The following is a 72089-nucleotide window of genomic DNA, read 5'->3' as shown; positions in this document are numbered from 1 at the left end:
AACATTTTGTCCCATGTAAATAATATCACTCCCTCCCACAGCTGCCTTCAACATGCAGTCCCATATAAATAACATTACTCCTCAACATACAGTCCCATGTAAATAACATCACCCTACCCCAGCCACTTCCAAATTTCTGTCCTATGTAATTAACATCACTCCACCTCACTGTCCAATGTAAATAACTTCCCTCCCTTCAGCCCTAACATACAGTCCCAGTTAAATAACTACAACTCCCAACATTGCTCTGCCTCTCACACTGAGTAATCTACCCCTTCACTTACCTCTCCTCATGTAGCAGACCTCACCTTAGCCTCTCCCCAGGGCTTCTCTCCACTGCTGAGCCATCCTCTCTTGCACTGGTGACATCATCCCAGGTCCTTTTCAGCTACTGCATTTAGACCTGATCACATGACCTGTGAGGTCATCACAGGTCCTTCAGCTCTTGCAAGGCATTAGATTCAATTGTATTGCTGTCCTAAGGATGGCAATACAGTTATATCTAATAGGCAAAGAGTTCTTTGAGATAAATGACAATAATGAGGTGTCTCTGCAGACACTTTGGGAAGCTCATAAATCACATATAAGAGGTGAATTCATATCCCTCTCCGTTCATTCCAATAAAGGAAAGGCAAAAGAAATAACGGAACTACAACAAAAGATTTCAAAACTGGAGTGTTTGCACAAGAGATCCCTACTTAAGACACATTTAGCAGACTTAACAGCTCTGCGGGTAGAACTGAAAAACGCTCTTAATCTGTGTTCAGCTAAAGCCTATCTATATGCAAAATATAAGCACTACGCCCATGGAGACAATCCAACTAGATTTATGCTAGCCCAGATTAAAACCAGGAAAACCAAATCATACATCTCCAACCTTAAAGACTCCTCTGGCAATTCCCTATATAAAACAGAAGACATAGCACGAGAATTTAGCAATTTCTACACCCAACTATACAATTTACAATCCTCACAAGATGCAGATACACCACAACTTAAAAAAGAACTGATATCCCACTTCTTATCCTCCTTACCCCTATCACACATCGAGAAATCCAAGACACCATTGCGAATTCCCCAAAGAATAAATGCTCTGGCCCAGATGGCTTATCTTCCTTTTATTATAACACATTTCAAGACTGTTTAATCCCATACATGAGTAAACTGTTCAATGACGCGTTGAAGGGAGTCGTCTTTCATAAACAAACATTAGCAGCTCAAATATCTAATATACTTAAAGATGGGAAAGACCCAGACCTATGTAATAATTACAGACCGATCTCTCTTCTTAACACTGACTTGAAACTTTTTGCAGAAATTATAGCAAAAAGACAGCAGAGTATTCTTCCCTCTCTTATTGCCCCCGATCGAGTAGGATTCGTGCCCAATAGGGAAGGGAAAGATAACATTTACAGGGTTCTACAACTGAGTCAATATGCCAAGCTCTCAGCCACACCTTTAATACTGCTCAGTACTGATGCCGAAAAGGCATTCGACAGACGACTATTTACAATCCTCACTGTCTGCCTTCGGTATTCCGCCCATGTTTATTAGGCAATATTTTCTATGTATAAGGGTCCCACGGCTAGAGTTCTAGTAAATGATTTTCTGTCTCCTGTGTTCTGCATCTCCAACGGTACCCGACAGGGTTGTCCATTATCTCCCCTACTTTTTGTTCTGATGATGGAGACCTTGCTGCAAGAAAAATCAGACAAGACTCCCGATTTCGTGGGTTGCAGCATATGCAGATGAATTGTTATTGCTATTGTCTAACCTGTCAGACTCACTCCCCATCATAGAACAATTATTTCAAGATTTTGGCAAGATCTCCAATTTTAAAGTTAATATGAGTAAATCCCATGTATTAAATATTTCACTCCCTAGCCACCAATTTTCTTCACTCTCTGACACATCCCCCTTTGACTGGTGAAAACCCCATATAAAATTTTTAGGCATAAAGATCTCTTCGGACCCGTCACAATTATACAAAATCAACTTTCCTCCTTTACTGAGTGAAATCTCTAAAATATTAGCATCATGGCCAACCCCATATATGTTCTGGCTTGGTCTTAAAGACGTTGCTATAACTACTATAATACTGCCTCCTCTGTACAAGAATATAACTACTATAATACTGCTCCTATGTACGAGAATATAACTACTATAATACTGCCTCCTATGTACAAGAATATAACTGCTATAATACTGCTCCTATGTACAAGAATATAACTATAATACCGCCTCCTATGTACAAGAATATAACTACTATAATACTGCTCCTATGTATAAGAATATAACTACTATAATACTGCCCCTATGTATAAGAATATAACTACTATAATACTGCTCCTATGTACAGGAATATAACTACTAGAATACTGCCCCTATGTACAATAATATAACTAACATAACATAAACCCTCCACACTGTGCACTTTGGGACGGACATACAAACCATAAAGGTTGTCTCCAGGGCGGACATTCTGATGGGAAACCTGTGTTTGATCTGCGCGGTTTATCACTTGTCATTGTGGCGTCCATTGTGTCTGTATCTGCTGGTCAAACACTGAGAGGGGAGACGGGTTGTTTGCTGTGGCCTTGATGGTGAAGAGCGGACTGTGTACACACAGAATGTATGTGGGGTCCGCAGCCGAGGCAAGCTGTTCAAATGCTGCTAGAAATGAGTGGAATGCATCAGGGTGGGGAATCTGCAATTAAAGATGGCGGCGTAGACGACAGCAGCAGCCAGCATGGCCATGCAGAAGGTAGTCAGTCACAGGCCACTTCTACTGGATAGAAGGCGCAGCGTTTCAAAGAGGAAAAAAGGCGCAAAATGCAACAAAATTATGGAAGGGCGCACATGGACATGGATTGGTGAATGTGGTGCACATCATGCAGACAGTCAGTGGGTTGGTGGAGAGAGACTGTGTCCACCCCAGGACGGCAGCATCTTCCAGACTTGTACATAATAATGGGGTCATGTAATATTTAGCATTATCACTTAGTCATGCTGGGGGCAGCAACAGTAACAACCTCCGTTATTAGCCAGATAAGTGCTCTGTACTGTTGTCACCACTCTCCTGCACGTGGCCTTAAAGGGCCAGCGATGCATTATCTGCTTTCCCAGAAAATAACATCGGCTCGTTCTGTAGTTACATAATAAACTCTAACATTTCTTTACTAGCGGTCTATGGGAACAGAGTCCCTAATCATCACAATCAGCTAGTGACCTCTAGTGGTCAGGTTGCAGAACTGCACTCCAGGACAAGTTCACATTCTTATATACAGGTAGGTAATATAAAGCGCACTTACACTCTCATCTTCTATTTATCCCTGGAAGAAAAAAAATACACAAGGAACCGCTAGATATTTTATGCATCGCTGGTCCTTAAAGAACAACCATAGACAGAAATTAAAATTCTCAAATTAGTCATCTTGTACATAAAGGGTAATATTCTAGCAGTTAGTTTTTTTTCCAGAGGGGGGCAGTATTGTAGTAATTGTAGTATTGTCCATTTGAGGTTTAGGGTGCATTCACACGACCGTATTTTTGGCTCTGCATCCGTTCTGAAATTTTGCGGAACGGGTGCGGACCCATTTATTTCAATGGGGCCGCAAAAGATGCGGACAGCACACAGTGTCCTATTTTTATACGTAAAACAGACAAGAATAAGACATGTTCTATCTTTTTGGACGGGCAGCGGAACAGACAGGGATGCGGACAGCACGCGGTGTGCTCCGCATTTTTGTTGCGGCCTCGTTGAAATGAATGGGTCGGACGTGGACTGAAAATACGATTGTGTGCATGGGCCCCCGAAAACCCCTTTAATAGGTGATGAATATATGCAGTGTCCCCTTTCCATATGGCATCCTCCTGTCCCAGACTGTCAGTGGTATTAGGCAGCAGCACCACTAGGGGGCCCCCTCTACTCCATATACACCTCTATAACAAGGAATATCTTCGAGTTGGAGGCAGTGTACTAGGATGGATGGAGCAGCAGATCTGCTTGTAGATGGCGCCGCCTAGTGGTCACCCGTAGACTGGAGAACGCTCGCTCTAACATCAGGAAATAGATTGTCTCCCTGTAAAAGTATAACGATAACGAGTCAGGGTCACATCCAGGGTCTCTGCCAATTATTCCTCCTGACGGCCTAAAGGGGTTGTCTCATGAAAAATATTCCAGTTTTCAAACCAGCACCTGGATCTGAATACTTTTGTAATTGCATGTAATTAAAAATTTAGCATAGGCACTGAGTTATTCAATAAAATTTATCTGTATAGCGCCACCTGCTGTTTTTTTTTTTTTTTTAGTTGTGATAGGGTGAGCTGAGACACGCCCCCTGAGCTGCAGCAGAAAGGACACACCCCCTGAGCTGCAGCAGAAAGGACACACACCCTGAGCTGCAGCAGAAAGGACACTCCCCTTGAGATGGCGCCGGCTCCGGATAAATGAAATCGCGAATCTCGTGAGAACTGGAGCGTCTTCTCCCAGGCTAAATGACACGCCCGGGAGAACTCTGTGAGACCCTAGACCCACCCAGGAGTGCTGCCACTTGCCAAACCCGAAAAAGATGCAGAGTGTGTCACAAGAGGGGGATACGGAAGGACACCACCACTCAATGTGACACGTGCCCCGATCATCCGGGCCTCTGCGTTATCGATTGCTTCAGGGAGTATCACACTTCCATGGAGTACTACATTTTTATAATCCCCAACAGTCAACTAGAGAACATAAAAATCTATGGCTCTCAGACTTTGGAGACGCGGAAACAATTTTTTCCCCCAAAAAATATTAGTTTTAGTGCAGGCTTTCCTCAAACTGCGGCCCTCCAGATGTTGTAAAACTATAACTCCCAGCATGCCCAGACAACCTACAGCCATCAGCAGGGCATGGTGGGAATTGTAGTTTTACAACATCTGGAGGGCCGCAGTTTGAGGATGCCTGCTTAGTGTCCCCAAAGTCTGAGAGCCATACATATTGGGCATCGCCGCATCCGTAAAAATCTTCTCTATAAAAATACCCCATAAACTAGCCCCTCTATAAACGCCGTCAAAAAAATCTAATAAAAACTATGTAAAAAAAAGCAATTTTTATTGTCACCTTGGATCCCAAAAAGTGTAATAACAAGCCATTAAAAAGTCATATGCACCCCCAAATAGTGACAATCAAACCGCCATCTCATCCCGCAAAAAATGAGCCCCTACATTAGATAGTCGCCCAACAAAAACAAAAAAAAATGTAGCTCCCAGGCTATGGAGATACTAAAATAATTTTTTTTTGTTCCTCAAATGATAATATAGTGTAAAATCTAAATAAATTTTGAAATGTAGACATATTAAGTATCGCCGCATCCGTAAGAATGTGCTCTATAAAAATAACATTTGACCAAACCCCTCGGATGAACAGCGTTAAAAATATAAAATAAAAACGGTGCCAAAACACCCATTTTTTGGCAAAATTTCCATTTGAATCCTTTTTTTCCCGGTAATTAAGCAAGGGTTAACAGCCAAACAAAACTAAATATTTATTGCCCAGATTCTGTAGTTTGCAGAAACACCCCATATGTGGTCGTAAATGGCTATATAGCCACACGGCAGGGCATAGAACGAAGGGAACGCCATATGGTTTCTGGAAGGCAGATTTTGATGGACTGGTTTATTTTCACCATGTCCCATTAGAAGCCCCCCTGATGTAGCCTAGACTAGAAACTCCCAAAAAGTGAAACTAAACCCCTCAAGGTATTCAAAAGTTACTTTACAAACTTTGTTAACCCTTTAGGTGTTACACAAAACTAAATAGCGAATGTAGAAACAATTTTAGAATTTAAATTTTTTGTTACCTTGCCTCAAAAAAGTGTAATATAGAGCAACCAAAAATCATATTTACTCTAAAATAGTCCCAAAACAACAACCACCTTATCCCGTAGTTTCCTAGATGTCCTGCCGTTTAGCCAAATAGTAGTTTAGGACCACATATGGGGTGTTTTTGCAAACTACAGAATCAGGGCAACCCATATTGAGTTTTGTTTGGCAGTTAACCCTTGCTCTGTTCCTGGAAAAAATTGATTATATTGGAAAATTTTCCCAAAAATCAATTTTATGTCCATTTGCCATGAAGTCTTGTGGAAGACCTAAAGGGTTAACAAAGTTTGTAAAATCTGTTTTGAATACCTTGAGGGGTGTAGTTTCTAAAATGGGGTCATTTTTGGGTGGTTTCTATTACGTAAGTCTCACAAAGTGACTTCAGACCTGGACTGGTCCATAAAAAGTGGGATTTGGAAAATTTCAAAATTTGCTTCTAAACTTCTAAGGCTACTTTCACACTAGCGTTCGGGACTCCGCTTATGAGTTCCGTTTGAAGGCTCTCACAAGCGGCCCCGAACGGATCCGTCCAGCCCTAATGCATTCTGAGTGGATGCGGATCCGCTCAGAATGCATCAGTCTGGCACCGTCTGTCCTCCCCTCCGCTCAGCAGGCGGACACCCGAATGCTGGGTCCGCCTGGCCGTGCGGAGGCAAACGGATCCATCCAGAGTTCCAATGGAAGTCAATGGGGGCGGATCCGTTCGAAGGTGACACAATATAGTGCATTTTTCAAACGGATCCGCCCCCCCATTGACTTTCAATGTAAAGTCTGGACGGATCCGTCTGAATACAAATTGTACTTAGACTTTTTTAGTAAAAATATAATGCAGACGGTTCCGTCTGAACGGATCCCATCGTTTGCATTATAGGAGCGGATCTGTCTGTACAAATACCAGACGGATCCACTCCGAACGCAAGTGGGAAAGTAGCCTAAGCTATGTAACATCCCCAAAAAATAAAATGGCATTCCCAAAATGATACAAACATGAAGTAGACATATGGGGAATGTAAAGTCATCACAATTTTTGGGGGTATTACTATGTATTACAGAAGTAGAGAAACTGAAAGTTTGAAATTTGCTAATTTTTCTACAAACCGGATTCCAAAAAAGTTGGGACACTATACAAATCGTGAATAAATACTGAATGCAATGATGTGGAGGTGCCAACTTCTAATATTTTATTCAGAATAGAACATAAATCACGGAACAAAAGTTTAAACTGAGAAAATGCGCCATTTTAAGGGAAAAATATGTTGAATCAGAATTTCATGGTGTCAACAAATCCCCAAAAACTTGGGACAAGGCCATTTTCCCCGCTGTGTGGCATCTCCCCTTCTTCTTACAACACTCAGACGTCTGGGGACCGAGGAGACCAGTTTCTCAAGTTTAGAAATAGGAATGCTCTCCCATTCTTGTCTAATACAGGCCTCTAACTGTTCCATCGTCTTGGGCCTTCTTTGTTGCACCTTCCTCTTTATGTTGCGCCAAATGTTCTCTATAGGTGAAAGATCTGGACTGCAGACCGGCCATTTCAGTACCCGGATCCTTCTCCTACGCAGCCATGATGTTGTGATTGATGCAGAATGTGGTCTGGCATTATCTTGTTGAAAAATGCAGGGTCTTCCCTGAAAGAGATGACGTCTGGATGGGAGCAGATGTTGTTCTAGAACCTGAATATATTTTTCTGCATTGATGGTGCCTTTCCAGACATGCAAGCTGCCCATGCCACACGCACTCATGCCACCCCATACCATCAGAGATGCAGGCTTCTGAACTGAGCGTTGATAACAACTTGGGTTGTCCTTGTCCTCTTTGGTCCGGATGACATGGCGTCCCAGATTTCCAAAAAGAACTTCGAATCGTGACTCGTCTGACCACAGAACAGTCTTCCATTTTGCCACACTCCATTTTAAATGATCCCTGGCCCAGTGAAAACGCCTGAGCTTGTGGATCTTGCTTAGAAATGGCTTCTTCTTTGCACTGTAGAGTTTCAGCTGGCAGCGGCGGATGGCACGGTGGATTGTGGTCACTGACAATGGTTTCTGGAAGTATTCCTGAGCCCATTCTGTGATTTCCTTTACAGTAGCATTCCTGTTTGTGGTGCAGTGTCGTTTAAGGGCCCGGAGATCACGGGCATCCAGTATGGTTTTACGGCCTTGACCCTTACGCACAGAGATTGTTCCAGATTCTCTGAATCTTCGGATGATGTTATGCACAGTTGATGATGATAGATGCAAAGTCTTTGCAATTTTTCGCTGGGTAACACCTTTCTGATATTGCTCCACTATCTTTCTGCGCAACATTGTGGGAATTGGTGATCCTCTACCCATCTTGGCTTCTGAGAGACACTGCCGCTCTGAGAAGCTCTTTTTATACCCAATCATGTTGCCAATTGCACCTAATTAGTGTTAATTGGTCTTCCAGCTCTTCGTTATGCTCAAACTTACTTTTTCCAGACTCTTATTGCTACTTGTCCCAACTTTTTGGGGATTTGTTGACACCGTGAAAATTTGAATCAACGTATTTTTCCTTTAAAATGATACATTTACTCGGATTAAACGTTTGATCCGTCATCTACGTTCTATTACAAATAAAACATTGACATTTGCCGTCTCCACATCATTGCATTCAGTTTTTATTCACAATTTGTTTAGTGTCCCAACTTTTTGGGAATCCGGTTTGTATATTTTTGGTAAATTTGGTATTTTTTTATGCAAAAAAATTAACTTTTTTGACCCAATTTTACCAGTGTCATGAAGTACAATATGTGACGAAAAAACAATCTCAGAATGGCCTGGATAAGTCAAATCGTTTTAAAGTTATCAGCACTTAAAGTGACACTGGTCAGAGTTGTAAAAAATGTCCAAGTCCTTAAGGTGAAATAGGGCTGAGTCCTTAAGGACTGTTTTTCAGGGAAGGGAGATTTGTTTTAAAATAAAAGGCCGAAAGGGGTTAAAAATAAAGAGAAATACTACCCACCAGTGATTCGATTCAGCTGGCCATGTCCTGTGGCTTGAGCCCCTTTAACTCCTGGTACCCGAGTGAGCTGAAAGCCCCTGAGAGAAGCAGAACTATAAACATCATGTTCCTCTGGATCCGACTACACGGGGCAGATTGTCGTTTACCCATAAATAGATTTATAATCAAGATCTTTCGCAAAGTTAATTTTATGCATTGCAGAAAAAAAAAAACTCCCCTGGCTGCAAAAGTGTAAACACCCGAAACACAAACGTGTCCTAAATATACCCAGTGGGTTCCGTCTTGCATAGTATGTGCATATGTCTAAGCAGGGCAGGGGAAAATGCTGACCAGGACTCTCACATCAGTTTCACAAAAGCATCCCTGCTAGGAGGCTCAGTTGGTTTAATGCAACTCTACCATGCAGCTGCCACTAGAGGGAGCTCACTGTATACAGATTTATACAGCTCCAAATAGAGAGCAATACCAGCTGTAAACTCCTTGTGCTCCCTCTAGTGGTGGATGTGTGTAACTAGAATTCTATTATTTAAAGGGGTTGCCCAGGATTTTTACATTGATGGCCTATTCACAGGATAGGCTGTCAATATCAGATTAGTGGGGGTCTGACAGTTTTTGGGGAAGAATTATAGCCCCATTTATTGTATAGTGGACGGACTGGCTGAAGTGAATGGGAGCAGAACTGCCGTATCCAGCGCCGTCTGGTACACAGTGAATGGACCTGTGTAGTTCTGTCACCACAGATCCCCCGAAACAGCCGATTGGACCACAGACAACCTGATTTTCATGGCCTAGCCTAAGAAGACTAGATTTTTGTACTCACCGTAAAATCTGTTTCTCTTCAGTTCATTGGGGGACACAGGCCTTGACCATGGGTATAGCTGTTGGCGCTAGGAGGTGGACACCAAGCACCCAAAGTGTAAGCTCCTCCCTCTTCAGCTATATCCTGCAGGGACCAAGCTAATCAGTTTAGTGCAAAAGCAGTAGGAGAAGCCAGACACAAAGTCACCCGGAATGGATCAGATGGAATGTCGACACCACCTTCGGCAAGAAGGACTGCACAGGGCGAAAGACCACCTTATCCTGATGGAGGATCAGAAAAGGCGACCGATATGACAAAGCCGCGAGTTCCGACACTCTACAAATAGAAGTAATTGCAACCACAAAAGCCACCTTTTAAGACAGGAAGCGAAGCGACACCTGCTGCAAAGGCTCAAACGGAGAAGATTGGAGAGCGTTGAGCACTAGATTAAGATCCCAAGAATCCAATGGAGGACAGAAGGGGGCGCAGCATGCACCACCCCCTGCAGAAAAGTCAGAACCTCCGAAAGCGAAGCTAAATTTCACTGAAAAAGAATGGAGAGAGCCGACACTTGCCCTTTGAGAGAGCCAGTCCGAAGTCCATGCCCGACTGCAGGAAAGCCAAAAGTCGCGGCAAAGAAAAACGGATGGGAGAAAGCTGGGGTCCCTGGACCATGTGACGAAGTCTTCGACCTTGTTGTTGAACCGTGAGGCCATAAGATCCACATCCAGCTGACCCCATCTCTCGCAGATTTCCCGAAAGACCTGCGGGTGAAGAGCCCACCTGCCGGGATCGAGACTCTCCCAGCTGAGGAAGTCCGAAATCCAGTTGTCGACGCCAGGTATGTGAACTGCCGACAGTGCCGGAACATGTTTCTCCGCCCGTCTCCTTCATGACTGTCGAGCTCCGGGTGCCGCCCTGGTGATTGATGTACGCCACCGCCGTGGAGTTGTTGGACTGCACCCGCACAGGACAACCCCTTAAATGGTTGGCCCAATGTCACAGAGAGCCGAATTGCCCTTAACTCCAGAACATTGATTGGAATTTGGAAGGGAGCGCTCCTTGCGTGACCATACCCCTTGAACAGAGAGATTTTCCAACACTCCCCCCCCCCCATCCTTGAGGCTTGCGTCTGTTGTTAACACCTTCCAACGGAAATGGAGGAACGAGCGACCCGACGTCAATATCGGAGAGACCATCCACCATCTGAGGACCTGGCGCACTGGGGCAAGGAGACGCATTGGCCGATCCAAGGAGGCTGGGGAGCGATCCCAGCTGGACAGAATGGCTCGCTGAAGCGTTCTGGCATTGAATTGAGCATAGGGAACTGCTTCGAAGGCAGAAACCATGTGCCCCAGAGCCCACATGCTGCGACGAATGGGAACCAGAGCTGGCCGCAACAATGAGCGAATCTGAAGATGGAGTGGATAGTTTTTACGGAGGCAAGAAAACCTTGGCCTGACAAGTGTCCAGCACCACGCCCAGATAAGTCAATCGCTGCGATGGATAAAGACAAGACTTCTGTCTGTTCACAATCCATCCAAAGCGCTCCAGGGTGTCCAGGACTATGCTCAGGCTGTCTGCCGTCACCTGGAACAACGAATACTTCACCAGGATGTCATCTAAGTACGGGATCGCCACGATCCCCCTGGCATGGAGCAGGTCCATGACTACTGCTGGGAGCTGTGGCCAGGCCAAATGGGAGGGCTACAAATTGGTAGTGAAATGGACCCACTGCGAACTGGAGAAACCTCTAATGACTGACGCATATGGGCAAGTGAAGATAAGGGTCCTTGATGTCTATCGAGGACAGGTACTCCCCCGGTTCCATGGATGCAATCACCGACCTCAGTGACTTCATCCGGAATCTGCGGATGCAAAGGAAATGGTTGAGCGCCTTGAGATCTAGAACAGGACGGACCGTCCCCTCTTTTTTGGGAACCAGAAAAAAAGAATCTGTGGCTGCGGGAGAGGTTGGAGGAGACAACCGAAAGAAACGGGACGGAGGGGAGGATTTGAAATCCAGCCAAACATGGCGTTCGGGTGGGCGCCGGGAGCCACCCGTCATGCAGGGAGCTCTTAGGGTTAAAGGACTTGGAGCCCTGTTGATGGAAATGCCAGGAAGGCCGCGGTTTGAAGAAAGGCTTGAGCTTCTGGCCTACGGTTGACTTATCGGACGCTCCCTTGGGGTCAGAAAAGCTCCAAAAGGGATGAAAAAAAAGGCTTCAGCTTACCACCTCTAGCGTCCGAAATTATCTCATCCAGGCACTTACCAGAAAGTCTGCTGCTGATAAATGGGAGGTCCGTCAGGGTCCGCTTTGCCCAGCATGAAAGCCATAGGGTATGGCAAATAGCCACAAACAGGGCTGACGAGCGAGCCATAAACCTGGCCACGTCTAAAGATGCTTCACAAACATACGCACTGGCATGCGAGAGCTGTAGGGCCACATCGGCAAGTTCCTACACACAGCAGGAGCAACCCCCTGAGCCCTGCACCAGGTACCATTTTATTTTTTCATTACCGTCCATAGTACCTAGGGCGACCACATGGGGAAAATCACATGACGGGAGGAGGGGGCACTGTGGGCAGTCCCCAACTCACCTGTCCAAAGTCTTCTGGCTCCAACCGGATCACCACCTTCAGTGTGCGGCTCTTTGGTGAGGGACGCTACACCGAAAACAGAGGGAACTTTCGCTGGGGCGGCCGTGGTAATGCGATTGCTGGCGGGAGACAGAGGGTTTTTACGGGAACCTCTGGTCTCCTTTTCTTCTGGAGAGCGGGAACGAGCAGGGGGTTTGGTTGGGAGTTCCCGCTAGAAGGAAAGACAAAATTAGCAACTAGCAGACCTGCAATGCAGAAAGTTCTGCCTCCTACAGACACTAAGCTAAAACTGATTAGCTATATCTCTTCCTGCAGGGACCAAGCTAAAGTGGGAGGAGCTTACACAGTGTGTGCTTAGTGTCCGCCTCCTAGCGGCAACAGCTATACCCATGGTCAAGGCCTGTGTCCCCCAATGAGATGGATGAGAAAGCCCTTAAAATCCTGAAATACCCTTTTGACGGTTGTAACGGACCGTTTCAGCAGACAAGGGGTTAAGATCCGTTTAGGCGATATGCCCCTTTCTGAGAGACAGGCACAGCTACTGCAGAACACCAACCTCCCGAACTGGATACAAAATAGCACTCCAAACTGGAACCTCGCGAATAGCTGCCGGCAGACGAACAGGAAAAGCGTACAGTCGGCTTACACTCCTGGCAATCAGTCTCTAACAGCATATAGGGAATCCCCCCAATAACGAGACAACGCTCCGTCTTGAGGGTCAGCAGTGGTCTGACTGTACTTCAAGTACAGCCTCTTTTATTCATAAGAAACATACATAGTACTGCCCACAGGGTTTTGAAATCCAACCAATCAATACCTTACAACACACACAATGCAAGTACAGCAACCAATCGTTCCCGCCCCCTAGAGGACCAGAAGGGAGACTGCGACACAGAACAGATACAACACATCCCCACAATGCATCATGGTTTCCTCCTCTCTGTCCCAGAGACAACCGAAGGCAATCCAATTATCTCTCAGGACAAAGGGAGATCACCAATACACATGTGGAGACAACAGGACAGACATCACCATTTAAACACACAATGTCACACCCCCACAGCAAACACAGACATTTAACATGTCCCCAGATAGCTCAAGTCTGAGTGCATATCATTAGGTGAATGGCACTCAGAATACACGAATACAATTAAACTAGCCATCTGGGTGCCCTCACATAACATACAATTTAACCAAACGCATAATAACATAAAATACAATTCCACAGACAGATTTAAGCTGTGCGGCCGGTCTGTCTTCTCCTTTAAAGTTACTATGGGCCATAATCCTGAGGCAAGAGGCTTTTAAACAGCCCCCTCCAAAACACAGTGGCGAGGTTGGTTTCGCCACAACGGTCACTATGAAAAAAAATAATTCAAGATCGGGAGTAGAGATTAGCAAATTTCAAATTTTCACAGCAAGACCGCCACTGCGTTTTTACATTATAAATTTAGTGGGATTCATTTTTTGCAAGTAAAGAACAACTTTATTTTCTGGGACAGTAAGATTACAGCAACATTTTTGAAACATTATTACTTTTGGACAATACATTTTTTTTTTATAAAGAAAATGTTCTTGCATTGTCACAACCCCAAATCCATAACTTTTTAAATGTTTCGTTCCATAGAGATGTGTACTTTGTAATGGTATAAATTTGGGGTACATAACGCTTTTTGATCTCATCTCAATTCAGGATATTTTTATTTTTTTACAGCATTCACCATACGAGTTACGTAGTGCGGGTCATTACAGACGTGGCAATAACAAATATGTGGAGGGGATTTTATTTTTGCAATTTCTTTCATTGAAAGGCCTTTTATTCAATGGAAATAAGGTGTATTTTTTTTTACTTAATTAAACTTTTTAACTGTTTACTAGTCCCATAAAGCTCAATACTGCATTATACAGTCAGTGCTCTACCTTCAGGGTGCTCCAGAAAGGAGCAGCCTGATGAGAAACACTGGAGGCAGTCCCTGGGGGAGGGGGGTCTTCATTTGCTCCCAGGCTGCTGTGCCCAGACCTCTGCACCCCACAATCCCATTCATGGGATGCTGATGGCTAGACGTAGGGAGTCGCTCTCCCTCTGTAACCACTTAAATGCCACGGTCGCTATTGACAGCGGAATCTAAGGGGTTATATGGCTCCGATCCGTGCTTCTGTGGACTGGGTCCATTAGAGCAGGAGCCTGGCTCTGAGACCCATGCAGTGCTTAGTTTGGGCTGCTGTAAAAGGGCGGCAGTCCCTTAATGACAAAAAGTCATATTGATGGTCACTAAGGTGTTAATGATCAGAAAACGAGTTTACAGGGCAGAGGGGGAGGACGGTGATGCAGCTGCAGACTAAGGCTTCCTTCACACGGGCGTCATTTTTGGCCCGGATAAGAGGCGGGTGCGTTACGGTAACACCCGCGATTTTTCTGCGCGAGTGCAAAACATTGTCATGCGTTTTGCACTCGCGTGAGAAAAATCGCGCATGTTTGGTACCCAAACCTGAACTTCTTCACAGAAGTTCAGGCTTGGGATCGTTATTCTGTAGATTGTATTATTTTCCCTTATAATATGCTTATAAGGGAAAATAATAGCATTCTGAATACAGAATGCTTAGTAGGTGATCAATTGAGGGTTAAAAATATTAACTCACCTTGTCCTCTTGATCGCATAGTTCCCGGTCTCTTCTTTAATGATGAACTACCGGTTAGGACCTGTGGTGACGTCAGATCACATGCTCCAATCACATGGTCCATCACCGTGGTGATGGACCATGTGATCTGACATCACCACAGGTCCTTTAGCCCACAGCTCATTAAAGAAGAGACTGGCAACTACGCGATCAAGAGGAGAAGGTGAGTTAATTTTTTTTAACCCTCAATTGATCACCTACTAAGCATTCTGTATTCAGAATGCTATTATTTTCCCTTATAACATGGGAAAATACAGTGAATAGACTGTCACCTAGCAACCATGCGTGAAAATCGCACCGCATCCGCACGTGCTTGCGGATGCTTGCGATTTTCACGCAACCCCATTCATTTCTATGGGGCCTGCGTTACGTGAAAAACGCAGAATATAGAGCATGCTGCAATTTTCACGCAACGCATAAGTGATGCGTGAAAATCACCGCTCATGTGAACAGCCCCATAGAAATGAACGGGTCCGGATTCAGTGCGGGTGCAATGCGTTCACCTCACGCATCGCACCCACGCGGAATACTCGCCCGTGTGAAAGGGGCCTTAGGATTTTAATGAAACTGCTTACTGAATATATTAACCCTAGATGTTTTTCATGGAGAATTTCTCTTCTAACAGATGATAACTGGATACAAATGAAAACAAGCAGAACATTGAACCCAAGGCAGAACACAGAGGCCGCATACCCACAATCCCTTCTTTATTACCTTTTGGTCAAACAGAGAAACAAAACTTTACAGTTTTCCTCACAATCATTAACGTGTAAAAACTTGGCTGAGATTTTATATGAAAATGTGCCGCTCGCTCGGTCACTGCATGTAGAAAACACAGAAAACATAAAGGTCGCCGCTCTATTCTGTGCAGAGCTTTGCAGAAGATAATGGGGGTGAATTTTTTGGGGAAAAAATATTTTTACGAAATCAAAATGTTTTATGAACTAGAGGGCCAGTGTTTTTTTTTTTTTTTTTTTATTCCCCACATTATTAAACTTCGCAACCAAGAAAATTATTCTAAACCCCTGGGAGAATCTTAGGCGCAAACTGCTTGAGAACGGTATTTTAAAGCTGGTGCTCTCAGTTTTCACTTTCTATAGACCTGCCTGGGTCCACTGAAGGATTCAGCAGCCAATCTTACCCCACAGTAGGGCGCAAGGGGGGAGGGGATGGTACAAAGGCAGTGAATTGCCCGCAGTTTGGCAGTACAAGACTCTCGGGGGAAATGGAGATGGTACTATAAGTACTCGGTAGGATAAGAGCATGGCGTTGGCTCGTTGTGCCTTAATCTCACAAGCTTGACAATTCTTAAAGCAGGAGAGGACAAAGAAGGCAGGACTCAGGAGTTAGACCAGCGAGGCTGCAGGAAGGCGCGAGCACCGATGTCCTCCGGCACTGCTGCAGTCTGGCTCCTGAGGTTTGTCCACTCCTGATCTCAAAAGTATGAAGTTACAATGCATCAAGAATGTTGTCGATCTTGATGACCAGCTCCTGGCGTCTGCTGGCGTGCTGCTTTTCGCTTTCAATGTAGCTGTCCTTCTTCAGCTTCCCGGCAACCAGACGTTCAGCTTCAGAGGAAGATTTCACCACAATCTCCTTCACCTGACTGTCCAGCTTCTGGATCTCTCCGACCTGCGTAGAGTCAAAAATCCATAAGATAAAGGTGATCACTTATTACAGGGCCCACATATTCAACAGCGCTGGACACAGACTGTAGGGCGAGATGAACTCATAGCCTGAAATACTCTGCTGAGCGGCCTTCTCCTGTCACCTATACCTCAGTCTCTCCCTCATCTCACCGCCCCTAAAAATCGTATGAGTGAACAGGTCACCGCCACTGAAATACTCTGATGCTGTGGACACCTGATCCAGCTACATAAAAATTGAACAAGTTACCGCCAGAATTTGAAAAAAAATGGCTGCTATCTTTCAAAAAGAGCACCAAGTGTACAGGTTGTGTGTGTATTGTATTGCATCTAGGCCACTCTTAGGCCCCATGCACACGGCCGTGTTTCACAGCCGTGTGCGGGCCGTGGAACCGCGGCCTGGATCCCTCCTGAGAGCAGGAGCGCACGGCGTCACTGGTTGCTATGACGCCGTGCGCTCCCTGCTGCCGGCACAGTACAGTAATACACTGGTATAGATCATACCAGTGTATTCCTGTATTGCGGCGGCAGCAGGGAGCGCACGGCGTCATAGCAACCAGTGACGCCGTGCGCTCCTGCTCTCAGGAGGGATCCAGGCCGCGGTTCCACGGCCCGCACACAGCTGTGAAACACGGCCGTGTGCATGGGGCCTTACTCCAATGGAGCCCAGCTGCAAACCCAACGCCTGGACAGGTGTGGCGCTGATTTTAAAAGGAAACAGACATATTTCTAAACCTGTGTAAGCCATTAAAGGGGGTTTACAAAAGCATGACCACAAAAGTAGCATCACACCTACAGTGGATATAAAAGTCTACACACTCCTGTTAAAATCATTTCAGAATTTTTTCCACCTTTAATGTGACCTATAAACCATACAACTCAATTGAAAAAAAACAAACAAACTGAAATCTTTTAGGTAGAGGGAAGAAAAAATAAAAATAATGTGGTTGCATAAGTGTGCACGCCCTCTTATAACTGGGGATGTAGCTGTGTTCAGAATTAAGCAATCACATTCAGAATCCTGTTAGATAGCAGTCAGCATACACCGGCCATCATGTAAAGTGCCACTGATTAACCCCAGATAACGTGCAGCTGCTCTAGTTGGTCTTTCCTGAAATGTTCTTAGTCGCATCCCACAGCAGAAGCCACGGTCCACAGAGAGCTTCCAAAGCATCAGAGGGATCTCATTGTTAGAAGGTATCAGTCAGGAGACGGGTACAAAAGAATTTCCAAGGCATTAGATATACCATGGAACACAGTGAAGACCGTCATCATCAAGTGGAGACAATATGGCCCAATAGCGACATTACCAAGAACTGGACGTCCCTCCGAAATTGATGAAAAGATGAGAAGAAAACTGGTCTGGGAGGCGACCAAGAGGCCTACAGCAACATTAAAGGAGCTGCAGGAATATCTGGCAAGTCCTGGCTGTGTGGTCCATGTGACAACAATCCCCCGTATTCATATGTCTGGGCTATGGGGTAGAGTGGCAAGACGAAAGCCTTTTCTTAAGAAAAACATCCAAGCCAGGCTACATTCTGCAAAAACACATCTGAAGTCTCCCAAAAGCATGTGGGAAAAGGTGTTATGGTCTGATGAAAGCAAGGTAGAACTTTTTGGCCATAATTCTAAAAGATATGTTTGGCCCAAAAACAACCCTGCACATCACCAGAACAACCCCATCCCCACAGTGAAGCATGGTGGTGGCAGCATCATGCCAAGGGGCTGTTCTTCAGCTGGAACTGGGGCCTTAGTTTGGCTGGAGGGAATTATGAACAGTTCCAAATACCAGTCAATATTGGCCCAAAACCTTCAGGCTTCTGCTAGAAAGCTGGACATGAAGAGGAACTTCATCTTTCAGCATGACAACGACCCAAAGCATACATCCAAATCAACAAAGGAATGGCTTCACCAGAAGAAGAAGATTACAGTTTTGGAATGGCCCAGACCTGAATACGAGTGAAAATCTGTGGGGTGATCTGAAGAGGGCCGTGCCCAGGAGATGCCCTCGCAATCGGACAGATTTGCAGTGTTTTTGCAAAGAAGAGTCAAAATGTGCCATGCTGATAGACTCATACCCAAATAGACTGAGTGCTGGAATAACATCAAAAGGTGCGTTAACAAAGTATTAGTTTAAGGGTGTGCACACTTATGCAACCATATTTTATTTTATATTTTTTCTTCCCTCCACCTAAAAGATTTCAGTTTGTTTTTCAATTGAGTTGTACGGTTTAGAGGTCAAATTAAAAGGTGGAAAAAGTTCTGAAATGATTTATCTTTGTCTCATTTTCTTACATCACAGAAACCTGACATATTAACAGGGGTGTGTAGACTTTCTATATCCACTGCATCTACAGGTTGTCCGTGGTATCACATCTGAGCTTCATTCACCGAGCTTCAATGTCAGAAAACCATCAGACAAGTGTGGTGCTGTTTTGGGAAGAAATCAGCCATGGTTTGGTAATCCTGTAGAACCCCTTCAAATGAAATGTTTCCAGGGATCAGACCGTGGACTCACCTTATCACATAGGTCAGAGCCTTCAGCCTTTAGTTTGGCCTGCAGTGAAGTAATCTCATTCGTTAGGTTTTTGTGCTCAGTCTCCATGGCTTTTTTGCCACTATTTAGGGTGGAGATGTCCCGCGACTGCTTGTATTTGTTCACAGCTTCATCATAGTGACGGTAAAGTCCGAGCCTCTTGTTGACCAGGGTGAGGATCTGCTCTGTGATGCAGGCAACCTTCATCCTGGCTTCAGCCGCTGGGTCCTGTCATGAAAAGAAAAAGGGTGTAGAGAACATTCTTCAAAATCCACAGGGTGGCGCTACAGGTCTCAAATCATTACAATAACATGACTTAGGTCCGATTCTAGGAAGGCTGGCTGGCCTCCAGATTGGCCATAACTGCACCCCCCACAGGGGCCGCCATCCAGCTCTCCTAGACTTCTGAGGGGATTGATATAAAGAGAGGAGACACCAACCTTAGTGATGGAGAAGTCGAGCCTGACGTAGAGGATGACCGTGAAGAAGAGGATGTAGAAGGCTCCCACCACCAGCAGAGGCTCCTGCAGCATCAGGATCTTATTGAATGTGTAATGAACCACAACGTCCTGTATGTGCTGCTCCACCAGGTTGTTCTTATGAGCGACGATGACCGGCCGTCCGAAGGTGTCTAGGTACGTGTAGTGCAGCTCATCAGCTGCCCTGTTCAGGTTGTAGGGGTTTTCTACATGGATATTTCTGAAAATAACATGGACACAGAGAGAGATTGCTCAGCTAGAAGGTGAGAACACAACTTATATAACATGATACAATGCTGTAACAAGAAATATCCACGCCCTAGGAAAAAAGGGGCCCCACTGATCGCCGTAGAGCAGCCACTAACCTATCTGGCCGACCTGAACCACAGAAAACAGGACTCAGGACTATGGCAGCCAATGGACCTAGATATCTGCGCTTAAAGGGGTTGTCGGCTATTTACAATTGATGACCTGTCCTCGGGATCAGCTGTTGAGAAGGAAGCGCTCATATGAGTGCTGCCTTCTCTGCTCTGTTTACCTGCTTGCTGCAGCCATTGCAGTGTGATTACAAGTATGGCGTCTGCATTCACTGCTGGGATGGCTCCTATTCACTTAAACGGATGGATCTGTCCCATAGAAATAAATGGGGACACCATAGCTGTATTTACACTGCTCACCGCTGCAGCAATCAGGTGAAGACAGCGCTCATATGAGGGCTGCCTTCTCTTCAAACAGCTGATTGGCAGGTGTCGGACCTCGGCCGATCAGATATTGATAACCTATCCTGAAGATCGGTCATCAACAGTAAAAAGCAGACAACCCCTTTAACCTTCTGTGAAGTCTACTGATTCTTATTCCCTGGCTCCTAAAGTCTACAGCAAATTCCAGTTTTTGATGCAAACCCGAAAAATCTGAATGAAAAACTGCATGTGTGATTCCAGCCCGACGCCTCCTCCACATCGGGTTTTTTCTTTTAGCTGGCATTTTAAACTGCAAGAAAAAATAAATAAACACAGCCGTTTCCAAAGGTAAAATACTTTGGGGGAGATTTATCAAAGTGGTGTAAACTAGAAGTGGCTTAGTTGCCCATAGAAACCAATCAGATTCCACCGTTTAATTTTCCAAAGGAGCTGTGAAAATTGAGAGGTGGAATCTGATTGGTTGCTATGGGTAACTAAGCCACTTCTAGTTTACACCACTTTGATAAATCCCCCTAAAATATTCTACATTTGGAAACAGCTGTGTGTTTATGTCTTTGACACAAAAAAAAAAAAAAAAAATAGAAAAAAAAAAAAGCTATAAACCGAAAACTGCCATGCATGTAAGTTCAGAAATCCCCCCAAAAATAGACCGGAAAGTCTAGAGTGCAACAGCATTAAAGAGGCTGCCAGACTACCGCACATGACCGCCGAGGCCGATAACTGGCTGCAGCGCTCACATGGAAAAGTCGGTGACGTCACTACAGTTGCAGAGAAGCAGACTGCTGGGAGCACTGGAGTGGTGGCGCTCTGTGGTGGGGTGAGCGTTGCTCCTTTATAACATTCCGGGCTTTCAGCTCAATTTTTTAGGCTTTAGGAAAACCCCTTCACAAGTAGTGGCAAAAAAAAAAAGTTAAAACCAAATGAATTTTTTAAACGCTACAAAATGCGGTGTGTGGATTCAGCCTGAAGGTATCGGGCTGTGGGCCGATCATCTTAGTCTCGCGTCTACTGTTCACTCACTTGGCTCCTTCAGGCAGGATTATTTTCACAGTCAGAGAATCCACGATCTGCTCGTCAAATACGTGATCAATGAACCTTATCTTCAGAGCGTACTGGTCACCTGAGAGACGGCAAGTTAAAAGTATAAGGCGGTGCAAGCCCAGCAGTACTGTAGTGACTACAATCCCCATCGGATACAGACATTCGTAGAGCAGGTGTGACACTCACCCAGGTTGTACAGGTACTCGTAACTTGGCAGGTTATATCCAACCATGTAATGGGTTTTCCACCCTCCGAAAAGAGGGAATCTGGGTCGGATCTCCATTTCCACAGAGTCTTCCAGGATCATCAGGTGGCTGGTGGAGATGTTGCCGATTTCGTCCCTGTAGTACACGTCCTGGGCAGCGGCGGGCAGAATGGTCTAATGAAGGGAGGTAATAGGTAATACCAGGACATCTACCGATCGAATGTCATTAACGTGGACTCCTGGTAACCAGGAACCGGACGAGCAGAATATGAACCAGCAGACATTTGCAGGGGTATGAAGTGCTTTGGACCAGAGGGTCAGAGCTCAGGGGTAACTAACCCCAAAAATGGGATAAATCTGTAAAACTCACTAATTTCCACATATACATAAAAAAGTGCGTCTTTACCGACCTTGAAGGATTTGACGGAGGAGATGCCGCTGTCCGGCTGCCTCTGGTAATCGTATCTGGAGAAGGGTCCCTTCAAATCGGCCCCAGTGTGTTTTAAGTCAACGGTCTCCTCCACGGCGATGTTGCCCCAATGGGAGACTTCAATGAGGCGGGTCATGCTGGTGATGGTTAGGAAGGGGCTATTGTTCTCGTAGTGAACCTTCAGGACATCCTGGACACCCAAAACAAAGGGTTAATTACGTCTGAGTCTCTGGATCAGTGTGAATGTGATATATCACTAAATACAAGAGGTAATATAACCGCCAACACGGAGCAGCAGCAAAATATGGCGGCCCAATTTTGATCCGGGTGCTGCGTCCCATCAAACCGGAGGTTAAAGGGGTTTTCTGGGATTTTAATATCGAGGAGCTATCCTCAAGGGTTTAGGCTAGTTTTACACCTGCAGCAGAGCTCTCCGGATCTGGCACTGCCCGCCCGACACCATTGACTGTAATGGGGACCAGCAGAGATCCGTCCGCTACTAGGAAAATGTGCTGGGAATCGTCCAGACAAAACCAGCTTATTGGTCAGCGCACACTTACGTGGCTCCACGCAGGGATATCCTTGAAGGGACCATATTCGATGGTGTCATCTGACCGGGAGGGGTTGCCGAGCTTCGTGTAGCTCTCGACGTTGCGGGAGGCGAGCTTGACGCGTGTGGTTTGGGTGGTGGTCCGGTAAGGAGAGTAGAAGTAATGGCTGCCTTCAAAGGTTACAAACTGCTTCTCCGCCTGCGTGATCTGGGTGGGGTAGGGGTGCAGGATGTGGGTGTACACCGCCTCGATGAAGACTTTGGTCTTGGCTCCGGCAGACAGAGAAGACGGCAGCTGCACCGAGAATTGCTTTCCGCTGACGGAATAAAGAGAACGCAATCAAGTAAAACACAAAACGGCGCAAAAGTTCTTTACCCACCGACGGGTCCGGCCTGCCGTGTAGATCACATGTACCGGTGCACTACATAGGCCATGCTGCCCTGCACCTCAGGCCTCATTCACCTGTGTGTGCGATGGACTACGTTACAATCCGCCCCCCCCAGTCTGTGCACTACTTTGGTCTGTGAATCCCGTCCATGTCCTGTGTGGTCGTACAGACCTCACTGTGTGACGACATTCGCAGCGGCTCCACTTATTGGCCATTTAGTGCTGATGTCGGCGTCCGCCGTACAAATATATATATATTACGCGGTATATCTCACCTCTTGCCTTTTACTTTGGCCTCCTGTACTTCCAGGTAGCCGACTTCCTCGTCCTCCGTTTTCACCTGTAACACAGGAGATTATATTACCGGACGCCCCTCGCAGACAAGTGGCGACAACCTGCGGCCGCTATAGCAAAGTGTCACTGAAAAACCTGCGGCGCTTACAGGGGTTTTCTGAGATATTAATACCGACCTCCCAAACAGCTGACCGGCGGGGGTCCTGGGCGTCAGACCTGCACCGATCAGACCCTGGATAGGTCATCAGTGTGTTAACATCTCGGAAAACCCCTATAATATTGATGACTGATCCCCAGGACAGTTCACCCATCACTGATCGGGGAGGGTCCGACACCACGGCCTCTTCCTTAGGCCGCTACGGTCATCGGTCACACGGTTTAGGAGCAGCTCACGTGAACGGGGCTGAGCTGCAATACCAAGCACAGCCACTATGCGTGGAGGCAGCGGTGCTAACCAGAGCGGGAGCTGATCGGAGGGGGAGCCTGGAGTCGGACCACCACCGATTAGATACCGATGACCTATCCCGAGGACAGCTCATCACTCGGACAACCCCTTTAAGAGCGGCATTTCAGACACACACTGGAGAAGGAAAAAGCACCAAAATTCTCAGTAAAAGTGGCGCCCCCTCTGGCAGCCGGTATAGATTTGTGCCATACTTTACACCAGTCTCCGGCGCACATTGTATCAGAGCTCACATGTAACATTGTTGCAGAATGCATGACACCCCCCCCCATGTGAGGGAAGAACGTGGCTTAGAAGAGGCCGCAGCCCCTCAAACAGGAGCCGGACCCCTACAGACCAGGTAACTCAGCTCCATTAGGGCACAGCCGTGATCTGCGACTACAGCTTATCTCCAGCAATTCCCGGGAGTGAGAGGTTGTCAGACACGGCCCCCGTCTCCCAGAATATGTCACAGACAGAGCTGCACCCCCATCATCACAGTATGGGCTGCCGAGAGCAGTGGATGATGGGATTCCTACTGTTACAGGGATATTAGGGAAGGAGGATTCATGCCATTTACAAGAGTGATAAAAATCATACAGACTGCGGCTCAAGGTCTGTCAGGGCATGCTGGGAGTTGTAGTTATCCAAGTATAAAAACAAAAAAAACATTATGACAAATTACTCATAAATTTGGCGGAATTACGACTAAGCCACACCCACTTGTACAAGTGACGCGGTAGATGTGGCTAAAAAGCGAAAGGCTTGGATTACTTGACTTAAATCTCTCCACCACAGCAGGATGATGGGAGTGATGAGGATGATGGGAGGGCTGCAGGGCGGGATGGGAGGCTCCCTCCCCTGGATGTGTGCGCAGAGGGAGCGCTGACGTGTCACAGTCCTACAGAGCAGAGCCGAGGAGGAAGCGGCTGGGTCCTGACGGGACATCCTCCTCCTGCAGACAGCGCGCACCTCCAGAGCTGAAATCAATGAACGCCCCCCACACACACACACCGTATAAGAACACCGAGACCTGCAGTCCTATGTAAAACCACAGCGCCAAATACACTCAGCTCTGCTGCATCTCTACACGACCTGTGTGTATTCAGACGTGTGTGATTGAGTCTGCACGACACTGACATGTAGCAGAGTCCAGATTGTCATGTCAGATAACGCGCAGTAGATTTCCCGAGTGACGCCAACAAACTCAGCACAACTACTCCGTTATACTCTGATTATACAAGTAACATGGACATCAGCCTCAGCTCTGCTACATCAGGTCTCTAGTTACACACACACAGATGTAACCAACCTAATTTGTAGTCCCATGTAAAAACACATACCTACTGTTCTGCTGTATGTCAACTCAGCTCTGCTAAATCCATACACAGTGCAAACAAAGGCAGCAGAGCAGGAGATTACCAATCACTTCAGAAGTCTGAACCAGGCATACTCAGCTCTGCTACATTACTTCAGGAGTCTGTACCTTGCATACTCGGCACTGCTACATTACTTCAGGAGTCTGTACCTTGCATACTCGGCACTGCTCCACCACTTCAGGAGTCTGTACCAGGCATACTCGGCTCTGCTACACCACTGCAGGAGTATATGCCAACACTGTCAAGCACACTTTGCTCTGCTACATCACTATAGCAGGTTGTGCCAAAACTGTCAAACTAACTCAACTCTACTACATCTGTTTCTGCAGCACCGAATACAGACTCATTACCTCACCATCCACTCTATGATAATGACGCACAAACTGAGACATTTCCATCATCCACTGCGACATTTTCAGATCCACACCTGACGCCACCCTCCTCCTTCTCCACCTCGGAGACAACCCGTGTACTTGTCGCACCGCTGAGACATTTCAGGATGACCCGCAATGGTCGCAGGGTGAATGTCGCATACTGACCCCCAGGAAGGCCAGGTGTCCGGCCAGCTCGGGCTCCAAGGCGACCAGGAAGGAGTGAGCGGCTGCGGGTCCGGGGTTGGCTAGCTTCACCTCGGCCGTCACTTTGGCTAGGTGGCTGCTGAGGTCCACGGTGCGCTTCACGTCCTCGTTCACCAGCTCCTGGGCCCGGCCGGCGGATATCAGGGCGAGCAGGAGGCAAAGGGCGCGGATGGCGGAACGCTCCATGACTGGGGAGCGGCGGATGGACACGGATACACCACAATCCCCTGACCCTTCCTGGACAAGCTCCGCCGACTACTCATTCATCCGCCAAGCGGGAACAAGATGGCCGCCGAGGCCCCCGCCGCTGCCTAGCAACAGAAGTGTGACCGAGACAATGCCTGCTAGGACGGAACACTTCATGAGGACTCTATTCTCTGAATATTAATGTTATGAACATTGTAGCTCTAATTAGGTAAACGATGAATAAGATAATTACAATACATCATACTGGACACTGGTTCTTCGTAATCTATTTATCTTCTCTGAACAGGCAATATAATAGACAGCTCAATACAATGAACTCTACAGCGTCTGTAGATACAAAACTAGGGATGAGCTGTCCAAGTTGTCAGACGTCCTGGATCTCTGCATACAAGACAGTGCTAAGGCCTCGTGCACACCACCGTTGTTGTGGTCCGCATACGGCTTGGGTGCAGACCCATTTACTTCAACGGGGCCATCTGTGGTTTGCGGACCGTAAAAAAACGGAACAGTCATGTGCATGAGGCCTTATCCTGCATTCTACCCCAGAGCTGCACTCACTATTCTGCTGGTGCAGTCACTGTGTACATACATTACTTATCCTGTACTGATCCTCAGTTACATCCTGTATTATACTCCAGAGCTGCACTCACTATTCTGCTGGTGGAGTCACTGTGTACATACATTACTTATCCTGTACTGATCCTGAGTTACATCCTGTGTTATACTCCAGAGCTGCACTCACTATTCTGCTGGTGCAGTCACTGTGTACATACATTGCTTATCCTGTACTGATCCTGAATTATGGCTCACTTTTGTATAGAACTTTATTGCAGTGCATGAAGCCTATTCCACCTCTGCATGTCTCAGCTTCCATACACAGGCATGCAGATATCGCAGTGCATGCCGTCTTATGGATGCTTTCTATTGTGATACAGCGGCACATGTAGGTGATATAGCTCTGTGGCACAGAGTGGTATGGTCTCTGTGTGCCAACATGAAGCCTCATGCCCACATTACAGAGCCCTAGATGCCACACAGTGCCTCAGAGCTGGTAGGGGAGTATACAGTTGCAAGAAAAAGTATGTGAACCCTTTGGAATGATATGGATTTCTGCACAAATTGGTCATAAAATGTGATCTGATCTTCATCTAAGTCACAACAATAGACAATCACAGTCTGCTTAAACTAATAACACACAAAGAATAAATTGTTACCATGTTTTATTGAACACACCATGTAACCAATCACAGTGCAAGTGGAAAAAGTATGTGAACCCTTGGATTTAATAACTGGTTGAACCTCCTTTGGCAGCAATAACTTCACCCAAACGTGTCCTGTAGTTGCAGATCAGACGAGCACAACGCTCAGGAGTAATTCTTCACCATTCCTCTTTACAGAACTGTTTCAGTTCAGCAATATTCTTGGGATGTCTGGTGTGAATCGCTTTCTTGAGGTCATGCCACAGCATCTCAATCGGGTTGAGGTCAGGACTCTGACTGGGCCACCCCAGAAGGCGTATTTTCTTCTGTTTAAGCCATTCTGTTGTTGATTTACTTCTATGCTTTGGGTCGTTGTCCTGTTGCAACACGCATCTTCTGTTGAGCTTCAGCTGGTGGACAGATGGCCTTAAGTTCTCCTGCAAAATGTCTTGATAAACTTGGGAATTCATTTTTCCTTCGATGATAGCAATCCGTCCAGGCCCTGACGCAGCAAAGCAGCCCCAAACCATGATGCCCCCACCACCATACTTCACAGTTGGGATGAGGTTTTGAGGTTGGTGTGCTGTGCCTCTATTTCTCCACACATAGGGCCAGATTTATCATTAGCTCAGGTCAGAATAATGGATTGAAAAAGTCCTAAACAAAATGCGCAAATGCTAAAACTGCGCACAAAGTTGCGACTTTTTTCTGCTCTGCACTATTCTCGCCAGTTTTCTGAAAGTGGGCGTGTTTTCTTATGTAAATGAATCTCTAGACAGATTTACTATTGGGACTATTTAAAAAGTCGCAAAAAAGTCGCAATTTTACTCCAGTGAGGCCCATGCTTATCTTATGAGACTTTTTAATAGAACATGCGACTTTTTCGTAAAGATGTGCGACTTTTGTAAAGCTGCTTACTGACGGATAAACTGCTACCGTCAAACCACATTTATTACAGTCTTAAAGGGCCGATCATAAATCTGACTTTAGCCATATGTGAAAGTGGAGTGAGCTGTCAGAGTCATGATAAATCTGGCCCATAGTGTTGTGAGTTTCTTCCAAACAGAATATTTTGCCAGTGCTGCTGTGGAACATCCAGATGCTCTTGTGTAAACTGTAAACGTGCAGTAATGTTTTTTTTGGACAGCAGTGGCTTCCTCTGTGGTGTCCTCCCATGAAATCCATTCTTGTTTAGTGTTTTACGTATCGTAGATTCGCTAACAGGGATGTTAGCATATGCCAGAGACTTTTGTAAGTCTTTAGCTGACACTCTAGGATTCTTCTTCACCTCATTGAGCAGTCTGCGCTGTGCTCTTGCAGTCATCTTTACAGGACGGCCGCTCCTAGGGAGAGTAGCAGCAGTGCTGAACTTTCTCCATTTATAGACAATTTGTCTTACCGAGGACTGATGAACAGCAAGGATTTTGGAGATACTTTTATAACCCTTTCCAGCTTTATGCAAGTCAACAATTCTTAATCGTAGGTCTTCTGAGAGCTCTTTTGTGCGAGGCATCATTCACATCAGGCAATGCTTCTTGTGAAAAGCAAACCCAGAACTGGTGTGTGTTTCTTATAGGGCAGCTGTAACCAACACCTCCAATCTCATCTCATTGATTGGACTCCAGTTGGCTGACACCTCACTCCAATTAGCTCTTGGAGAGGTCATTAGTCTAGGGGTTCACATACTTTTTCCACCTGCGCTGTGAATGTTTACATGGTGTGTTCAATAAAAACATGGTAACATTCAATTCTTTGTGTGTTAGTAGTTTAAAGGGCTTCTGTCAGCCCACTAAACCGTTTTTGTTTTTTTGGTTTATAATAATCCCTACACTGCGAGCTCCCTATACATAAGCTAAATATTCATTTTGGTTCTGTAGATTTTGTTAAAAAGCTATTTTTATAATATGTAAATTACCTTGCTACCAGCAAGTAGGGCGGCTACTTGCTGGTAGCAGCCGCATCCTCCGCTCCTAATGACGCCCCCTCCGCTGTGTGAGTGACAGGGCCAGGGAACGGGATCGTTCTCTGCTGGCCCTGTTTGAATTCAAAATATCGCGCCTGCGCCTCACCTGTCTTTAATCGGCGCACTGAGAGGCGGCCGCTCCATCCTCAATGTGCCTGCGCCGATGACGTCACATCTACACCCGGCGCAGGCGCATTGAGGATGGAGCGGCCGAGAGAGCGGCCGCCTCTCAGTGCGCCTGCGCCGATTAAAGACAGGTACGGCGCAGGCGCGATATTTTGAATTCAAACAGGGCCAGCAGAGAACGATCCCGTTCCCTGGCCCTGTCAATCACACAGCGGAGGGGGCGTCATTATGAGAGGAGGATGCGGCTGCTACCAGCAAGTAACCGCCCTACTTGCTGGTAGCAAGGTAATTTACATATTATAAAAATAGCTTTTTAACAAAATCTACAGAACCAAAATGAATATTTAGCTTATGTACAGGGAGCTCGCAGTGTAGGGATTATTATTAACCAAAAAAAAAAAAACGGTTTAGTGGGCTGACAGAAGCCCTTTAAGCAGACTGTGATTGTCTATTGTTGTGACTTAGATGAAGATCAGATCATATTTTATGGTTCCATATTTTTTATTTCCTCCAACCTAAGTTACTTAAAAACATGAATGACTGAAATAAAAAATAAAGGAGCATTGAGTCCCAACGAGTCAGCCCATACTACCACAGGCGCACTACAGATGGTTCACTGCAGGCGCCAAAGGAAGTACTTGGGTATAGGGAATGATTTATGTTAACATGGAAAGCTGGTGAGATGTAATCAAATTGGTTCCCAACATTAACCAGTAAGATAACCAGTTACAACTTATAAATAAAAGGTGTGTTTGACAAAAAAAAATAGAAAGTCCATGAACGCTCTGGGTATGTTACATTTTACAGCATGCCAGGTCACAGACATGGGGACATGTTTAGATGACCTTCTTCAGCTCATCATACAAGACTAGCACAAAAGCACCACCCATTCCTCTCAGAACATTGGACCAAGCACCCTTGAAGAAAGCCTTTGAGCCTTCATCACGTGCAATCTTCTTCCAGCAGTCAATTGTGCCATAGTACATGATATCAGCTCCTTTCCTTCCAGACTGCATCATCATACGACGACGGACTGTGTCGAATGGGTAGGAGGCAAAACCGGCCACTGCTGTCACTGCTGTCACTGACTGAGCAATCATCCAGCTGATAAAGATGTGCGTGTTCTTAGGATCTGGAAGCATACCTTTAGCTGTGTCATAGATGCCAAAGTAGGCAGCTCTGTAAATGATGATGCCCTGGACAGACACACTGAAGCCCTGGTACAGGCCTTTAAGCCCATCGGATTGGAAGATCTTAGCCAAGCAGTCGCCCAGACCCTTGAATTCTCTATCAGCACCAGCTTTGCCCACATCAGCAGCAAGACGGGTTCTGGCAAAGTCAAGTGGGTAGACAAAGCACAGAGAGGTCGCACCAGCGGCACCACCGGAGGCCAGGTTTCCGGCAAAGTAACGCCAGAACTGGGTCCTCTTGTTAACATTATCAAGGAAGATCTTCTTGTACTTGTCTTTGAAAGCAAAGTTCAGGGCCTGGGTTGGGAAGTATCTGATCACATTGGCAGGGTTACCATGCCAGAAGGATAAGAAGCCTTGTTCTTTGGGGATACGGACAACACAGTCCATGATTCCTTTGTATTGCATGTCAACTGTGATCTGTTTGCTTGCATGTTGGACTTGCAGCAGCAGCTTGACTCTTTCAATGGGTGCTACAGCGGTCTTAGAGATAGCAGCGGCCACACCGCCGGCCAAGAAGTCCTACAGTCAAGCTACAGCAATGAGTTTGAAGTAGTCTGAGAAACACCTTCTGTTTTATCAACAGATCAGGCTGCTGCACTGTCCATCCACCCTGCTTTACACTGCAGCAATGTGTTCATGTGCACTGAAAAACAAGGCAAAACCCACCACAAAATTCATGAACACATAGAAACATAGAATATGTCGGCAGATAAGAACCATTTGGCCCATCTAGTCTGCCCAACTACACTAGTTAAAAAAAGGAGCCTCAGTAAGACACGAGTCTGGACTTCCACTTTAACCCTTGGTGGGGGACAGGTTGTCATTCTAGTAAAAGGCGTGGGTCCCGGCTCTCAGACCCCCTCAAGGATATCTGACGTCTCTTTTCACTTTTCTAGGAAGATCGAATGACAGATTCTGGATTTTCGGATGCAGCTTTGGTGGTGTGCGAGTCGTGTTTTGGGGAAGGGGGGATCTTCATCAATCCGCGCTGATCTACATTGTCAGTGGGGGGGAGTATTGATTGGAGGGGGGCTGGCGTGCTCGGCCTCCATTGCTTTGTATCTGCTTCTTTCCCATTGATCACAGCTGTGAGATAACACTCAATTGTAAATGGTAATGGATTTTCACTTGACAACTAGAAGCAATCACTTGTGGCTAGAATCGTGTACTGGACAGATACAAGTGTAACACTGGCTGCACAGAGATAATTCACAGGTCATTTGGATAATAGGATCAATAATTTTAAAAAGCACCTTCCCATTAGGAAAAAAAAAAATCCAGAATACGTATTTTATCAAGGCCAATGCAGAATATAGGCAATGCAGGCAGCTGCTATGGGGGTCAAAATAAAGGGACCCCGCTCAGAATGCACCTATGTATGCCCTGTGAAGGAGGCTAATGTTATCTATATCTGCTACAAAGCATAAATGATATAATAGCAAAATCATGCACCAGTATAGGGCCTATTTTGGTTTTTGAAACAGGACTCCCTCTGCTCTATGTACGCCACTGCCTGGATCATTCGCTACCATGCTGTTTTACTTTGGTGACAACCAATCTGGCTACATCAATCATTCTCAAAGGGGTTGTCGTCCAACTTGCATTATACTCCAGAGCTGAACTCACTACTCTGCTGCTGCAGTCACTGTGTACATACATTACTTATCCTGTACTAATGCAGAGTTACATCCTGTATTATACTCCAGAGCTGCACTCACTATTCTGCTGGTGGAGTCACTGTGTACATACATTACATTACTTATCCTGTACTGATCCTGAGTTACATCCTGTATTATACTCCAGAGCTGCACTCACTATTCTGCTGGAGGTGTCACTGTGTACATACATTACTCATCCTGTACTGATCCTGAGTTACATCCTGTATTATACTCCAGAGCTGCACTCATTACTCTGCTGGTGGCAGCTTGTACTCTGGTGGACTTTGGCTATTTACGTATTTAGATGAATGACCGCCATGTAATGAATGGTACATGTTGGCTGCAGTGTGATTAGCCTAGTGCACACATATATATCACCCCCAATGTTACAGCGTTGCTCAGTTAAAGGGAACCTGTCACCATGATTTTGCGCATAGAGCTGAGGACATGGGCTGCTAGATGGCCGCTAGCACATCCGCAATACTCAGTCCCCATAGCTCTCTGCGCTTTTTTTGTGTTAAAAAACCGTTTTGATCAATATGCAAATTACCTGATATGAGTCCTGTATCCGGAGATGAGTCAAGCAGAAAGGAGCCCAGCACCGCCCCGCCTCCTCCGAATCTCCTCCTTGCTGGCTGATGTCACAGAGCTGGAGCGCCGAAATCTCGAGATGCGCGAGCTAGCGCATGCGTAGTTCGTTCCCTGTGCTGATGCCAGTGCATCGCGAGATTTTGGCGCTCCAGCTCTGTGAAGTCAGCAAGGAGGAGATTCGGAGGAGGCGGGGCGGTGCTGGGCTCCTTTCCGCTTGACTCATCTCCGGATACAGGACTCATATCAGGTAATTTGCATATCAATCAAAACAGTTTTTTAACACAATAAAAGCACACAGAGCTATGGGGACTGGGTATTGCGGATGTGCTGGCGGCCATCTAGCAACCCATGTCCCCAGCTCTATGCGCAAAATCATGGTGACAGGTTTCATTTAAACAAAAAAAATTAATTACAAAAATCACAAGTTAGGGTGGGTTCACACTAGCGTTACGGATTCCGTTATGGCTTTCCATTATAACAGGGTTATAACGGAACCCATAAGACGGAAGGGCGGATCCGTTATGCTGCCCATAGACTTGTATTATGATGGAATGCAAAACGGACGCCTTTAATAGGCATTCCGTTTGCTCCCCGTCCTAACAGAGGTCTATGGGAATCAAAACGGATCCGTCTGTTTCCCGCTACGCAAGACGGAAAACAAAGTCCAGACGGATCCGTTTTGCTTTCCCGCAGACTTCTATTAGGACGGAGCAAAACGGAATGCCTTCTAAAGGCTTCCGTTTTGCATTCCATCCTATGGATTCCGTTATAACGGAAAGCCATAACGGAATCCCTAACGCTAGTGTGAACCCGCCCTTACGGTCCCGCTCTGTTTCGGTGAGCAGCCTTCTCCTCTGTCACCCGGCTGTACTCCTGACCTCTCGTACCTGGGTCCACGGCGAGTCTGCTGATAGACGCGAATCGCTGGTGATCAGGTGATCAGGGCCTATTATACAGATAATCAATAAGATTCATATGAACGCTCTTTAGATATCATCTGGCAGTGTAATTCTGCCGCCGACTGCCCGATCAATGAGAAAACACTCGTTCATCGGGAAAACAGAGTCTTTCAAAAGGTTTAAAATAAGCCTTTGCCGGCGGCAGATCGCGCTGTGTAATCAGCACTCTGCTGCCGGCAAACAATGGATCAGTTCGGGGACGAGCGATGGCGTTAGCGACCACCCAGCGGTCTCCTCCGCTAGCAGGAACGCTTCCCTCCCGACAATCGCCTGCTACGTCTGCAGGTGTAACAGGGCCTTTAGTCAGCAGCTGAGCCGCCATTGCAGATAACCCATCAGACCTCATTATACGTCAATGGGGTCTCAAGGTCACGGGTCGTGTAACGAATCGGGCGCTCGTATGGAATTTCCCAGAGGAGATGTGCTAAGTGTCTGACAGCTGGGGCCCAACCCCTGGAAATAATGTAGACAGGAGGCCACTAGGGGGTGGTAGTGTGCATGCATTACCACTGCTCCATTCACCAAAAAGCACTGTACTTACCACTCTATTCTCATAGTGGACACCGGTACATTTTTGCAATCGTTGAGGGTCCCAAACTTTGTACCCTCAATGATTAGACACTTAGGCCCCTTTCACACGAGCGAGTATTCCGGGCAGGAGCGATGCATGAGGTGAACGCATTGCACCCGCACTGAATCCGGACCCATTCCTTTCTATGGGGCTGTGCACACGAGCGGTGATTTTCACGCATCACTTGCGCGTTGCGTGAAAATCGCAGCATGCTCTATATTGTGCGTTTTTCTCGCAACGCTGGCCCCATAGAAGTGAATGGGGCTGCGTGAAAATCGCAAGCAATTTCGGATGCGGTGCGATTTTCACGCACAGTTGCTAGGTGACGATTGGGATGGAGACCCGATCATTATTATTTTCCCTTATAACATGGTTATAAGGGAAAATAATAGCATTCTGAATACAGAATGCATAGTACAATAGCGCTGAAGGGGTTAAAAAAAAATAAAAAATATTTACTCACCTCATCCACTTGTTCGTACTGCCCGGCTCGTCTTCTTTCTTCTTCTTTGAGGACCTGGGAGGAAAATTACCTTTGGTGACGTCACTGCGCTCATCACATGGTCCATCACCATGGTAATGTACCATGTGATGGACCGTGAGCGCAGTGACGTCACCAAAGGTAATTTTCCTCCCAGGTCCTCAAAGAAGAAGAAAGAAGACGAGCCGGGCAGTACGAACAAGTGGATGAGGTGAGTAAATATTTTTTATTTTTTTTAACCCCTTCAGCGCTATTGTACTATGCATTCTGCATTAAGAATGCTATTATTTTCCCATATAGCCATGTTATAAGGGAAAATAATAAAACCTACACAACACCTACCCCAAACCCAAACTTCTGTGAAGAAGTCCGGGTTCGGGTCTAGGTGCCAAACATGCAGATTTTTGTCACGCGTGTGCAAAACGCATTAAAAATCGCGCATTTTCCCGCGACGCACCCGCATCCTATCCGGCCCTCACACGTGACGCCCGTGTGAAAGAGGCCTTAAGGTCACATTTATTAAGGCTACTTTCACACTGGCATTTTGAAGTTTGCACTATAGGTGCGGGTCCGTCTGTGCAGATACCAGACGGATCCGCACCTAACGCAGGTGTGCAAGTAGCCTAAGACCGGTGTTTTAGAAGCCGGTCTTAATAAAGGCCTATAGGTGGCGGCCTCTCCATAACTTCAGCGCGTCCGGCGCCAGTTCTAAATGTGAGACTGCTTCCGAGCTTCCTTGCTGTCTTAATTTAGACCATTTTCTACACCTAAAAGAGGAGTAGAAAATGGTAAATGAGACGGGCCCGCAGACCCTTCCCTGCCCACAATTTTAGACCTGGTGTAAGCGGGGCCGAAGTTGCAGATAGCGGGGCAACAGCCTAATTTAGGGGTATTTCAGATTAGTAAATGGCCCCCCCAAAGCTCCTATCTTGATGATGGCGGATGTGTTGTTAGTGGGTAAATCTCTTTACTGTCCCAAGTAACATGGTTGTTCAGGCATAGAAAAGAAGATGTTGCTATCTGGAAACCATCAGTAAGTATGCTTATGGATATTAATATAGCTTCATTTTGGAAGAGACCCATCCGCTCTCCAGACATTTCTGGCTTAGTGAATACTTGTATTCCTCATGAGACAATAATGCTTCAGCATCTTTACTCATAATTCTGTATTGTGCCGTTCATCTGTTATTCCACCTAAAAAAATTATGGGTAAATTGACAACTGGGTGTTTATGAATTAGGGGTTTCCCACATACAGTATGCGACTGTCCAACCAGTGCCAGTCTGCGCCGGGGCCCACTCATTTATCAAGACTTCCAGATTTAGTCAAATATTTCCAGGAGGAATAACAGAGGAATGGCACAATGCAGAAAAGATGCTGAAAAATGGTTATTTAATGGTTAATTGTTATTTCATTGGTAATTTAAGTATCTGCTAGAGCAGACACGTCAGGAGCGGGGGCTGGGCCTCTATAATTACGTATTTATGGCTTATGGGAATACACGTCATTATCTAAGCAGGAGAAGGACACTTGAATATGAGCTCATTCACCCTACCATAGGCGGACCGCAAATGGCGGGTCCGCAATATACGGGCACCGGCCGTCTCAATCCCATAACACGGATGAAGGGGACCGCAATCTGCAAGATGCGGCGACGTGCGGCGGAAAGAATCAGAAGCCCATGGAAGCACTACGAAGCGATTCCGTGGGCTTTCAGGTCCATGCCTTCGCAGCGCAAAAGATAGGACATGTCCTGTCTTGAGCCGTATATTGCAGATGACGGACCCATTCAAGTCAATGGAACCGCGCCGCAATACGGGATTCACGCGGCCAGTGACTACGCATTGCGGACTGCAATTTGCGTCCCGCAGCGCAGCACAGGCGGCCTATGGTCGTGTGAACGAGCTCTATATTATAAGCTCTGGGTATTCATGTGTTAATGAGCAAAGCTGACCCGCAGCCAGAAACTGCGTGCAGTGAGTAATAGTCACCTAATAAGAATCACGGATCAGCCGATAGAAGCTTGTTGATGGTTTCCAGGGAGCATCAGGTTTCCTTTTTTTTTATGTTGTTGACTGCAGACACCTGGGTGGAGCGGCACATGCCGCCATATCAGTGTTTTCATGCACTTTTCTAAACCAGCCGACTGCCTGCGAACTGGAGGAAATCCCAGAAATTTCCAATGAAAGGATTTGCATTGGCAATCTGGCACAAAATGGAAATGGGAATTTCCTGTGTCCCTGGCCCATTCTGTCAGACGGAGTAGGTGCCAATAATACCAATACTGGAGCCTGATACCGGGCTCTGCTACATCACTGACTCTGATACCAGGCCAGGAACAAATCCTGAACCTGCAGTTTTCACTCTGACCACTGAGCCTCACAATAGTCTGACACCTCCGATTCTGGAGAGATTACTTTTCGGCAGTCATCTCATTATCATTCACAGTAGGTGATGTCAAAGCTCACCCCTTCCCCGTCTCTGCCCAATGACTGTTAAGCCTCACAATAGGCTGAAACTTCCTAACCTGCAGAGTCCACTTCTCAACAGTCTCATTATCATCACAGGCTAGATTACAATGATTGGTAACGCCTATAATTAGATGACAAAGAATTAACCATTGACAATAGGGGATGGTCACGGCTCACCCGCATCCCCATCTCTGCACAATGACCGCTGAGACTCACATAGGCTGACACTTCCTGCTTTGTAGAGATCACTTCTCCGCAGTCATCTCATTATTACTACAGACAGAATAACAATGACAGGTAACATCTTAAATGAAATAACAAAGGATAAACCAAGAGGAAAAAAAGGGGGCAGGGTCACCCTTGAAATGGTTAAAACTTAATTTTACTGTTTATATTAATAAAAGGATTCCCCTGATGAAGCCGATGCGGCGGTGAAACATGTAGGGGGTCTACAGGGGAACTACTGCTCCACCAGAAGGGTGATTGGACCAATCTGCATTGACAGGACAGTGTGTATGGTCTGAGCGTAATCTCTCTTTCCGCCGCTTTAAGAAAAGGAGCGAGGGGAGGAAGCCAACGACACAGTCCACCATTACATTAATTGAGATTAGGCAACAAAAAACAGGATGGCAGTGCCCCCCCGATAGTTTTAATGAAAACATTAAATTGACATTAAAAGTTACGTTATTAACCATTTCAAGGATGACCCTGTACAGGGATAGATTTACGGTGGATAGCCCCCTTTATTTTCTATTTGTCCAAAATCTTTGTCCTAACGTCATCTTTTTATAAAGGATAAACCATTCACAAATTAGGAGACAGTCACAGCTCACCCACTCCCCCTCCCTGCACAACGGCCACTGAGCCTTACCTAGGCTGACAGTTCCTGCTGTTCTGTAGAGATCAATTCTTGACAGTCATCTCATTATTAACACAGACAGGATTACAATGACAGGTAATAGAATATATATATATGTAGTGCGGGTTCGCTCTGGTAGTTAGGACTAGCGGATGCAGTATAGAGGCACAGTACACAGTTCTTGAATCAAACAGCGGTGTTTATTCACACATCGGTGTATCATAAAACGCAGGTGGCTTGGTGTTTGTTCACACACAAGGAAAGTCCATAAACAATAAAGGTCACCTTATCTCCTGGGTGTTAATTCACACCCTGTTAGCAGTTCAGCCGCATCAAGTCCATAGGCGGCCTGTTCACCTTTAGAGGGACCTGAGTCCTCCAGCCCGGCTCAAACCTCAGATCCCAGCACAGCCCTCAGTTCACAGGACACAGACTCCTGAGCTCCACTGTCAGAGGAAGGTAAATCCACCACACCTGGCAGTGCTGGCTGGTTTTTATGACTGGCAAAACCCGGCCTGGAACATGGGGAGTAGTCACCCACCCAGCACTTTGACTACTCGCAGTAAGAGCCGTCCCGGATCAGCTATGACAGCCATGCTTAATCTCAAGGTGTCAATTAGCAACAGCTGCTGCTGACACATAAAATACCGGCTCTTACTTCACTGAGGCCTCCCCCCGTTGACTTCCTGAGAGAGTACAGCACCGAGGCCTACTTCGGAGGCATCTATCTGTACCACAAACTCCCTATTGAAACTGGTGACCTGCACAGGGCCGACTTCAAAGTGGAAAAAACCTCTTCCGCCCGCTCATCCCAGCGAACCATCACTGATTTTCGTCCCTTCAAGAGCTCTGTCAAGGGCGCAGCTATAATAGCAAAGTGGGGGACAAATCTCATGTAATAGCCCACCATTCCTAGGAACAACTTTAATTGCCTAGTGGTGACAGGTCGGGGCCAATTTCTTATCGCCTCTATTTTGTTTACTTGGGGTTTGATGACTCCGCGCCCAATGACATTCCCCAGGTATTTTGTCTCCTCTAACCCTATCGCGCATTTTTTTGGGTTAGCGGTTAGTCCAGCTTTTCGAAGGGAGTCCACTACGGCCTGCACTTTGGGTAGGTGACTTTCCCAGTCGGTACTGTGGATGACCATATCGTCCAGGTAAGCCGAAGCGTACTGACGATGTGGACGAAGCACAATGTCCATTAGCCTTTGGAAAGTGGCGGGGGCGCCATGCAGACCAAAGGGTAACACCTTATACTGGTACAACCCCTCCGGTGTGATGAAGGCCGTTTTCTCTTTGGCAGCCTCCGTTAAGGGTACCTGCCAATACCCTTTGGTAAGGTCCAAAGCAGAAAAATACCGGGATTGTCCTAACCTCTCAATCAGCTCGTCTACCCGGGGCATGGGATAGGCGGCGAACTTAGATACCTTGTTTAATTTTTGAAAATCGTTACAAAACCGCAACGTCCCGTCCAGTTTGGGTATCAGTACTATAGGACTGGCCCACTTACTTCTAGACTCCTCGATGACGTCTAGTCGCAGCATTAGTTGTACTTCCTCAGAGATGGCCTGTCGCGGAGCCTCGGGTACCCGGTATGGTTTCAACCGGATTTTGGCCTGAGGCTCGGTGACAATGTCATGCTGGATTATGGAGGTGCATCCAGGGAGGTCTGAGAACATGTCCGTGTTCCTGCTGACGAACTCCCTGGCCTCCTGAGTCTGTTTAGAGGAGAGGCTGTCAGCAATCTTCACTGTGGCAGCCGCTTCCCTTACATCAGACTTAGGGGCCGGAACCTCTCCCCCTAGAATACTCAGCCGCGGGCTGTCGTCAGTACTCGTCTCCCTATCCTTCCACGGTTTGAGTAAATTCACATGGTGCACCGACCTGCTCCAGCTTCAGCCACCCTAGCTGGTGTACCTTGTAGTTTACTTCTCCAACATTTTCCAGTACCTCGTAGGGTCCCTGCCACCTAGCCAGGAACTTACTGTCCATCCTCGGTACCAGAACCAAAACCAGATTTCCCGGGTTAAAGATCCAGACCCGAGCCTGCCGATTATATACCCGACATTGAGCTCGCTGAGCTGCCTCCATATGTTCCTTTACCAGCGGCAACGCGGTTTCCATACGTTTCTGCATCTGGGTGACGTATTCAACAACACTATTATATGGTGTGGGTTGTGGCTTCCACGCCTCTTTGGCCACATCCAACAGACCACGTGGATATCTGCCGTATAGTAGTTCGAAGGGCGAGAACCCAGTAGAGGCCTGGGGCACTTCTCGCACTGCGAACATAAGATAGGGCAGAAGGAGGTCCCAGTCCTTTCCATCCTTAGACACTACTCGTTGTAACATAGTTTTTAACGTTTGATTAAACCTTTCTACTAGGCCGTCAGTTTGCGGGTGATGGATGGACGTCCGTATCTATTTGATATTCAGCAGCTTACAGAGCTCCCGCATGACCTTGGACATAAAAGGAGTCCCCTGGTCAGTCAGGACCTCTTTGGGTAGCCCCACTCGGGAAAACATCTCCATTACCTCTTTTGCTATGAGTTTGGCCGAGGTATGTCGCAGTGGCACCGCCTCCGGGTACCGAGTGGCGTAGGCCAGGACGACCAAGATGTGCCCCCTGGCGTACTTCGGTACTGGGCCTACGAGATCCATAGCGATTCTCTCAAATGGTACCTCAATAATCTGGAGGGGCTTTAAGGGACTGCGGAACAGGTGCTGGGGGCTAGTGGTTTGGCAGGTCGGGCAAGACTTATAAAAGTCATCCACCTCTCTAAAGACACTGGGCCAGTAAAACCGTTGTAGTATCCGGCAGGGCCGGACTGCCCTGCCGGGATGCCGGGAAATTTCCCGTTAGGCCGACAGGCCTGAGTGCTGCAAGGCCGCGGCCCTGGTGACAAGTGGGGGCGGCAGGGCACAGCAGGAGATGAGCGCTTCCATTGTGGAAGCGCTCATCCCCATAGTTATCTGTATTGCCGTCCTCAGGACGACGCTACAGATGTCTGTGGGAGGGGAGAGGTGAGGTGTGTCCCCTCCTGTTCCTCTGATAGGCTGCCGGCACTAGGCCGGCAGCCTATCAGAGGCCGGTGCAGGCGGCGCAATGACATCATCGCACCACCTGAACCGTACAGCGCGGGACACAGGCCGTAAGAGGCCTGCATCGCATAGCTGTGTGATGGATCATGATGGGGGGGCTACTGGTACATAAGGACGACTACTGGCACATGATAAGGGGGGCTACTGGCACATGATAAGGGGGGCTACTGGCAGATGATAAGGGGGGGCTACTGGCACATGATATGGGGGCTATTGGCACATGATATGGGGGCTAGTGGCACATAAGGGGGGCTGCTGGCACATGATGGGGGCTACTGGAACATAAGGACAACTACTGGCACATGATAAGGGGGGCTACTGGCACATGATAAGGGGGGCTACTGGCAATGATAAGGGGGGCTACTGGCACATGATAAGGGGGCTACTGGCACATAATAAGGGGCGGCAACTGGCACACAAGGGGGGGCTACTGGCACATGATAAGGGGGGCTACTGGCACATGATAAGGGGGGCTGCTGGCACATGATAAGGGGGCTACTGGCACATGATAAGGGGGGGCTACTGGCACATGATAAGGGAGGCTACTGGCACATGATAAGGGGGTCTGCTGGCACATAAGGGGGGCTATTGGCACATGATAAGGGGCCTACTGGCACATGATAAGGGGTGGCTACTGGCACATAAGGGGGACTACTGGCACATAATAAGGGGGGCTACTGGCACATGATGGGGGGCACTCTGGCTACTGGCACATGATGGGGGGGCTCTGGCTGCTGGCACATGATGGTGGGGGGGCTCTTATTACTGGCACATGATTGGGGGAATCTGTGGGGCACATCTTACTGGCACATGATTGGGGGGCATCTATTGGGGCACTTATTACTGGCAGATTATTGGGTGGCCCTATAGGGGCATCTACTGAGGCTAAAAAGAAGGGGTATTTTATATGGGGGGCTCTGTATAGGGGCATTTTATACTGGGACACATTGGTGGGTACTATGGGGAATAGGAGCACTATGGGGTCATCTACGGGGGCACTGAGAAGGGGTATTTTATATTGGCACATTATGGGAACATTAGCTCAACTGGGGGCATTGCAATGGGGTATGTTTTGCACATTATATAGAGAATTATTACTACTGAGGGGGGGGGGGCATTATAGTGGGCTTTATTACTCCCCATGGTATGACCCCCTAGTAGCAGCACCAGCCTCTCCCTGCTCTGCTCTCCCTCTGCCTCTTCTCCAAATCCTTATTATGAAATCTTTCTCATTAGGATAAAACACAACATCAGCTCCGCCGAGCCCCCGGCCAAGTGTGGAAGTGGCGTCCGAGATCCCCAAGGGCCAAGTAACTGTAAGTGTTCATGTGAAATATGTTTGTTTGTAGTTGATCTTTATTATCGATTTTACATTGCAGATTTTTTTTGTTTCAGCATATGGGTGAGATTTTATAAATATTTGTATTATTTGGTCGAAAGGCACATTGGGGGGAGGGGGGATGGTAACAGGACTGCCGTAGAATATCTAAAATAGCTGGTTAAGTAAAATGTTGCATGCAACAATCATTAAATAGATGGCCAACAAAAAAGGGGTGGGTCAAAGGGCGTGGTAAAACACTGTCTGAGCATGCTGAGAGTTGTAGTTTTGCAACAGTTGGAGGCATCCTAGTTGGGAAAACACTGTGATAATATGAACAATGGGGGTTCTACAAAAGAGCTATCATGGGGCAAAGTTCATATTCATGTTTACACACGTGTTTTGAAATGAATGCTTTCTCCTAGTATAAACAAGTAAATAATGACGCAATGCTGTGGGGCTGGTGTGCAACTTTCTCCACGGCTGTTTTTTATCCCCAGTCCGGCCCTGGTATCCGGTCCTGTATCTTCTGCAGTCCCAGATGACCCCTGAGAACATGTTGGTGGGCTAACTCTAAGACGAGTTTTCGATAGGACCCGGGCACCACCAACTGTTCAACAGGTTCACCCCGCAGCTGGTTTACCTGATATAGCATATTCTGGTGGACCACAAAATGGGGAAACACCGACTTGGCCCCAGGGTTTTGGGGTACACCATCAAGTATTGCCACATTCTGCCAGGCCCGGGATAGGGTTGGGTCTTGGCGTTGGGCTGTACCAAAATTCTCCCTGGAGACATTGAGGTCTGCCAACCCAGGACCCGGTGGCAACTCCTCCACGTCTCCCACCATTACCCTACGCGAGGTTGTCTCCCCCTTTTCCACCGAAGTGGTGGTCACCCCTACTGCTGGCCCTTCGGCCTCAGGTTCCCAGGGTTCTGGCCGTCCCCCTACACAAGGCCAATCTCCTGGGCTTATTCCTATCTCAGGGGTATCCTCTCACAACTGGCCATAGGGCAGGGAAACCTGGAAAGTCTCTCCCTATTATAAGTTCATAGTAGAGATTTGTGGCGACTGCCACTTCGTGGGTCCCCCTGCCAGCCACTGTAGTTAGAGACACCAGCGCGGTGGGGTAGTCTTTCAAGTCTCCATGAATACACATCACCCCAACTTTCCGGCCAGTATACTCACCGGACCGCACCAGGGTAGCCCTTACCAGGGTCAGCACACCTTTTAGTTCAGCAGCGCCTCCGCTTGAGTGTCTCCCACTTCCACCTGGCACGTGGCACACAGTTTCCTAGCATATAGCGATTGTCGGTAACCACAATTAGTGTCCATGGGCTCAACCTCTTGAGGACACTCAGCCATGGTGTGGCCAGGTTCCTGACACCGTCAGCAGATTAACTGGGTCCGGCCCATAGGGGGAACCTCCCGGGGGGGAGGGGGGTCATTGGCTCATACCGGTGGGCCTGGGGTGGGGAGTTCTGGAGTTTGCCTGCCCTCCTCCTAAAAGAACCCCCCTTGAGATTCTTGGTGGCCTCATAGCGTTCCACCAGGTCCACGATTTCCAGGAGATACCTGGACAATCCAGTACTGGGGAGGGGGTGGCTGCGCCCTCTAGAATATGTCAGCCAATAGTCTATCCAGCATACCCGTGGGACTCAGCACATCAGGCTGTAGCCACTTTTGCAAAAGGTGGAGTAAGTCATAATACTGGGGTCTCGCGGGCTCAGCAGGCTTAAACCCCCACTGATGTACCTGCTGGGCCCGGACCAACACGTTCACCCACCAGTCTTGCCAAAATCTCACCCTTTACCTTCGGGAAGTTGGCCGCTTGATCGCCGAAATACACCCGCTGGGACACTGATGCCAGGAAAGGAGCGACGACCTCAGTCCACTGGTCTCGGGGCAGCTTTTTCCTGGTGGCCACCTTCTCGTACATTTCCAGGTAGGTTTCGATATCGCCTGCGGGTGTCATCTTAGGGATCGCTGCACGGACTGCTTTCCGGGCATCGTGGACGCTTGGGGTTGCTTCTGCTGTCTGCAAACCCATCACGTGTTGTAGCAGGAACTGGTTGGTCTCTTGCTGCTGCTTATTAGCCTCCCGTTGGTGCAGGTTGGTCTCTCGCTGCTGCAAATTAGCCTCCCTGAGAGCCTTCACAACAGCCTCCATTTTGACGAGGGGCACGGGTTGAAATACAGCTGGTTTGATGTACTACATACAACTGTGCCCATAAATGCAAACCCAAAAATATTTTGGCGTTCACGCCAGCCTCACTGCACTTGCCCGCATCCTCCACCAATTGTGGGGATTCGCTCTGGTAGTTAGGACTAGCGGATGCAGTACAGAGGCAAAGTACACAGTTCTTGAATCAAACAGCGGTGTTTATTCACACATCGGTGTATCACAAAACGCAGGTGGCTTGGTGTTTGTTCACACACAAGGAAAGTCCATAAACAATAAAAGTCACCTTTTCTGCTGGGTGTTAATTCACACCCTGTTAGCAGTTCAGCCGTATCAAGTCCATAGATGGCCTGTTCGCCTTTAGAGGGGCCTGAGTCCTCCAGCCCGGCTCAGACCTCAAATCCCAGCACAGCCCTCAGTTCACAGCACACAGACCCCTGAGCTCCACTGTCAGAGCGAGGTAAATCCACCACACCTGGCAGTGCTGGCTGGTTTTTATGCCTGGCAAAACCCAGCCTGGAACATGGGGAGTAGTCACCCACCCAGCACTTTGACTACTCCCAGTAAGAGCCGTCCCGGATCAGCTATGACAGCCATGCTAAATCTCAAGGTGTCAATTAGCAACAGCTGCTGCTGACACATAAAATACCAGCTCTTACTTCACTGAGGCCAGGAACCTCGGTGACACAAACCTTCCATCCACAATGATTCCAGGTACCTTCTTACAATATATATATATATATATATATATATATGACAATGATGTGGGCAGCACAGCAGTATGAAAGTAGATACGGAGTCCAGCGGCTGAAGAGGGGATCCACCGACCAAAACAATAGCAAATACAAACTCCTCGACAATTCCAACTGTAGTAAAATAAAAAAAGTGTTCTTTAATCACCAGATAGCAACGTTTCAGTCCTCTCAATGGGACCTTTCTCAAGCCGTGACCAAGTTACAATGGTGCAAAGTGCAGATATAAATACATCTTCAATAACACTTTTTTATTTTACAATTGGAAGTGCGTTTTTGCTATATATAGAGAAAGAGAGAGATAAGACAGGATAAACCATTCACAATAGGGGGTTTGGTCACAGCTCACCTCCTCCCCCTCCCTGCACAGGACACAGAGCATGCTCACAACACTCTCCCATAGAAGTCAATGAGTCATCTCCAGACTATAAAACGTCCAGCAATAGACCCTATTGAAAGATGTACTGACTATATTTAATAAGAAAACTATAACTCTAACAAAGACAGATCGGGTGGGCCACAGATGAGTAGGACAAAACTGGGTAGGCGGTGGGGACGATATCCCTACCACTGTTACCCTGATCTAGTCCTATGCCCAGGGACGTCTCCTGGTGGTGGGGACTCCCTGTCCTCGTGCCTACCCTAGAACTCCTAATAAACCCTAATAAGGTAAAGATAGGAGGATAGCTAATAACGGAGAGTGGCCCCCCTTGAAAGTTGACTAACACAAAAACACCTAAGAATACAATCAAAAAGGTGACCACAGTATACAGCCCTCGTGACCTAATGCCAGGAGGTACCGGGTACACCTAATGGTTAAAAATTACGTAGACAAAACATACACACAAAAGAAACATGTATACGAATATTAGATGATATACAAAAGATGTAGAATTAATCCCGACGCGTTTCACCCACGGAGTGGGATCCTCAGGGGGTAATGCGAGATAAATATATATAAGGCCCAACAAAAAGATGCAGTGGGCCCCGTCTAATGATAATACGTAATTAATAATTGTATTATGAAGGAACAGACACCAGACCCATCCAAATTAATGAATAAAATTGATAAATCAGCCCCCGAGGGAGAGTACATACAGTCATTGGTAACTGAAGTGAACGGCAGGATAGCATACGTCCATACGAGATTGCGTATCTGAAAACAGAGGGAGCAACCCTGTCTCACCTAGGTGAGTAGTGCGGGTGCTCAGAAAGGGGCATCAAAAATGATGACCCCGCATCATGGTGGATGAGGCTGCCGTGCACTCCCAATGTGAGGATTGCTTGCTGAAAAGCTCTTAAGTGGAGCTATCCACCCAAGAGAACATGTTGATGGAGCTGATGAGAAGAAGGTCTGGACGTATCAGACCCCCCTTCCCCCACAGCCTGTATTGGCAGCAGTGTCCCGGTGCCCCGCTACAGCTAATGGAGGCCTACTTTCAGGGAGATTTCCCAGCTCTTCCGGGAGTTCAACACCTCAATATTGTGGTAGATTCTGCATGGAAAATCCGGAGAATCTCTCGACTGGATTCAATGCAGTCTTCTTGGATCCGCAGGACAATCTGTAGCAGAAATCTGAGTTCCAGTTTTGGATTTCTGCTGCGGATTTATCCATGCTGTGTGAACACGGCCTTAGGACGGCCAGCATCTGAATACAATTTCTAAGGTGTCACCCACCTTACACAAGATTTCACCCCTGCGTTTCAAGTGGACCGATCTAACACACCTATGGACCCTTATGGAGAACTAAGGCAGTCCCACTTGGATGGTGGGGGGGTTCTGGTCTAGATTTCCACACAAGCCCTAATCCTGAATGGCACCAGACCGTCCATGGCCTGTCACACAATGGAGGAAAGTCTCCAGTCACAGGTTATTTCTATTCTTCTAACTCCCAGACACACAGGACCACCTCCGTCCCCCACCACCAACCATGACACTTCGCCTCAGGTAACATGGCAGCGAGAAAGTGACACAGCACATCATGTGACCTATCATTAAACCCGCCCCTACCTTTAGAATCTACCAATCGACGTGAAGGAGCAGGAGGTGACGTCAGCAGCCCCATGACTGCTTGTCACTTCCGCTGGGAAGAGAAGGGTTGGCAGGGAGGAAGCAGAGAGCAGCAACCTCAGCAGCAGCGGCCCCGGCGGAAAACAGGAGCGGACCGGCACACCACAGACACACGCTCAGCATCTACTCACCGCGGGTAAGACGGGCGGCTGGTTCCAGGGGAGCGGCGGGTGGGAAGCCTTGTCCTGTGTACGAACCCCCGGGAGGCCTGAGCAATGCAGGGAGGCCCTGGGCGGGGAGACCCCCGGGGTAGAGCTATCTCTGACAGCCGCCCCCCGCTCTGCCTGCCGGGCCCTGCACCTTCCCAGACATCCCCGGTATGCTGCGTCCTTCCCGTAGGAGATCCCCGCCCTGTCACTGCCCGGAGGCCCCGCATCCTGCCCCCCGCTACTGCCTGCAGACGGCGTGTACCTCCCGGTGCTGACGGGCAGCTGATCCCGACGTCAGAGACCGGGGAATGTCCTGACGTCATCTGATTAATAATATTATTATAACTATTTCGCTTCATCCTGGGAACAGCTTTGTGCACATTGTGCCCCTAATGAATAATGTATTTAGTGGGGGAAGGGAAGTGACAACTGCTCTGAGCACATTTCCACTTTACAGAAATGGTTGTCATAACTACTATAATACTGCCTCCTACGTCCAAGAATATAACTACTATAATACTGCTCCTATGTACAAGAATATAACTACTATAATACTGCCTCCTATGTACAAGAATATAACTACTATAATACTGCCTCCTACGTCCAAGAATATAACTACTATAATACTGCTCCTATGTACAAGAATATAACTACTATAATACTGCCTCCTATGTACAAGAATATAACTACTATAATACTGCCTCCTATGTACAAGGATATAACTACTATAATATTGGTCCTATGTACAAGAATATAACTACTATAATACTGCCTCCTACGTACAAGAATATAACTACTATAATACTGCCTCCTACGTACAAGAATATAACTACTATAATACTGCCTCCTACGTACAAGAATATAACTACTATAATACTGCCTCCTACGTACAAGAATATAACTGCTATAATACTGCCTCCTACGTCCAAGAATATAACTGCTATAATACTGCCTCCTATGTCCAAGAATATAACTGCTATAATACTGCCTCCTATGTCCAAGAATATAACTGCTATAATACTGCCTCCTATGTCCAAGAATATAACTGCTATAATACTGCCTCCTATGTCCAAGAATATAACTGCTATAATACTGCCTCCTATGTCCAAGAATATAACTGCTATAATACTGCCTCCTATGTCCAAGAATATAACTGCTATAATACTGCCTCCTATGTCCAAGAATATAACTGCTATAATACTGCCTCCTATGTCCAAGAATATAACTGCTATAATACTGCCTCCTACGTACAAGAATATAACTGCTATAATACTGCTCCTATGTACAAGAATATTACTACTATAATACTGCCTCCTACGTACAAGAATATAACTACTATACGCCGTCTGCCCCCTGTGTACTTGCTGCCAGTTTCGATACTCTACTCTTCTTGCACAATATCTTGCTCAGCCTTTCAGTAAGTAGGACTCTTGCAGTAATCTCTCTGCTGGTGGATGCTGATGGCAGCACCTTTTTCCCTGGGATCTTGCAGTCGGTGTAGCAGTGAGGTGTGTGTGACGGTTGCTGATTGGTCGCTGTCAGGTTACATTAGGTGGCAGCTCTTCTTGCCGTTATATTGTGTGGTTGGCATACCTTGGCACAGTTTGTAAGTTATTTGGATACTTTTTTGTTTGCTTTTGTATTAACCCTTTAAAGAGGACCTTTCATCAGTTTAGCCCTGGTCTAAGTATGGTCTTACCTTATAGGGCGGCCCCACTGATGCCCCCCCCTTTTTTTTTTTTTTTTTTCAGAGACCTCCCCATTAGTCCGCTGCTGGCCGTGTTGATTTTGGCGCATTTATATTATAATGAGCCGACTCGGTTATACTAGGCGGAGACTCGCAATTTCGCTGGGGGCGGTTCTCTTCTCCCTGGCTAAGATCGGTATGCTCTGATTGGATGCGCTCACAGCCAGGGAGAAGAGAACCGACCCCAGCTAAATTGCGAGTCTCCTCCTAGTATAACAGAGTGGGCTCATTATAATGTAAGGCGCTGACATCAGTGCACGAATGGGGGGGGAGGGGGTATTATTTGGGGAGAAAAAAAAAGTGCCATGGCATCAGTGGGGGCCGCCCTATAAGGTGAACATAGAATGTGTTGGCAGATAAGAACCATTTGGCCCATCTAGTCTGCCCAATATACTGAATACTATGGATAGCCCCCGGCCCTATCTTATATGAAGGATAGCCTTATGCCTATCCCATGCATGCTTAAACTCCTCCACTGTATTTGCAGCAACCACTTCTGCAGGAAGGCTATTCCATGCATCCACTACTCTCTCAGTAAAGTAATACTTCCTGATCTTACTTTAAAACCTTTGCCCCTTTACTTTAAAACGATGTCCTCTTGTAGCGGTTTTTCTTCTTTTAAGACCATAATTGGACTACGGCTAAACTCATGACAGGTCCTCTTTAATGCAGACAATATATTGCGGGGGCCACATGAACCCGCCTTTAGGCCTCGTGCACAAAACCGTATTTTGCATCTGTGTCCGATCCCTTTCATTGCTTTGGGTCCACAATAAATGCGGTGGGCATCATAATGTCACCTGTGTGCTGTCCACGTCCGTGTGTCCTTTCTGCAAATTGTAGCGCATGTTCTTGTCTGTTTTGTGGAGGAGAGCGGTTTCTTTAAAGCTCCCTTCACATGACCGTGGTGCCGCTGAGTCCGTGTGCTTTCCGTATCGCGGTGCGGACCTATTCACTTCTGCAAGATACGGGAAAGATGCGGAGTGCACACGGGCACGACGTCCCTACTGTTTGTTTGAGGGGGAGTGAGGAAAATGGGGGATGCACACGGAAGGTGTCTGTATTTTTTTTGGCTTGTGGACCGCAGTACAGACGCACACGTGTTTTGGTTTGTCCTCGCTGTCAGGCACCTGGAGCAGCATATGGCGACACTCGCTGATTCTTGGAAATCCTGTCAATGCCTAATTGGGTCTAAATCAAGGCCCCTCCTGCATAGATGACTTATAAAGGGGGCTTCCTGACCCCTCATTGTGCCCCTGTAGCTTTCGCTTTCACCTTGTTTCTTCCGCGCCTCTCATTGTTGGATTATTTTACTTCCTTCTTTCTTTTTATTTTTTTTTATCAGGATTTTTTCCTGTGGCAGTGATACTATGAGCCCATTGTTGTCTTGCCCAGGGATCATTCGCCTGGGGGGGGGGTGTAACTGAATGTCAGCGCAGCAGCTCTTGTCCTTCCTCTTCTCTCTTCCCTTTTTCTGGCTCTTGATCCCTGTTTCCACAGTCCCTTATTTTCTAGAAGGGTCCCCAAGGATAAGCTGATGACAAGATTTCTTGATTCTCCCCCATCGATCAGCTGGCAGCAAGTGTTTAATTTCCCAGCAGCACCTCCACTGGAGAAAAGAAGCATTGCATGTGTCTGGTCCTCCAGAGAGAGACGCATCAAATGGGGACCTTCATTTGGTTAAAGGGCGACCCCACCATTCATTTAAAACTTACAGGTGTTGGAGAAGCTTACGGTTGATGTGAGAGCAAATGGAAGGACACAGCTTTCTACAATCCTTTCCTGAAATAATCTGTGCTGCTGTGAGCCCCCCCATCCTTCTGGTTGCCCATCTCACTCGTGGTTTTTACGTCATTACGATGAGCCGGGACTGGTCTGTGTTCGGCCCCTTGTCTCCGGCTCAGGATCTGGCAGCGTTGGTGTAATGGGACCGTTGCAGAAATGTGACCCGGACGGTTTGTGAATGACACACATCCTGACAACCCTGACATTGTGCAATGCTCCCGGCTGATGATTGTCACTCGTGTGCTAATTGCCATGTTGTGATAGCATTCCTTAGGAGGCCTTGTTTTTCTCTTACCTGCCGACACGAGCGTCGTAACGGAAGCCATGATGATTTCACAGATACAAATACTGCCTGAGGGACTCCATTGAAGGGGGGCAAAGGGGCTGTGTCCTGACAGACATTGGGGGCCCGGGTATGCCACCCATGCCCGGGAATTGCTAGCAGTTTGCAATGAAAGTTCAGCTTGGTGTGTGTTACCAGTTGGGGGGAGGGGGGGGGGGGGGCGTGTTGGACCGTGTCAGACTGTGCAGTTACCCCCCCCCAACTGATAACACCGAGATGGACCTTTTATCGCACACCGCAGCCAATTCTTTCATATCTTCTCGGAGGAATAATAGAGGTCTGGCCCAACATAGAAGAATAGATGCTCCAGCATTATTACATGGGGAATGCAAATGGTTACTACAATGGGCAGTCAGGAGGGGTGACAGGTCCTCTTTAGTGTGTGATGGGTGAAGGGGTTAGCTCCAGCACCCCTGCCAGTGGGCACAGTAAAGCCTGTGCTGCTCAGGGGGGCTCTGCATCCGCCTCATTGTTTACATCTGCTCTGGGCACTGGATGTTGTTCCAGAAGTCAGACCCCCGAGATTTTAACTTTGATAACCTGTCCTAGCTCCGAAATGTGTCAAGAGAATGGAGGAATGGCGACCTGCTGCACTGCCCGCTCCAGGATTATTAAAACCATGCGTGCTTTTTGAGTCTGTTTTATGCAATGGAAATTTTGGATGGCTGTAAAGAAAGTAACTTTGCAGCAGATCGTCAATCGAGAACCTGGGTGCAGGAGAGGATCGGCCGGCAGTTTGATTCTACCCTGCGCGGCGGCGCTCTTCTCACCGCGGGGTCTCCGCGCTGGATCATTCGGCCCCTTTGTTCACACGTGCTGTCCCCACCCTTGTGACTCGAGCAGCTGATTACCCACATGATTCTGCATACAATAATTAAGTCTTGGAGTTTTGGCGGCTGGCTGCCGGGGTTAACCCTTTGTGAGCGGTCACATGATCGGCATGTACCAAGGTGTTTTTATGTATGGTGCTAGTGATTTTAGATTTTAACCTCATTCACAAAAATTGTTGTGAATTTAGGACACGGTGGATGCTCTAATGCCCCCTCCCACCATTCCTAGTATTTGCTGGAGGCTATGGTGCAGCGGTGGGCGAGCCCCGTTATGTGCACTTTATACTACGTAGATACTGTTGCACCCCCCAAGATGTGCGCCTCTGCTCTGAGCCCTCAGACATGGTTAGAGCATGGAGGGTGATCAGGACTCCGCACAGTTTAGTCTTTCTCTGCTCAGAATGTGGATGTGGACTGTCAGACCCCCAGAAGAGGAGTAGCCTCAGGAATCGGCTGTAATCTATGTGGAACCTGGCAAGAAGTGATCAGTTATTCTACAGCACCCCCACAGGAGAAATGAAGTATTGCACGGCTCCTACTGAAATAAATGTACTGTCTGTATAATGCGTGCTTATGGAAGGTCCTCCAGAGCAAGAGACGTTACCATTGCTAACAGATGAGGATCCTGAACGGGGCGACCTTCCTTTATTAACACCGAATGCCTTAAAGGGAACCTGTCATCAACTTTATGCTGACCTCACTGAGGGCATTATAATATAGTGACAGAAATGCTGATGTCAGCAGTGCGTCACTCATGAGCTTAAAGTAAGTGGTTGCCAGAAACCAGCATCATAATCATTGCAGCCCAGGCCTGGAAAAGAGTCAGATCTACCTGAGAAGAGTCCTGGTTATTATAATCTCCTGCTCTCCCCCGTCTGCTGATGATTGGCAGTTCTCTCCTAGAGAGAAAGGGAGAAAACTCGGTAGAAGCCGGTCAGTCATCAGCGGGAGAGCAGGACTTCATGAATAACCAGGACTCTTCTCAGGAGGCCAGGACTCTTCTCCAGGATCAGTCTGCAATGATTGTGATGTTGGTTCTCAGCAACCACTGACTTTTAACTTTAAAAAAGACAGACCGCGAAAATCAACTCGCCTGTCTCTACGTTATGCTGGCGTTAGTATGGGCAGGGCAGCATGAAGTTGATGACAGGTTCCCTTTTAAAGGGGTTATCCAATTTCTTAACACCCCCCCCCCCCCCCCAATCCCCTTTAATCTGTTTTCAGGCAGTTGTAGTGAAACATATTTAAAGTTTAGGCGCAAGTATGGGGGATAATTAAGGGTTTCGGTGCAATGCCAGGTAATATAACCCCTTGTAACCGGTGTAAATGATCCTTCTTGTTTACCGTCACATTTCTTCCCTGTAATCGTGAAGTGATCCTGAGCCGGGACGTGTGCTCCGTCATCTCCTCGGTTGAACGGTTTCACTTGTAATTGTTGTTTTCACATGGATTGTTCTGTTTTGTCCCTTTCTGTTTGAGCCTCAGACGTCAGGAGATAACACAATAAAGACTCTTAAAGGGAAGCCACGACTGGGCAGTTAAAGGGGCACACAGAGCTTTTTTTTTCCTGTACCACACGCAGACTTATTGACTGCAAGAAAGTATCTGTAGTCACTGGAATTGTATCTCTTTAAAGGGATTGGCCATCTCTTTTTGGGGGGTGTTGGCAAACCCCTTCCCTCCTGGCCAGGCCTACAAAGGGAAGGATACTTGCCTGCTCCCGTCACTGGGGCCCAGCCCCTTTGCTCCCTGCTGTCAACATCCATTGGACACTGCTGCAGCCATTCACTGACCTCAAAGCAGCGGAGGGGGGGGTCTGAGTGAGGCAGCCGAGGACTGGGATCAAACGGGCTGTGGACCCAGTGACGGGGAGCAGGTAAATATGCATCCCTTTTGCCGGCCTGGCCAGGTGGCATCTGTAGGTTACATGACCGGGGGTTTTCATGGCAGCACTGTGCCGTGTACCTGGACAATAAATACTCTGCGAGTTGCCCCAAGACTGTAATGATCACAGGACAATTGGGGGTCCAATTATGAGAAAGGGGGTTCCCTTCACCCGCTTCAATTGCGTGCTAACTGAACATGCATAATCTATGGGACTGCCAGAGTGCAGTGCAACCCCACATCTGGGTACAGATCTCTCCTCTGGTAGAATCATTTGCCATAATGTGTCACTGCATATAAAATGTATCATCTTGGCGTTAAAGAGCTTCCGATAATTGTCTGACTCTAGATAAAATTGTAGCAAAGGTAAGATCAGATCTGTGTATGTTTTCGCCATCTAAATATACCAACTACATTGTTTCTTCACAGCTGGAGCGGCAGACAATGCTCTGTGAACAGGCAGGAACCCACACTGATACATTGTAGCAGACTAATAGCCGCTGTTGTGTTTAGCTCAAGGAGCATTGTCTAGACTTGATACGATTGTTGCAAGTTTGTATGCCACAAAACTGACACATGGGGGGAGATTTAAAGGAGTTATCCCATCTTAGACAATGGAGGCATATCGCTAGGATATGCCCCCATTGTCTGATAGGTGCGGGCCCCACCTCTGGGACCCGCACCTACAAGGAGAACGGAGCTGAAAGTTGAGGGGGGCGCACTGCACATGCGCAGCCGCCCTCTTATTTATTTCTTTATTTATTTCTATGGAGCTGCCGAAAATAGCCGAGCGCTGGCTCTGCTTTTTAAGTCGGCCCCATAAAAATGAATGGGAGCTGTGCCTGGTGGTGGACGGACTCCCGGGATACCCGGTGTCCTCCAGCCACAACTCTTCCCCGGCTCCGTTCTTCTTGTAGGTGCGGGTCCCAGAGGTCGGACCCGCACCCATCAGACGATGGGGGCATGTCCTAGCGAACCCCTTTTAAGCTTGTTGCACTAGAATTATAGCGTAAAATGCAGCAAAAAGAATGGCGTTTTGATTTGCACCAAAAGTATCAATTGTTTTCTCCAGAAATTTCACCATAAACAATGCATCATCCAGAAATTAGTTATAAATGTCAGTGGGCGGGGCTATCAAACTGGTGCATAAAACCCCTCCTGTATCATCCTCTTATGGGCAGAAATGGCTCAAATTGTTGCAGCAGCCAGCTTATGGTGGTGGTTTGTGTAAAAAGTCGCATGGAATAAAGACGCAACTTTTTGTCAGTCGCAATTATGAAAAGTGAAAAAAACTTGTGGTGGGAACAAGTGATAGGTAAGTATTGGAACGGGATGCAATAATTTTTTCTAATATGAGCTAAACAGCAGGGTTTTGTCAGTAAAGTGACATCCAACAAAAGTCGCAATTTACCAGTGTTAATGTCACAAATATGATTCAAAAGTCGCAGTTATGTTTCAAAAGTATCAAGTGTAGTCTGGCAGGGGGGGTGGCTGAAAAAAAAAATCGCCTGTTTTTGATTTGTAACTTTTTTTTATTTTTGGCGCAAATTGCACAATTCTTGATAAATGTCCCCCATTGGGAGGCAAATTTATGAAAGACTAAGTGTACAAATTATAAACTGGATATTTTTCATTTGGTCATTAAAGGGGTTGTCCAAGTTATTTTCTTATTGATGACCTGTCCTCAATAATGGGATGGCTTCTTGTAATTACACTGCTCACCCCCTGCTGCTGCGACTGCGTACCACCTGCTGATCGGCGGGGTTGCAGAGTGTCGGACCCATACGGATCTCATATTGATGACCTATCCTCAGGTTGGGCATCAATAAAAATAATTTGGACAACCCCTTTAAGCTTTATTAAAGGGGTTGTCCAGCAGAGAAAATGCTAAACTGGCTCATAATGGAGAAAAAATAACACACACCCCCATATACCTCTTACCAATCCCTCCGCTGCTGCTGTCTGTTTTGCCCAGGTCCCGATCTTCTCTGCTTCCAGGTCCCTCTTGACACAGAGGAAATGACCACTCAACCAATCGGTGATTGAGGCGGGTCACCACTGTGATTGGCTGATGGGTCATTTCCTGTGAGACAGGACCAGACAGAAACCAACCTGGTAAACTTCTAAACGGGAGCAGCAGGCGATCGGCGAGTATGGCTAGTTCTTAATGTTGTACCTGCTTTAAAATACATTTTGTATTTTCTGGGAAAACCCCCTTTAACAGAATCCAAAAAAAACTTTAACGCAACTACGAAATCTTCTGCTGACATAAATAGTCCACAGTGAGTTGTTCCTTGAAGAAGGTGAAGTAACTTATAATGGAGGAAGTGATTCTTGTCTCTTCAGAACTTGTTCTTGTGGCTCCTGCCCATATACCGGGAGATCTGCACTCGCTGACCATATGTATTTAGAGGTGGATCCAGGCAGGGTCCTCCCTTAAGTCCAAGCAAGAAATCATGGCACCCAGCTGTACTGCAGCATCCTAGGGAAGGGACGCTGCAGAAGGTGCTGCATGTCCTATAAGTCAGTGTTTCCCAACCAGTGTGCCTCCAGCTCCAGCTGTTGCAAAACTACAACTCCCAGCACCATGTATTTTCACGGTGGGCAGATGCCCATAGAGCTACCCTCGCCCTCCTCACGGTCGCCAGCTGGGTACATAGTACTAGGGGAACAATCGAGGTCATTATTAGGCTACTTTCACACTGACGTTTTGGCTTTCCGTTTGTGAGATCCGTTTCAGGGCTCTCACAAGCGGCCCAAAAACGGATCATTTCAGCCCCAATGCATTCTGAATGGATAAGGATTCGTTCAGAATGCATCAGTTTGGCTTGGCTGTGTTCGGTCTCGTTGCATTTTTTTTTTTTTTTTTTTTTTTTTTTTTTTTTTTTTTTTTTTTAGGCGGTCACTAAAACGCAGCTTGTCTGTGGATCTGTCCTGACTTACAATGTAAGTCAATGGGGATGGATCCGTTTTTCACTGACACAATATAATGCAATTGAAAACGGATCCGCCTCCCATTGACTTTCAATGTAATTCAAGACGAATCTGTTTTGACTTGGACTTTATTTATTTTTTATGAATAATGTAAACGGATCCGTTATTAACGCATACAAGCGTTTGCATTATTGGTGCGTATCCATCTGTGCAGATGCAAGACGGATCCGCACCAGACGCGAGTGTGAAAGTAGCCTTAGAGGAAGTCCAGGCAGAATGGGATAGGACTCGTCACATCTCAACAATAGGAGGAGGACAGAACATGGCAGCTATTGACCACCACAGAGGGACAGCTTCTGGAGAGGTATTTTGTGCCACACTTGGGTATTTGGTTCTGTGGGATGGTATTCTGTGTACCACCTTCTGTTGATTTGGACCCACCTACTACGTCGGGGCCACGTGTGGGGTTTTTTTTTAAAGGAAGGTACTCCGTATGCATTCTGCTTTCGTATTTCCTTTCCGTATGTTGTATTATTGGCCGCAAATCATGTTCCGTGGCTCCCTTCAAGTCAATGGTTCCGCAAAAAAAAACAAAAAAAACAATGAATGCATCCGTATGTCTTCCGTATCCATTCAGTTTTTGCGGAACCATCTATTGAAAATGTTATGCCCAGCCCATTTTTTTATTTTTTTTTAATATGTACTTACTGTTTAAACATTATTGTATGCTTCCGTTTCCTTTTGCGATCCGCAAAAAAACGGATCACAAACGTAAACCAAATGGAAAAATAGAACGGAAACACTACTGAAACAAAAAATGGATCTGTTTTAAAACGGACCACAAATCCATACGGTCGTGTGCAAGAGGCCGTTGTCCTTGTACTGGGCTCCTTTCTCGCACTGCAGCACCGCACAGAGCTGTCCAGTATGCTCATTGCACTATAGCTTAGGACTTTGTAGGAGCCTGCCTGGCATTGTGCTCTTCAGGATGGTGTTTCCGTTGCGGTGGCCGTATTCATGCGTTACAGGTTGGGAAGACTAATTTACATCCTATTTGGTTTACACAATATCAGTACAGTGATCAGCTTTGTGGAGGACAATGGAGGCATTGATGACCTGTTCATGGTCTGTCCACTTCATTTTCTGATGTGTACACGATGTCACTTCAAAATAGTGAGTGCAGCTCTGGAGTATAATACAGGATGTAACTCAGGATCAGTACAGGATAAGTAATGTAATGTATGTACATAGTGACTCCACCAGCAGAATAGTGAGTGCAGCTCTGGAGTATAATACAGGATGTAACTCGGGGTCAGTACAGGATAAGTAATGTATGTACACAGTGACTGCACCAGCAGAATAGTGAGTGCAGCTCTGGAGTATAATACAGGATGTAACTCAGGATCAGTACAGGATAAGTAATGTATGTACACAGTGACTGCACCAGCAGAATAGTGAGTGCAGCTCTGGAGTATAATACAGGATGTAACTCAGGATCAGTACAGGATAAGTAATGTATGTACACAGTGACTGCACCAGCAGAATAGTGAGTGCAGCTCTGGAGTATAATACAGGATGTAACTCAGGATCAGTACAGGATAAGTAATGTATGTACACAGTGACTGCACCAGCAGAATAGTGAGTGCAGCTATGGAGTATAATACAGGATGTAACTCAGGATCAGTACAGGATAAGTAATGTATGTACACAGTGACTGCACCAGCAGAATAGTGAGTGCAGCTCTGGAGTATAATACAGTATGTAACTTGGGCTCAGTACAGGATAAGTAATGTATGTACACAGTGACTGCACCAGCAGAATAGTGAGTGCAGCTCTGGAGTATAATACAGGATGTAACTCAGGATCAGTACAGGATAAGTAATGTAATGTATGTACATAGTGACTCCACCAGCAGAATAGTGAGTGCAGCTCTGGAGTATAATACAGGATGTAACTCAGGATCAGTACAGGATAAGTAATGTATGTACACAGTGACTCCACCAGCAGAATAGCGAGTGCAGCTCTGGAGTATAATACAGGCTATGTTCATCCCACCACTGCTTTGTCAACCCACACGAGCCTTTCACAGGGAGCAGATGTGTTCAGTTCTGCGCTCAGCAGTCGTGTCGCAGTCGCCCTCTTGCAGTCCTGATGCATATTAGTGGGTATTGCGCCATGTATACACATAGTTATGTTCTTTCGTTTGTGTGGTGCCACTTTACCAGCTATATCATGGCACAATGTCTTCTCGATTCTCTTTAGATACAGATCTTCGTTGTGGAGCTCTTACGCTGGAGGACCTCTGGTCTACATCTAGCGTGTTCACTATCCTGGGTTTGACATATGAGTAAAGTTCACTTTTTTCCCCCATTTTTCAGCCGCCGTCTTTTCAGTGAGTCAGCAGCACGTGGCCTCTTGGCATTGAGCGAAGTGACTCAGTTGGGCAAGGTCTGAGCCAGTGTCTGCCCTGACATTCCTCTGCCATCTCTTATTGTCAGGAGGAGCAGTGACTGCACAGTTCAGCTCTGCTTCATAGCTCCACTTGTTTAACCTGCTGTCTTTCTGGGTGTCACATCAGGTCCCCTCGCACGCAGGAAGGTATTTTGGGCAGTTCTCTGCTTACCCAGACAATGAAGATTAGCGATTGGAAGTAAACAAGGGGTGGAATCCCCAACCTCATCCTGCTCTCAGCTTGTTACAATGTATCCGTGCAGGACTGCTACATTGTAACAAACGCGTCAGCTGTGTGACCATTGTAGGGTTCTCTGCCTTTACATTGCTTTCAACTCATTTCAGTTTCTCTGCTTGCTGCCAGGGAATAGATGCAGATCACTGTAGTAAAAAGCTGAACCTTGTCATCGGTGTTGGGTCCTTGTCACAAGTTCATTGGAAGGAATTTCTCCGGCTACGACTTCCAAGGAGCGCCCTATTTCTAGAATGGAGCTTGGAGTTACACTTTGCGTAATATTCTCACAGCCGGCTGTCAGGACATGCTAGGAGTTGTAGTCTCAGCCAGTAGTCCAGGCATTGTTTTCCTGGGCTGTGGTATAAAGAAGTAGTCATTTTGTGGAGGGGACGTCCCCAGAGCTGATGGTCATGGTCTAGTCCAGGGATCGACACCAGCTGTTGTGAAACTACAACTCCCAGCATGCATAACTGCTCTGCTCTTGTCAGAACTCCCATAGAAATGAATGGAGCATGCTGGGAATTGTAGTTGCACAACAGCTGGAGTTCTGAAGGTCGCTGTTCCCTGGTCTAGTCCCATTGATGGACTTCTTGATACAAAGTTATTTGCTTGCTGTCAGTGAATTGATGAAGACTGGCATGTCATTAGATGTGTGGGTTGAGATGCATCATATCTATTAACGGGCCCTGCTCACTTTTAAAGTGGCACAAGCAATCTCAATTTAGTATTAATTTTTTTGCGGGAAATTGCCATGTGCCGCCAAAATTTGCTTTTTTGAGAGGGGAGACATAAAATTGAATTCACCCCATAATGTTTACAATGAGAACCCTACCTTGGTGGGTTTGTTACAGTGTTTGTCTGGGCGATCCTATGTAGGGCAGCAAAACCAGTGTCAGATCGGGTTCAGGACTCCAGGTAGGTAGTTCTTATCTGCGCTGATACATTGTAACAAGTCCAGGGGAAGGATTTGGTGAGGACCCCACTGCAGAGTTTCTGGATTATCAGATTGAGGCTGAAGATCCCGATTGGTCGTCTGCCAGATTCCCTTGCGTGTTAGTGTTGACACAGGCGGGGGTCACGTTACCCTCCTGATGGTCACATCCATGTTCTTAGTCACAGTTCCTGGAGAGAGATATGGAGTGTTCTCGTTATTAATGGCGCAGCTTTTATTTCCGAAGGGGCGAGGGGGGGGTGGGGGTTGTTTACTTGTCCGTTTTATAGTCAGTCAGCTGTACTGACAATTATACAACCATCAGAATATTGGTCATTTATGAAACTGCTGCAGGATAAGGCCTCTTTTACACGGCTGTTGTGCGGCCGTGCATTGGGGACCGTAATTTGCTGTCCCCAATGCACGGGCCGCAGTCACGACTGATCCAGACCCATTCAACTTGGACGGGTCCGTGATCCATCCGCACCGTAAAAAAAAATACAAGTTCTATTTTTTTTTTTTTTTTTTTTTGCGGTGCGGAGGCACGGACAGAAACACCACGGAAGCACTCCATACTGCTTCCATGGGGTTCCGTGCCTCCATTCCGCACTGCAGCTCCAGATTAGGGACCCATTTAAGTAAATGGGTCCACATCCGTGATGCAGGGAGCACACTGCCATTGCCCGCATATTGCGGCCCTGCTGTTTGCGGGCTGCAATACAGGTCACGGCCGGCAACAGCTGTGTGCATGGGACCCAAAAGCGCAACCACAAGGGCCTGTTTTGAAGCAATGTTTTTCGGTTTCCCAATTTTGACATTTATCCTGTTGTACTGGAACGGTAGCGGGATTGTCCGAGGTTTATAAAATTGATAACCTAAACTAAGGATCTGATTGGTGGGGGTCCGACTCCTGGTACCCCTGCCGTCAGCCCTTTGAAGGGACATCAGCTGGAGGCCGCCATCACCTGTATTTAATTCCCTAAAAAAAAACAATGGCATTAAAGCCACCCATACACACTAGCCTAGAATATTGTCGGGAATGGCCAAACATCTAATGTGTATGGGGACCGCCTGACTCTCCACTAATGGGTTTGGGAAGGATCAGGCCGTTGGATCTCACCATGCCCGATCCCTTTGTTCTTGGGTTCATAGCAGTGGTTTCTGGCAGCAGCTTTCTCACCTCTCCTATTCACGGCACATGCATGCTCAGTTGAGCCGAGCATCCGTGTTGGGGGGTTAGGAGAGATGGTCCGGCAGTTATCTTGTGTGTGGCTACCCTTTTAGCGTCCATCAATACTGCAGTGTGGGCAATGTACCGCATCCTGGCAGGGGATCAGCTGGTGATTGCAGCCCATCCTCCTGATATTGGAATCCAGGGTCGAAAATGGGCTGAGCTGCAGTACCAGACCATGCCTATACAAAGAAGGGGCACCGCTTTTGGGAACCCCTCTAACATTTTGCACCTTGGTTGTCTCCAAGGGTACATGCATACACCGCCTTGCCACACCTCGCTGCTGCTGTGTTTTTGCCCGTGGTCTGGAGCGTGGTGAAGGACATTCCTGTGACGGTTAAAAGCTTTCACATTGAAGTGCCTCTGGGCTCCAAATGCTTTGAACCTTCGTAATTATTTCTTAAGACTCAGTCCTTCATAATTCCTTTCCCATGCGCTGAGACATGCTTTGTGAGAGTGGGGGAAGGGGGAACTGATCACCAGACGGTGCAAAAATCTACAAAAAACTGCAAGCTCCAAAGCAATCGGACAATCTGCGGGCTAAATGCAAATGTGCTCAGTGCAAAAATTCCCCGTAGCATTTAGCTACTAGGGTTGTGCAATCCTCCAGTATTGCATCTTGTATTGGTGAGCTGCAGTACCAGTCATGGCCTCAGTGCGTGGTGGCGCTGTGTACCATTTACTTTCTGCAATCCTTCCCATGTATAGGCCGTTTCTGGACTAGTGATCATGGAGGGGGCTCGGTGGTCTGGACTGGACACTAGTCAGCGTGTCTCTAGCCTGTAATTCCTAATATGAGCACAATAGATTCTGCTCCACATTCAATGGAGACCAGATGGATTTCAAGTCCATTTATTATAAAGCCCCTCTAAGCAGCACAGACCAGACCACTGGGTTTTGCTTGCTGCACTTCATGCATTTGGAGGACAGGTGATCCCACCCTGCCTGGCACTGTATCTGGTCAGTGATCTCCTCCAGCGCAGTGCATTTGGAGGACAGGTGATCCCACCCTGCCTGGCACTGTATCTGGTCAGTGATCTCCTCCAGCGCAGTGCATTTGGAGGACAGGTGATCCTGCCCGGTGCAGGATCCGCTTGGTGATTTCATACAGCGCTATGCATTTGGTGCAGGTTGCAGGGCAGAGGATGCACGTGGGGACTGCATATAATGACGGCGCAGTCTGCACCTCCTGTGTACACCGCACCTGGAGAAATCACTCGGCAGCACGAGCCGATCTGCTGTTTACAGCTGCTGTGAAGGATTAATGGTTGCGTGACGTCACCAGTGTTCAGACACATGACATTTATTACATTCCCTTTTTAACTTCAGCAACAACTTGTTTTTGCGCCCTTGAACACAACATGTCCCGATTTTGCTTGAGTGCACAACTCTTCCTGAAATACTCTGTACTGCTGCAGAATCTGCTCCATCGCTACATACTCCTGATGTCCAACTGGTCTCTGTGGCACTGCTCCTGCCTTGTCCCCTGAAAAGTCATAAGGGTGGACAGGTCACTGCTCTATACAGAATCGGCACTCCACCTAAAATACTTTGTGCTGCTGTGGTGCATTGTTTCTGTTACTATAGCCCCTAGACTCCCTCTTGACATCAGTGCTGCGTGTGACAGGGGAAGTGTCGTGATGTGATCACATGAGGAAACCGGTCACTGCCCCCCACAAGAGTGGCACACTCCTCTCCTCATGTGGTTGGTAACCAGGATGTTCAGTCCTCGCCCACAGCAAACCATATTCACACTGGTTCGCGGCTTGACCTTATTTGATTTTAGAATTTCAATCATGATTTTATGTATCTTATTGATTTTTTTTTTTTTTGCCATAAATGTCCAGATGGAAATACCTCTTCTAATTATTTATTTGTGGAGTAATTTAAAGGGGGAACGCCCCCCTAAATGTATCATCTTAAAGCGACAGACCATCAACATTTGAGGGGGGCTATCAGTTTGATTAGTGGTCAGTGTCTGATGTCGGGCAGACATGATACATTGATGGCCGAACTAATTGATTTGCATTCAGTGCCTCTGATTTTGAGAAGCCCCCCCCCCCCCCCCCTACTTGTGTTACTGTGTATGACAGACCGTAGCGTCCCTGTGTTACTAATGGCTTTTCCTTCTCTCCCTTTCAGTTCTATTTTTGAAAGATGACGTCCAGGAAGAAAGTGCTTCTGAAGGTGATCATCCTGGGAGACTCTGGGTGAGTGGCCGAGGGCGACGTCCGCTAATGGGGTTATTCTGCCTTCTTATTGTGGGTCTTGTAGACAGAATTACCCTTTATAAATGGTGGACAGGGGCCAGAGGGCTGCAATGTGGTGTGGATTGTGCTGCAGATTTAGCCCTTTGCAATGGACGGAGAGGTGCAGTCCCTGGGGTCCGTGGCTGTGGCCCATCTCCGCAGTCCCTGGGGTCCGTGGCTGTGGCCCATCTCCGCTGTCATATCTATGGACTGGTTTCTGATTGTTTTTTCCCAATGTTAATGAATTTCTATATTTTTAGGGTTGGGAAGACTTCGCTCATGAACCAGTATGTCAATAAGAAGTTCACTAATCAGTACAAGGCCACAATCGGGGCGGACTTCTTAACCAAAGAAGTGATGGTGGATGACCGGTTGGTGACAATGCAGGTACAAGTCTTTATTTAATACCAGGGTTCAATCTTTGGGGTAAGAATTGATCCAAATTTTTTTTTTTTTATTCCCTTTCAAAGGGGTTGGCCACTTATGGAATCCCACAGTAATCACTCACTAGAGCTGCTTATTACAAGGCACCCGGCTGTGTAAACCTCCTGCCGCATCCATGTAAAGCAAAATGGCAGAGGTCATGTGGTTTAATTGTGACTGCTTTCTTAGTCATACACGGCCACGTCCTCCTCTGCGCAGGCGCTGGACTGGTTCAGCACAGTCTGCGCATGAGAAGATGCGCACATGTAGGAGTAAGAAAGTGCCCGCATTCTGCCAATAGGGGCTTGAAGGAAAGCTTCAGGCAAAATTGCTAATGCTGTGCCCAGTGCAGAACCGCAGGGGGTTGGCCACGACACGGGGATTCTCCTTGGTGTTTTTTGATTCCCTGTGTCCCCTGCGCTGTGAGAATGCCGCCGTCTTTTCTCCCCTCTCATTGGCTGCTGACCTTGGCCTGGCTTGTGTACATCAGACGTGTCTGTGCCTTCAGGGTGGCCATTGATTGGCTGATGAGTCAGTGGGCGGAGTCCTGGTGAAGTAGCAGGGGGCAGGTACTACGGGTAATGTACGCCGGCGGCCGGTCACGGACATCTTAGTAGCGACTAGCACAAGTGCGACCATTCCGATGACGTCACTAAAATACTGCAGTAATTAAGATGAATAAGGTGATGTCACCGGTATATCGCGCAACACTGATGGTCAGATATGAAGTCTTCTTCATCCTAATCATATCCTGCCCACGCGGCCCCGGTTCTGTTACGTGCCCTCCTGATCAGAATTCTTGCTAAATCCTGAAATACTCTCGGCTGAGATTGACGTCTGTAATTGAGTATTGTACTGGTTGCTATGGAAACTAAAGAAATGAGGAGTCACATGACGGTGACAGAGCAGAGGAAATCCACGGCCGTGTCTGTGCTTTGATCAGCAGTTTCGTATTGAAGTTGGCACTGGTGCGAAAAAGCAGCTTTCATACCACAGGCCCCTCAACAAACAGCAGCCCAGATCTCAGCTTCCTGGACCCTGTGACCACAGCGGATTAAAGGGGTTCTCCCATGATTAATGTATTAAATTAAAATCGGACCTCCTATTCTAACAAAGCTAGAACCAGCCCTGTACCTCACATGGATCCAGAGGTCTCCCCGTTCTCTGCTCCAAATGCTCAAGCTGGAAGCTAAAGGGGAGTGTCCTTTCTGCTGCAGCTCAGGGGCGTGTCTGTGCTCTTCCTATCACAGCTCAGGGGGCAGTTGACGGATGAAACTGAGCATGTGCGACCTTCTCAGTGAGCCGGACAAAGAAATAAAAGTTAAAAAACACAGGTGGCGCTATATTATAGATAGATTTTATTGCATAACCGACTGACTACAAAAGTGGTTTTTTTTTTGTTTTTGTTTTTTATATATTTTTATTTAAAAGAAGTAAAAAAAAAATACCCCTTTAACATATCATTTTCATACTTTAGATCCAGGTTTGAATGGGATCACCTTGATTGTATCTTTCTGGTAGAACTTTTTGGGAGAAGTGGACGGCATTGGTGTGATGACAATAGCGTTAAGGCCCCATGCATGGGACCATATCCGTTTTCTGGTCCGCAAACCGTGGATTGACAAAATACAGATTCGGTCTGTGTGCCGTCCACATTTTTGTCAGACCGACTTTTCTCCATGGGTCAGTGGTCCGCACTGTGCAGACAGTCTCTATCTTTTTGTGGAATGGACATATGGATGTCTGTATGACCGTCCGCAAAACGATAGAACCGCAGACCCATTGAAGTCAGTGGGTCCGCCAAAAAAATGCAGATGCAACACGGACCGCATCCATAATTTGTCCGTGTTGCATGAGGCCTAAAGGTATTGTCCAGGACTTTATATATTGATGGCTTATCCTTGAAATAGGCCGTCACTATCTGGTTGGTGGGGGGTCCCACTCCCCGCACCCTCACTAATTCCCTGTTCTGCAGTAGCTCTGGCCTCAGAGCTGTACCCACTATGCAGTGGACGGCGCTTTGTAGTTCCAGCTCCAGAGTTACTCCCAAACTGATTGCCAGGTGTTTGGGGAAGTTGGACGCCTGACAGTCATCAATGTAAAAATCCTACAAAACCCCTTTATCACCCGCTGCATTATAAACGTTTCTCTTGTAGATATGGGACACGGCCGGGCAGGAGCGGTTCCAGTCCCTGGGGGTGGCCTTTTATCGAGGAGCCGACTGCTGCGTCCTGGTCTTCGACGTCACCGCTCCTAATACTTTTAAGACTCTGGACAGTTGGAGAGACGAGTTCCTCATCCAGGCCAGTCCCCGGGATCCCGAAAACTTTCCATTTGTGGTCCTGGGAAACAAGATAGACCTTGAAAACAGACAAGTAAGAGATTGGCTACGAAATTTAAAGGGGTTCTCCAGCCACATTTACTTTTAACAAAACAAGAGTTTCATGGGGGCTCCAAATAGTGCAGGGGGGGGAGAAACACCCATTCAGCTCACTGCTTTTAGATGGCCTCCGGTTCCTGTGGGCAATGTCTCCACTTTTCCTTTGCACAAGTTAAAATAAGTTTCCCTGTAGAATGAGACCTTTAAAGGGCATCTGTCAGCAGTTCTGTCCCTATGACACTGGCTGACCTGTTACATAGGCACTTGGCAGTGTTGGTCCCATGTTCATATGTGCCTGCATTGCTGAGAAAAAGGACGTTTAAATATATGCAAATGAGCCTCTAGGAGCAACGGGGGCGTTACCATTACACCTAGAGGCTCTGCTCTCTGCAACTGGCGCTCCCTCTGCACTTTGACAGGGAAAGGCAGTGTAAATGTCATCGCATCTGGCCTTGTCAATCAAAATGTAGAGGATGCTGCAATTGCAGAAAGAGCAGAGCCTCTAGGTGCAACGGCAACACCCTTTGCTCCTAGAGCCTCATTTGCATATATTAAAACATAATTTTTCTCAGCAATGCGGGCACATATGAACATGGGACCAACACAGACTCCTTCAGCTGCCAAGCTGTAAATTGTGATGAACCCTATTACCTCTCCTATCCGCTAATCCTTCCTTTCTTTCCGCAGGTCACCACAAAGCGGGCACAAGTCTGGTGTCATAGCAAAAATAACATCCCTTACTTTGAAACCAGTGCTAAGGAGGCGATAAACGTGGAGCAGGCTTTTCAGACGATTGCACGGAACGCACTTAAACAGGTAATGAGCGAGCGGCTGCTGCGCGGTCCAGGACTTTGCTTTGCAGGTGGCCGCACACGAGTGACTGCTTCTGTACATAAGGAGCGCCTCCTAGTGGTGGCAACAGTCATCATTTAATACGAAGTCTGTGTGAAGGGACGCAGACAAAAACGGACCCCTAGGAAGATATATTCTAAAAATGGATCCAAGCAGAATTTTTTTTACCTCATCCATAATGCTGCATCCCAAAAATTCACTGGGGGAGTTCAAAAGTTACTTCCAGGGTTTCCCTCTTTTAAAGTGAGCCTCCACCTTTAATTATCATCCCGCTGGTCTTGGGTCCAACATTCAGTTCTGAGTGATTTAATTGTATAAATTTTATAGTGATCAGAATGTATATTACTGTGCACGTCCACCTAATGAGCGGAGTTCTGCTGGTCACACATGCTCAGTCACTCTCCCCACAGCATAGCGGCCCCCTGTTTACTACAGGGTAGCCAATAGAAATGGCTGAATGCCTGCTTGCCAGGAAGTAGAGTCCCTACAGTACATGGCAGTATAGCTGAGAAGACTCTTCTGCAGGGGAGGTAAGAAAGGACTATATTGTCAGCTGCCAGAGGGGGAAGGAGACTGATTCTGGCCAGAGCTTACCCCAGCAGCACAATGGGGGACACATAGAAACCAAAAATGTTGAAAAGGCTATTCTTTTACACTAGAACGCTATAGATAACTTTAAAAGGGTTGCTGAGACTTCACATCTGATGACCTATCCTCAGGATAGGTCATCAGTATATGATCTGTGCAGGTCCGACCTCCGTAAATCAGCGGATGTGATCACCAGGCTCACCAAGCACAGAGCCGTACATTGTCTAGTGGCTGTGCTTGGCATCACCCTCAGTCCCATTCGCTTCTATGGGGCTGAGCTGCGCCTCGGCCATGTGACGGATGAACGTGTTATCACTCGCCTAGGAAAAACTGCAAGAAGACCGCAGTGCTACTGCTCGCGCCGCTGCCTTCTCAAACAGCCGATCAGCAGGGGTCCCATGTGTCGACTGCCCACCAATCAGAAACTGAAGACTTAGCCAAAGGATAGGTCATCAGTATTAAAGTCTCGGAACACCCCTTTAACAATGTATCAGGACTGCGATTATGAAAATCGTTCATGGGATAACCTCTTTAAATGACGACATTCTGTTTGCCTGCAGCCACCACCAGGGGGAGCTTTAATGCACTAAAATTCAGGACAAGAAAATGATGTATTTATTAGCTCCCCCTAGTGGCAGCTGCAGGCAGCCAAGATGCTATCATTTTACCTCCCATCTATTCACATCTAACATCCCTCCTCTTCTCCAGGAAACAGAGGTCGAGCTGTACAATGAATTCCCAGAGCCCATTAAACTGGACAAGAACGACCGGGCAAAGGCGTCTGCGGAGAGCTGCAGCTGCTGAGGGGGGAAGGAGGCGAACCCGGAGTCCTTCACTAACAGATATCACACTTAGGCCTTCGAACACGAGACCCTTCCCCCTCCCCCTCCCCCCCCTCCTTCCTGCCCAGAGTGTAAAGGATAAATATTAATTGCCTGCACCCTCTCCCCAGGCACCGGTCCAAACGGAAACAGATCACCTGTATGATCAGCAGAACACCATCGCCACCCTTGCCCCCCCCCCCCCCCTCCTTTCCCTGTGGACTACGCGCCCATGTTGGGTTAACCCTTGCCTTGCCAAGGGGCCTGCAACAAGCAGCGTTGCAGGCCTCTTCGGGGCGCAAAGCGGTTAACGCGATATACACATATACTGTTTTGTTTGAACATAACTTAATTTTTGTGTCTTGTGGAGAGACGGAATTTATATATTTTTTCGTTATTTTTACAGGTTTTTTTTTTCCTTATTTTTGTGTGTATAATTAGCATATGACATGAAGTTAAATAAACCTTTTAACTGTTCCGTGTCCCATGGAAGGCTCTCGCCAGGAAGGCTGCGTATATCCCCCCCCCCCCCCCCCCCCCGGTCTTTCTTTGCAAGTTCAGCACCCAGGTCTTTGAGTTTTGTATCGTATCTGTTAATCGCTTTATTACTTTTTAACTAATCCGAACTTTTTACAGAATCCATTTATTATTGTCATGCTTCCTTAGAGCAGAAGTCAGAAATCTTATAGTACATGTTAATATATGCAACCAATTAAATGTATAAATTAGTGTAAGAATATAATTTTTTCTTTTTTTTTTTTTTTTGATTTAAAGTATTGAAGCACACGTAAAATAACATAAGGACGCCTCCTTAGAATTTGTGTGCTTTGCCTGCAGATGGTAAGACGCAGCTTATGACTTTTGTAGGAACAGGTTCAGGTGTCCATCCTCCTGCACGCAGTTTGGGGAGGGGCAGCTACGTCAATATTTTGCCAATCCCTTTCAGTGGGACTGCCCCCGAGGAACAAAGCATGCAGTGGATAGGCTGAATGTTGAATATACCCCCCACCCCGTCCCTCCTATAAAAATGGCTGCCTCCAGGGTAGTCATTGGGTACAGCTGACACAATGCTACTCGTTCCATTTCACTATCCACGCTGTCTATAGCTCCATGACTGCAGTTAGGGCTGTAACAATGATGTGAATATTGGACTTTATTGTATGGTTAAGTACAGGTATTATTACATCTTATCCTTTTTTTTATATAATCTTTGCCATGTCTGCAGGGGACACTTGCTATGCTCAGATTTGGGGAGTAGATTTCCACAAATATCTTGTAGACTGAGTGCTATTCCCATTCTGGGGTGTAATATGTTTCATTCCCTCCACTGGCAGGTAACATGTAGAATTAGAGCCCCTCCCCCTATTCCTCAGCCCCTCCCCCGCGCTGTGGATCAGATTCTTGTTGGTATAAAGCCTCCTTGGCAGTTTAGCTACCCTAATGTCTCTGTTTTCTTGAGTTTGTAGCTTGCTCCCATATAGCACTTCAACCTTATTTTTGTTCTATTTTATTTTTATTTGATTTTTTTATTTTTCCTCTTCCATGCAGTCTACATCCTAATGTGTAGGCTGGGTTCTTCTGTAAAGATGAAAATGATGCCAATAAACTTAACAAGAAAATATTGTGGTGTGTGTGTGTGGTCCTCTGTATGTCACCTTTTAAGTGAAATCTTATCCGTTGACTTCTACTCTAGTCACATCCAAAGCCACGTACAAAAAAAAGTCTTCCAATGTGACCGTTAAAGCAGTAGACTCGCACCGTCCTAGGATCATGGATCACTTCTATGTGATGCATAGAACTGTTTTAGCTTCAATCCTATTGGTTACTGTAACTGAATCCTTCACCGATATGTTGACTGAAGAAACTCTATTTTCAGAATGCAACATCTCATTGGCTCCCTGCACAGTTTTAACATTTATAAGCAAAAAAAGCATCAGAATTTTAAACTCTGCTTTAAATGTGATTGGAGTACATGGCTCAGTACAGTAATTCAATATAAGGTGCTCAGATTTGGAAGATAGTGGTTTCCAGATCACCTACCTTTTAATTTAAAGGGCATCTGTCAGCAGTTTTGTCCCTATGACACCGGCTGACCTGTTACATGTGCACTTGGCAGCTGAAGGCATATGGGTTGGTCCCATGTTCGCATGTGCCCGCATTGCTGAGAAAAATGAATCTATAATATATGCAAATGAGCCTCTATGAGCAACGGGGGCGTTGCCGTTACACCTAGAGGCTCTGCTCTCTCTGCATCTGCTGTGCTCTCTGCACTTTGACAGGGCCAGGCAGTGTAAACATCACTGGTATAAACTGATATCTGTCTGACTCCTCCATGACCACCTGGCACAGGAAGAGTCCAGGCTGGATGGAAAAATATAAATTGGGGGGGGGGGGGGGGTGGTAAGTGATCCATGTGGGACCTGAAGAGCTTTGAACACCCCTTGCACATGTTGCTAATAATGGCCACAGTCGCCCTCTGAAAAAAAAACCTGCCTGTTTACATTGATTCTCCTGCATGTAGTCTTTTTCGATACATTTGTAACCCTGCAGCTTGTATCTTTTAAAGGGATTCCGTCATGAGAGTTGAGCCCTATAAGCTAAACATATGGCCATGTCCGTACTAATAACATGAATCCTAAACTGCCCTTATTAAACCTGCTTGTGGCTCTATTAGCCCAAAAAACAGGTTGTCACTCACCTACCTAAGGTGTCCAAGGGGTTTTACGTTAATCCAGGGTGCCCGCCCGCACCCCTCGCCGCCTGGTGCCCAGCGCCGCCTTCCTCACCTCCGGCGCCTGCGCACTAGGCCGGCCTGATGCGCATGTGCACTTCGCTCAACGAAGCCGCTGCCAGGAGTCCGCGGCGCATCAGGCTGAGCCTATTGCGCCGGATCTAACAGAGGGACGGGAGGATTGTGGAGGTGGTGCTGAGGTGAGGAAGGCGGCACTGGGCACCAGG

The 72089-nt window shown here is 47.0% G+C and overlaps 3 protein-coding genes across 4 annotated transcripts; 1 reads left to right on the top strand and 2 right to left on the bottom strand.

Moving 5' to 3' along the window:
* Positions 1-15614: 15614 nt before the first annotated feature.
* Positions 15615-25878, bottom strand: RPN1 (ribophorin I). The gene is made up of 9 exons (XM_044301574.1): positions 25555-25878; positions 23176-23240; positions 22523-22829; positions 21943-22152; positions 21514-21706; positions 21307-21406; positions 19547-19805; positions 19089-19334; positions 15615-16556 (listed from the first exon to the last, which is right to left on the bottom strand). Exons 1-9 carry the CDS (start codon positions 25777-25779, stop codon positions 16374-16376), a joined length of 1788 nt encoding a protein of 595 aa, XP_044157509.1. The 5' UTR covers positions 25780-25878; the 3' UTR covers positions 15615-16373.
* Positions 25879-29575: 3697 nt separating this feature from the next.
* LOC122944219 (ADP/ATP translocase 2-like) lies at positions 29576-60761 on the bottom strand. Its single transcript, XM_044302443.1, is given in 3 exon segments — positions 29576-30835; positions 55978-56119; positions 60741-60761. Coding segments are annotated over 3 exon segments (1074 nt in total). The 3' UTR covers positions 29576-29924.
* On the top strand, positions 47283-70750 carry RAB7A (RAB7A, member RAS oncogene family). 2 transcript variants are annotated; one of them, XM_044301212.1, is made up of 6 exons: positions 47283-47434; positions 63961-64028; positions 64328-64454; positions 66647-66865; positions 67558-67686; positions 69019-70750. In XM_044301212.1, the coding sequence occupies exons 2-6, from the start codon at positions 63976-63978 to the stop codon at positions 69112-69114; spliced, it is 624 nt and encodes a 207-aa protein (XP_044157147.1). In that variant the 5' UTR covers positions 47283-47434; positions 63961-63975; the 3' UTR covers positions 69115-70750. The 2 variants fall into 2 exon arrangements, with proteins under 2 accessions (XP_044157147.1, XP_044157148.1); XM_044301213.1 differs by lacking the exon at positions 47283-47434 and adding an exon at positions 53966-54028.
* Positions 70751-72089: the final 1339 nt, after the last annotated feature.

The sequence above is a fragment of the Bufo gargarizans genome, chromosome 7, assembly GCF_014858855.1.
Source record: "Bufo gargarizans isolate SCDJY-AF-19 chromosome 7, ASM1485885v1, whole genome shotgun sequence".
Classification (NCBI taxonomy): domain Eukaryota; kingdom Metazoa; phylum Chordata; class Amphibia; order Anura; family Bufonidae; genus Bufo; species Bufo gargarizans.
The sequence above is the reverse complement of the archived record's forward strand: the minus strand, read 5'-3'. Positions and strand labels throughout refer to the sequence as shown.

Bases quoted from the DNA above. Each gene is read 5' to 3' on its own strand.
- RPN1 (XM_044301574.1), bottom strand. From the start codon at position 25,779: ATGGAGCGTTCCGCCATCCGCGCCCTTTGCCTCCTGCTCGCCCTGATA. The intron at 21,407-21,513 runs GTGAGTGTCACA...GCCGTCTCTCAG, and splicing joins CGAGTACCTGTACAACCTGG to GTGACCAGTACGCTCTGAAG. The intron at 16,557-19,088 runs GTGAGTCCACGG...GACTCTACGCAG, and splicing joins GCTCTGACCTATGTGATAAG to GTCGGAGAGATCCAGAAGCT.
- RAB7A (XM_044301212.1), top strand. From the start codon at position 63,976: ATGACGTCCAGGAAGAAAGTGCTTCTGAAGGTGATCATCCTGGGAGAC. The intron at 64,455-66,646 runs GTACAAGTCTTT...TTTCTCTTGTAG, and splicing joins ACCGGTTGGTGACAATGCAG to ATATGGGACACGGCCGGGCA. The intron at 67,687-69,018 runs GTAATGAGCGAG...CCTCTTCTCCAG, and splicing joins CACGGAACGCACTTAAACAG to GAAACAGAGGTCGAGCTGTA.